The sequence below is a fragment of the Amphiura filiformis genome, chromosome 19, assembly GCF_039555335.1.
Source record: "Amphiura filiformis chromosome 19, Afil_fr2py, whole genome shotgun sequence".
Taxonomy (NCBI): domain Eukaryota; kingdom Metazoa; phylum Echinodermata; class Ophiuroidea; order Amphilepidida; family Amphiuridae; genus Amphiura; species Amphiura filiformis.
In genome coordinates, this window is record NC_092646.1 from 501,141 (window position 1) to 573,229 (window position 72,089).

Here is a 72,089-nt window from a genome sequence, read left to right on the forward strand (position 1 = left end):
TAATTGATATCGATATCAATATTGACGTCACAGATTTGATTTGTCACATGTCACACAAACCTGAATTTGATAGATTGAAGTTCACAATATGCAATTTGATTAGGGGAAATCTATTCCAGAGGGAGTATGTAAATTAAGTAAATTAAGTGGAACAGCCATTTCAGAGGGAGTATGTAAATTAAATGGAACAGCTAGAACAGCCAATGGCCAATGGGTATGTAATTTAACTGGAACAGCCTAACAGCCGTCACAGATTCGATTTGTCACATGATCGTCAAACCTCTGTTAGAAGGTGTCAGTTCTCAGGAACTGACACAAAAATAGACTCACCTGTGCATGTTACTCCATCGCCACTGTACCCGGTGTTACATGAACACGTGTAGGAACCATCGGTATTGGTGCATGTAGCATCTGCATGACAGTTATGGGTACCCGTTGTACATTCATCATCGTCTGTACAAAAATGTGTGAAATTAGATATGGATGAACATGGATATTTAAAATGAAATTGGCGCAAAAGGTATTTGCCTCACGGTCGCCGCTACCTCGGGGGACACTTTAATATGAAATGGATATGGTCGCATGTCATAAGTTGGGTATGCAAAAAGGGTGGAGGGATTACACTTTTCTGAAAATTGCGATACAAATTTGATTGGCTTTCCGTAACCCCATATCCTACAGCTGTGGTTGATACCTCCTTTTAAGCCTAATTTTATACTCTTTCAGTCTACTGAAGCATATAATTATATATTATTCAGTAAAAAGATCACATCAGTTGAAATGAAAAATGCCAGGGGTGGAGGAGCAGGCGGATGTGGAGCAGGCGGATGCGGGAGTGTGCAATAGGGCCTATGTGAACATTCACATGTCAGCATGTCAAAACTACTGGTTACTTTTTCAAATCTAGTGAGGGTATGATGTATTGAAAGCTTTGAATGTTGAATTTGTACACCTAAAACAATTACTAACTATTTAAGGTGGTACTACACCCTGTGATAAATTTTGTGACTAATTTTGCATTTTTCTCAAATAAGTAACTACACACTGGTAACAAAAAAGTTATATGTATATTATAGGGGCACGGAATCAATTACTTCACTGAAATTTCAGTGATTCAAGACAAGGGTTCATTATTATGTTAAGAAATGAGGTACATTCTAGCGGTACCTCTTTTCTTATCATAAATAACGTACCGCTTGTCTTGAGTTACTGACATTCCAGTGGAGTAACTGGATTCCTTACCCCTATAATAACATAAACTTTTGTTACCAGTGTGATATTATTTTTTGAGAAAAATGCAAAAATATTCACAAATTTATCAAGGGGTGTAATACAACCATAAAGGGTTATATGTTCCTTTTTTCATTTTTAATGAAACCCTAGTTGAATTTCAGTATTTTTAGCAATATGCTAATGTACATTTCTCTTCTTGATATTCATTTCCTCAACAATAGAATAACCATCTCGCTAATTACTCGTAAAAAGGTCATTGACCTCCACAATGTAATTAACATACGTACAATTATTTTAAATAGTTCATTTCAAGTATTAATGTATTGAGAACATATCCTCCAAATCTGATGACATTCTTGCATAAAATAAAAATTTTACAGTCATTTTTGTAATTGAGGTCCGATTTGAGAAAAATGCATTTGAAAATTGAGATTTACATAGACGCCTGTGTATTAATTAATTAGTAATTAAGCATTATCTCAAAAATTAAGCATGTGCTAAGGTTAAAAGTGGTGTTAATTGTTAGAGGTTGTCAATATATACAACATATCAAAAAATTCATTGTTTGTCATTTTTGACCATGTAATGGAAATTGTACCCAACTTATGACATGCCACCATATACGTGTAGGGCTGGAACTTTCAGTTAGGGGCATTCGGTGAGAGCAAGATATAAAAAAATATGGGGTCATTGGGTGAGAGCACGATTTTTGGTATTCGATGAGAAAAAATGTACACGATATGTAGTCATCAGGGGGACGTCGGGTGATAATATGCCCTTTTTTAAATGGAGGTCTATGGGTGAGAGCCAAAAGAAGCCTCAAAATTGAATTTCTAGTTCTAAACGGCTTCAAATGGCAAGAAAAATATTGCACTAGTCCAACACTGAAAACCATTGGCATTGCTCTAGTCCGAATCTAAAAAAAAAAAAAACCACTGCGCTAGTCTGGATATGAAAAACACTGCGCTGGTCTGAATATGGGAAATATTTGGACTAGCGCAGTGTTTCCCATATATGGACTATGCAGTGTTTTTCAAATTCGGACTAGTAAGTCCTGTGGTTCTCAGTGTCGGGCTACAACGCTATATGGTTTTCAGTTTTGGACTGGCGCTGTATTTTTCAGATTCGGACTAGCGCAGTGTTTTTCAGATTCCGACTAGAGCAACACGAACGCCACTGATTTGAACTCCTTACTATAGGGCCTGTGGGCTATTTTGTTGACAGGGCCCTTATCCTTAAATCCGCCACTGGGCTGCAATATGCTAAAAAAATAATAATTAACTAGGCGGTTACCCGTAATTGGCGGTTCTCGGCTGTCGCGATTACCTCGCTGATGGTGACTGTACCCACCAAGTTTCATGCCCATAAAACAGTTTGTACTAATTTGACCTCAGATGACCCCTGGATGACCTCGGGTGATCTTGGCCCACTTACCGAAACAAACTTGTTCTGGGCCAGAGCCAAAATTCCCGTTTGTGGCGGGACGGAATTTTGATAGACCTTTTAAATTGTAGCTCTGTGCCTGTTTATTTTATGGATTCTTTATGTTCTTAATATAAACAAGTAAGTTACAGACTACATTCACACACAAGAAAAATAGTCCTAAGAATCAACACGTTGCCACGGTAACACAAATTCATTGATGTGGCGGGACGGAATGATAAACTTCATGTATTTGTGAACACAGTACATTTGTTGAATTTTTATCAAAAGTACTGGGATAAAACATTTGTTTCTAACATTGGTATTAACTTCAACTATCCTTCTTTTAAGAAAGAATGAACAGTTTAACCAACCCAAAGTGTTACAATTAAACATGACAACAAATAAACACAAATCCCGACCGGCACACAACCCAACTTGAAAAAAAAGCAAGGGAATGTGCCGGCATGGGAATCGAACCCACGACCTTCCGATATCTAGACGGACGCCTTATCCATTAGGCTACCAGCTCCCACTGATAAACGGTGGTTAAAGCTGGGTCTAATGTTATAGCAGTCATGGTATACAATACACACACACAAGTATTACGCAAGTACGCATGTGCATGAGATCATTATTGATGCTTAATCGTTTCCCCAGTATAATTATAAGCAAAGTAGGTAATGGGGATACGCATCCTGCACAAGAACAAATAAACACAATGGGGAACGATTGCTCGCTACAAGAGGAAACTGAATATATTTAATAAGAAAGAATGAACAGTTTAACCAACCCAAAGTGTTGCAATTAAACATGACAACAAATAAACACAAATCCCGACCGGCACACAACCCAACTTGAAAAAAAAAGCAAGGGAATGTGCCGGCATGGGAATCGAACCCACGAACTTCCGATATCTAGACGGACGCCTTATCCATTAGGCTACCAGCTCCCACTGATAAACGGTGGTTAAAGCTGGGTCTAATGTTATAGCAGTCATGGTATACAATATACACACACGAGTATTACGCAAGTACGCATGTGCAGGAGATCATTATTGATGCTTAATCGTTTCCCCAGTATAATTATAAGCAAAGTAGGTAATGGGGATACGCATCCTGCACAAGAACAAATAAACACAATGGGGAACGATTGCTCGCTACAAGAGGAAACTGAATATATTTAATAAGAAAGAAAGAACAGTTTAACCAACCCAAAGTGTTGCAATTAAACATGACAACAAATAAACACAAATCCCGACAGGCACACAACCCAACTTGAAAAAAAAGCAAGGGAATGTGCCGGCATGGGAATCGAACCCACGACCTTCCGATATCTAGACGGACGCCTTATCCATTAGGCTACCAGCTCCCACTGATAAACGGTGGTTAAAGCTGGGTCTAATGTTATAGCAGTCATGGTATACAATACACACACACAAGTATTACGCAAGTACGCATGTGCAGGAGATCATTATTGATGCTTTAGTCGTTTCCCCAGTATAATTATAAGCAAAGTAGGTAATGGGGATACGCATCCTGTACAAGAACAAATAAACACAATGGGGAACGATTGCTCGCTACAAGAGGAAACTGAATATATTTAATAAGAAAGAATGAACAGTTTAACCAACCCAAAGTGTTACAATTAAACATGACAACAAATAAACACAAATCCCGACCGGCACACAACCCAACTTGAAAAAAAGCAAGGGAATGTGCCGGCATGGGAATCGAACCCACGACCTTCCGATATCTAGACGGACGCCTTATCCATTAGGCTACCAGCTCCCACTGATAAACGGTGGTTAAAGCTGGGTCTAATGTTATAGCAGTCATGGTATACAATACACACACACACAAGTATTACGCAAGTACGCATGTGCAGGAGATCATTATTGATGCTTAATCGTTTCCCCAGTATAATTATAAGCAAAGTAAGGTCTAATGTTATAGCAGTCATGGTATACAATACACACACACAAGTATTACGCAAGTACGCATGTGCAGGAGATCATTATTGATGCTTTAGTCGTTTCCCCAGTATAATTATAAGTAAAGTAGGTAATGGGGATACGCATCCTGTACAAGAACAAATAAACACAATGGGGAACGATTGGTCGCTACAAGAGGAAACTGAATATATTTAATAAGAAAGAATGAACAGTTTAACCAACCCAAAGTGTTACAATTAAACATGACAACAAATAAACACAAATCCCGACCGGCACACAACCCAACTTGAAAAAAAAGCAAGGGAATGTGCCGGCATGGGAATCGAACCCACGACCTTCCGATATCTAGACGGACGCCTTATCCATTAGGCTACCAGCTCCCACTGATAAACGGTGGTTAAAGCTGGGTCTAATGTTATAGCAGTCATGGTATACAATACACACACACAAGTATTACGCAAGTACGCATGTGCAGGAGATCATTATTGATGCTTAATCGTTTCCCCAGTATAATTATAAGCAAAGTAGGTAATGGGGATACGCATCCTGCACAAGAACAAATAAACACAATGGGGAACGATTGCTCGCTACAAGAGGAAACTGAATATATTTAATAAGAAAGAATGAATAGTTTAACCAACCCAAAGTGTTACAATTAAACATGACAACAAATAAACACAAATCCCGACCGGCACACAACCCAACTTGAAAAAGCAAGGGAATGTGCCGGCATGGGAATCGAACCCACGACCTTCCGATATCTAGACGGACGCCTTATCCATTAGGCTACCAGCTCCCACTGATAAACGGTGGTTAAAGCTGGGTCTAATGTTATAGCAGTCATGGTATACAATACACACACACAAGTATTACGCAAGTACGCATGTGCAGGAGATCATTATTGATGCTTAGTCGTTTCCCCAGTATAATTATAAGCAAAGTAGGTAATGGGGATACGCATCCTGCACAAGAACAAATAAACACAATGGGGAACGATTGCTCGCTACAAGAGGAAACTGAATATATTTAATAAGAAAGAATGAACAGTTTAACCAACCCAAAGTGTTGCAATTAAACATGACAACAAATAAACACAAATCCCGACCGGCACACAACCCAACTTGAAAAAAAAGCAAGGGAATGTGCCGGCATGGGAATCGAACCCACGACCTTCTGATATCTAGACGGACGCCTTATCCATTAGGCTACCAGCTCCCACTGATAAACGGTGGTTAAAGCTGGGTCTAATGTTATAGCAGTCATGGTATACAATACACACACACAAGTATTACGCAAGTACGCATGTGCAGGAGATCATTATTGATGCTTAATCGTTTCCCCAGTATAATTATAAGCAAAGTAAGGTCTAATGTTATAGCAGTCATGGTATACAATACACACACACAAGTATTACGCAAGTACGCATGTGCAGGAGATCATTATTGATGCTTAATCGTTTCCCCAGTATAATTATAAGCAAAGTAGGTAATGGGGATACGCATCCTGCACAAGAACAAATAAACACAATGGGGAACGATTGCTCGCTACAAGAGGAAACTGAATATATTTAATAAGAAAGAATGAACAGTTTAACCAACCCAAAGTGTTACAATTAAACATGACAACAAATAAACACAAATCCCGACCGGCACACAACCCAATTTGAAAAAAAAGCAAGGGAATGTGCCGGCATGGGAATCGAACCCACGACCTTCCGATATCTAGACGGACGCCTTATCAATTAGGCTACCAGCTCCCACTGATAAACGGTGGTTAAAGCTGGGTCTAATGTTATAGCAGTCATGGTATACAATACACACACACAAGTATTACGCAAGTACGTACGCATGTGCAGGAGATCATTATTGATGCTTAATCGTTTCCCCAGTATAATTATAAGCAAAGTAGGTAATGGGGATACGCATCCTGCACAAGAACAAATAAACACAATGGGGAACGATTGCTCGCTACAAGAGGAAACTGAATATATTTAATAAGAAAGAATGAACAGTTTAACCAATCCAAAGTGTTGCAATTAAACATGACAACAAATAAACACAAATCCCGACCGGCACACAACCCAACTTGAAAAAAAAGCAAGGGAATGTGCCGGCATGGGAATCGAACCCACGAACTTCCGATATCTAGACGGACGCCTTATCCATTAGGCTACCAGCTCCCACTGATAAACGGTGGTTAAAGCTGGGTCTAATGTTATAGCAGTCATGGTATACAATATACACACACGAGTATTACGCAAGTACGCATGTGCAGGAGATCATTATTGATGCTTAATCGTTTCCCCAGTATAATTATAAGCAAAGTAGGTAATGGGGATACGCATCCTGCACAAGAACAAATAAACACAATGGGGAACGATTGCTCGCTACAAGAGGAAACTGAATATATTTAATAAGAAAGAAAGAACAGTTTAACCAACCCAAAGTGTTGCAATTAAACATGACAACAAATAAACACAAATCCCGACAGGCACACAACCCAACTTGAAAAAAAAGCAAGGGAATGTGCCGGCATGGGAATCGAACCCACGACCTTCCGATATCTAGACGGACGCCTTATCCATTAGGCTACCAGCTCCCACTGATAAACGGTGGTTAAAGCTGGGTCTAATGTTATAGCAGTCATGGTATACAATACACACACACAAGTATTACGCAAGTACGCATGTGCAGGAGATCATTATTGATGCTTTAGTCGTTTCCCCAGTATAATTATAAGCAAAGTAGGTAATGGGGATACGCATCCTGTACAAGAACAAATAAACACAATGGGGAACGATTGCTCGCTACAAGAGGAAACTGAATATATTTAATAAGAAAGAATGAACAGTTTAACCAACCCAAAGTGTTACAATTAAACATGACAACAAATAAACACAAATCCCGACCGGCACACAACCCAACTTGAAAAAAAAGCAAGGGAATGTGCCGGCATGGGAATCGAACCCACGACCTTCCGATATCTAGACGGACGCCTTATCCATTAGGCTACCAGCTCCCACTGATAAACGGTGGTTAAAGCTGGGTCTAATGTTATAGCAGTCATGGTATACAATACACACACACACAAGTATTACGCAAGTACGCATGTGCAGGAGATCATTATTGATGCTTAATCGTTTCCCCAGTATAATTATAAGCAAAGTAAGGTCTAATGTTATAGCAGTCATGGTATACAATACACACACACAAGTATTACGCAAGTACGCATGTGCAGGAGATCATTATTGATGCTTTAGTCGTTTCCCCAGTATAATTATAAGTAAAGTAGGTAATGGGGATACGCATCCTGTACAAGAACAAATAAACACAATGGGGAACGATTGGTCGCTACAAGAGGAAACTGAATATATTTAATAAGAAAGAATGAACAGTTTAACCAACCCAAAGTGTTACAATTAAACATGACAACAAATAAACACAAATCCCGACCGGCACACAACCCAACTTGAAAAAAAAGCAAGGGAATGTGCCGGCATGGGAATCGAACCCACGACCTTCCGATATCTAGACGGACGCCTTATCCATTAGGCTACCAGCTCCCACTGATAAACGGTGGTTAAAGCTGGGTCTAATGTTATAGCAGTCATGGTATACAATACACACACACAAGTATTACGCAAGTACGCATGTGCAGGAGATCATTATTGATGCTTAATCGTTTCCCCAGTATAATTATAAGCAAAGTAGGTAATGGGGATACGCATCCTGCACAAGAACAAATAAACACAATGGGGAACGATTGCTCGCTACAAGAGGAAACTGAATATATTTAATAAGAAAGAATGAATAGTTTAACCAACCCAAAGTGTTACAATTAAACATGACAACAAATAAACACAAATCCCGACCGGCACACAACCCAACTTGAAAAAAAGCAAGGGAATGTGCCGGCATGGGAATCGAACCCACGACCTTCCGATATCTAGACGGACGCCTTATCCATTAGGCTACCAGCTCCCACTGATAAACGGTGGTTAAAGCTGGGTCTAATGTTATAGCAGTCATGGTATACAATACACACACACAAGTATTACGCAAGTACGCATGTGCAGGAGATCATTATTGATGCTTAGTCGTTTCCCCAGTATAATTATAAGCAAAGTAGGTAATGGGGATACGCATCCTGCACAAGAACAAATAAACACAATGGGGAACGATTGCTCGCTACAAGAGGAAACTGAATATATTTAATAAGAAAGAATGAACAGTTTAACCAACCCAAAGTGTTGCAATTAAACATGACAACAAATAAACACAAATCCCGACCGGCACACAACCCAACTTGAAAAAAAAGCAAGGGAATGTGCCGGCATGGGAATCGAACCCACGACCTTCTGATATCTAGACGGACGCCTTATCCATTAGGCTACCAGCTCCCACTGATAAACGGTGGTTAAAGCTGGGTCTAATGTTATAGCATCATGGTATACAATACACACACACAAGTATTACGCAAGTACGCATGTGCAGGAGATCATTATTGATGCTTAATCGTTTCCCCAGTATAATTATAAGCAAAGTAAGGTCTAATGTTATAGCAGTCATGGTATACAATACACACACACAAGTATTACGCAAGTACGCATGTGCAGGAGATCATTATTGATGCTTAATCGTTTCCCCAGTATAATTATAAGCAAAGTAGGTAATGGGGATACGCATCCTGCACAAGAACAAATAAACACAATGGGGAACGATTGCTCGCTACAAGAGGAAACTGAATATATTTAATAAGAAAGAATGAACAGTTTAACCAACCCAAAGTGTTACAATTAAACATGACAACAAATAAACACAAATCCCGACCGGCACACAACCCAATTTGAAAAAAAAGCAAGGGAATGTGCCGGCATGGGAATCGAACCCACGACCTTCCGATATCTAGACGGACGCCTTATCAATTAGGCTACCAGCTCCCACTGATAAACGGTGGTTAAAGCTGGGTCTAATGTTATAGCAGTCATGGTATACAATACACACACACAAGTATTACGCAAGTACGCATGTGCAGGAGATCATTATTGATGCTTAATCGTTTCCCCAGTATAATTATAAGCAAAGTAGGTAATGGGGATACGCATCCTGCACAAGAACAAATAAACACAATGGGGAACGATTGCTCGCTACAAGAGGAAACTGAATATATTTAATAAGAAAGAATGAACAGTTTAACCAACCCAAAGTGTTGCAATTAAACATGACAACAAATAAACACAAATCCCGACCGGCACACAACCCAACTTGAAAAAAAAGCAAGGGAATGTGCCGGCATGGGAATCGAACCCACGACCTTCCGATATCTAGACGGACGCCTTATCCATTAGGCTACCAGCTCCCACTGATAAACGGTGGTTAAAGCTGGGTCTAATGTTATAGCAGTCATGGTATACAATACACACACACAAGTATTACGCAAGTACGCATGTGCAGGAGATCATTATTGATGCTTTAATCGTTTCCCCAGTATAATTATAAGCAAAGTAGGTAATGGGGATACGCATCCTGCACAAGAACAAATAAACACAATGGGGAACGATTGCTCGCTACAAGAGGAAACTGAATATATTTAATAAGAAAGAATGAACAGTTTAACCAACCCAAAGTGTTACAATTAAACATGACAACAAATAAACACAAATCCCGACCGGCACACAACTCAACTTGAAAAAAAAAAGCAAGGGAATGTGCCGGCATGGGAATCTAACCCACGACCATTTTTATCCTTCTTTTGTTATGGGAGGAATTATAAAATTCACCCCTTCTTTATAGTACGTTCATTAATTTTTAAAAATCATGTCAATGTGGCGGGACGGAATGTGGCGGGACGGAATTTTGTCCACCGTGTCAAAATCAAGAAAAAAAGCAATTGATTCACTTTAAAACTGACAAAATTGTGTTTTCTTTCACTTCCAATGAAAAATTATTGCAAAATATTGACTGAGAAAGAAATTTTTCATAGATTCCTGAACTTAAAAAAATCATCTCAAAATGTGGCGGCGCCGTATTGATGACATCAATAGGAATACAGACTATATTTATAATTGTTTTGAAATTCAGTATATTTTGATGTTTTCCAAAACATGTGCAACATTTGGGAAAAGTTAATATCTGGCATGAAAATCTTTTTTGTGATCCAAATTTCCGCACATTCTATTAATTTCAGCCCGTTTTTTGTCCTTTTTAGCCTCATTTCGTGTTCTTTTTCAGGTCAAACTTTTCAGGCCTTTTCATGGATGATCATTCTCATGCTTGAAATATTTTGTGTGCAATTTGTTTTCGATGTCTTTTAAATTTCTTTAATTTTTCAATCTTTTTAATGTTTATGTATAATTGCTTTGTAATTTTACATGTAATTTGACCACGATATGTGATTTAATAAAAGACTGATAACAACATTTCCAAAAGTAGTTTGATTACCGCATAGGTGACAATAATTATTTAAATTAATTTGAATGGCGATATTTATATATAAAAAAATAGACTCACCTGTGCATGTTACTCCATCTCCGCTGTACCCGGTGTTACATGTACACGTGAAGGAACCATCGGTATTGGTGCAAGTAGCATCAGCGTGACAGTTATGGGTACCCGTATTACATTCATCATCGTCTGTGCAAAAATTTATGAAATTAGATATGGATGAAATTAGATATTTAAAACGATATTTGCGCAAGCAGTATTTGCCTCACGGTCGTCGCTAGCTCGGGGACAGTTCAATATGAAATGGATATAGGTGTAGGGCTGGCACTTTCACAGGAAGGGGCATTCGATGAGAGCCAACTCCGAGGTCATGCATTGAATTGGTTTGAATGAGGAATACTACGGGAACCAGCGCCTTTTGTTAGAAGTCACACATGAGTGAAGTGGATAACCTCTATTGTTGTGAATGAGTCAATGAGCTTCAATGGCACTTAAGATTTTGTTTGCATACACCTACTAACTGGTCATATTAAACCTAATAACATTGAAATTTTTGGTTGGAAAAAAGTTCATCTGGACTTAGTGCAAGTGCAATTTTGATTTTGTGCCATATCGGCCATCGATATTTTTGGCAAATGTTCTCTAAATGCATGATTTCGATGCCTCGGTTTGAAAAATTAATTTATGCCATTGACTATAATACGTTCATGGGAGTAGCATCAGCGTGACAGTTATGGGTACCCGTATTACATTCATCATCGTCTGTGCAAAAATTTATGAAATTAGATATGGATGAAATTAGATATTTAAAACGATATTGGCGCAAGCAGTATTTGCCTCACGGTCGTCGCTAGCTCGGGGGACAGTTCAATATGAAATGGATATAGGTGTAGGGCTGGCACTTTCACAGGAAGGGGCATTCGATGAGAGCCAACTCCGAGGTCATGCATTGAATTGGTTTGAATGAGGAATACTACGGGAACCAGCGCCTTTTGTTAGAAGTCACACATGAGTGAAGTGGATAACCTCTATTGTTGTGAATGAGTCAATGAGCTTCAATGGCACTTAAGATTTTGTTTGCATACACCTACTAATTGGTCATATTAAACCTAATAACATTGAAATTTTTGGTTGGAAAAAAGTTCATCTGGACTTAGTGCAAGTGCAATTTTGATTTTGTGCCATATCGGCCATCTTGGATATTTTTTGGCAAATGTTCTCTAAATGCATGATTTCGATGCCTCGGTTTGAAAAATTAATTGATGCCATTGACTATAATACGTTCATGGGACCTTTGGGCGTCCAACCGATCGATTTTAACGTACCATTGGCCTGGAGAGGAGGCATCTCTGTAGACGATCAATCAATAGAGGCCTTGCATGTGACGTATCATCCCGTAAATATGGCGGACTACTCAAATGCATTCAACAAAAGCATGATTGCAATCTACCATGACAGTTCGTCTCACACACATAACCCTGCACTACGATCAAATAGGTTGATGACAACATTTCATTGAATGGACTGCACTCCGCCATAACTACGGTAAAGGACACCGGTTCAAATCCTTTGTTTGGAGCCAATCGGTAAAATGATGCAGGGCCTCTATATGACCTTCATCAAGTGAGGCTCAGCCAAGCACAAACAATTTCTTGTTTAGCCCAACTAGCATATTATCTTTAAATATTTTTTTACCGTAGGCCTATATCATATTAGGCCTGCTTCAAGTGTAATGTGAGAGTAGGATGATTTGTTTGATATTCTTCTTGATTTGATAAATATTATACCCATTTCTTTTACATCATAGGCCTATTATGATACAGTTACCATTTCCTCATACGCCTTCCAGTTTGCAAAAGGTGTACAGAAAATAATGAAATACCTGTGTGATGGTTGAAGCTAAGGCTCTGATATCAACTACTACGGGGGAAATTAACTGATGGCACGGGAAATCTATCAATCGTGTATTTGTATTTTGTTCTCGTGTATAGGATAATTATTTGAAAAGAATGGAATATCGATATGACACCACAAAATAGACTGACCTGTGCCGTTAATTGGTACAAAACGAATTTGTATTGAAAAGTTAAGCAATCATTGCAGATGATATCGATAGGAATACAACATTTCCAAAGGTAGTTTGATTACCGTATAGGTGACAATAATTATTTAAAGTAATTTGAATGGCGATATGTAAAAAATAGACTCACCTGTGCATGTTATTCCATCTCCACTGTACCCGGTGTTACATGTACACGTGAAGGAACCATCGGTATTGGTGCAAGTAGCATCTGCGTGACAGTTATGGGTACCCGTATTACATTCATCATCGTCTGTGCAAAAATGTATGAAATTAGATATGGATGAAATTAGATATTTAAAACGATATTGGCGCAAGCAGTATTTGCCTCACGGTCGTCGCTACCTCGGGGGACAGTTCAATATGAAATGGATATAGGTGTAGGGCTGGCACTTTCACAGGAAGGGGCATTCGGCGAGAGCCAACTCCGAGGTCATGCATTGAATTGGTTTGAATGAGGAACAATACCAAGGGGGTGACACTAAATTCACGGTTGTTCTATTAGCAACGCAAAACCTATGGAAAATTCCGCTGGTTTACTAGCTAGAAAGTGAGGCCAGTTATCGATCCGTTATGAATAATTCATGTTCGACCCCTTGGATCATGTTAATTAATATTGGCAAATAACAACGTTGTTAGTTTTGCGAACTTTGCCTGTTCAATGAGAGTATAGCGCGCCCCCAATACATCTGGGCGCAAATCACGCGAAAACGATCCAGTTTAATGAAATGGCGGACGGGTATTCCCATCAGGCACCAGTGATATGTTCTTTCAAAGAAAGTCTACTAATTTAATATGAAATGACATTTTGCAATAGCAAAGTCAAAATTAGGACTTGAAGTCAATAATATGAAGGAAATACGTGACAGAGGCAAGGTGTGAAACACAAGTAGTATTTGAAGTTAAAATAACCTTTGATACCCGACCTGACCTTCCATAGCTTTCCATCATGGCGCCTTATTCGTCTTTATGTATTTCTATTATGCTCTCAAGTAAAATAAAATACAATCTGCACTAAGCAGACAGAATGTTACTTGGCTCCCTGCATGAATTATTGATTTTATACGGAGGTAAAGAAATACACAGTTGCCTGCAAGCCGTGTACCATACTCTAAATACTTACGGTAAATCTGAATAATGGTCACGTGTTGAAATATCATGTGTTCGGGAAATCACGTCGCAACATTTTAAGATTTCAGACTTGTTTACTAGTTAAATTGACATTTGTATTATTGATTATTTATCTTTGCTAATTAATATATCTTTTAAATGCTGATAAATCGTGGTTGGCTGCCCATATTATATGTTAAATTCAATGTTTTATGAATATAATTCTACCACGCAGATGGGGTCACACAGCATAATTTCACACTACACGATTTAGCTAGATTTGGAGCTCTGCACTTCAAATTCACGTCAACTTCAAAGTTTATACACTTAATATATTTAATATAATACTTATTTTTGGTTATAACAAACTGGAACACGAAATATACTAGCTTATTACCTATACAGACAAGAGGATTTATACACATTCACTCAGCAATTTGACATGCCTAGCGCATCAAGACATTCTCTGTCTGGATAACATGACTGTCGCCCTCAATACGTCTGGGCGCAAATTTAAATAACAATACGCTATTTACATATGAATGCGGCTTCATGCTAATTTCTAGTGCCGCTTCCAGGCCTATTCCGTGATAATACGGGAACCAGCGCCTTTTGTTAGAAGTCACACATGAGTGAAGTGGATAACCTCTATTGTTGTGAATGAGTCAATGAGCTTCAATGGCACTTAAGATTTTGTTTGCATACACCTACTAATTGGTCATATTAAACCTAATAACATTGAAATTTTTGGTTGGAAAAAAGTTCATCTGGACTTAGTGCAAGTTCAATTTTGATTTTGTGCCATATCGGCCATCTTGGATATTTTTTGGCAAATGTTCTCTAAATGCATGATTTCGATGCCTCGGTTTGAAAAATTAATTGATGCCATTGACTATAATACGTTCATGGGACCTTTGGGCGTCCAACCGATCGATTTGAACGTACCATTGGCCTGGAGAGGAGGCATCTCTGTAGACGATCAATCAATAGAGGCCTTGCATGTGACGTATCATCCCGTAAATATGGCGGACTACTCAAATGCATTCAACAAAAGCATGATTGCAATCTACCATGACAGTTCGTCTCACACACATAACCCTGCACTACAATCAAATAGGTTGATGACAACATTTCATTGAATGGACTGCACTCCGCCATAACTACGGTGAAGGACACCGGTTCAAATCCTTTGTTTGGAGCCAAGCGATAAAATGATGCAGGGCCTCTATATGACCTGATATGACCTTCATCAAGTGAGGCTCAGCCAAGCACAAACAATTTCTTGTTTAGCCCAACTAGCATATTATCTTCAGATATTTTTTACCGTAGGCCTATATCATATTATAATACGTTTACGGGACCTTTGGACATCCAACCGATCGATTTGAACGTACCATTGGCCGGGAGAGGAGGCATCTCTGTAGACGATAAATCAATATGACCTTCATCAAGTGAGGATCAGCCAAGCACGAAAAGTTTCTTGTTTAGCGTAACTAGCATATTATCTTATAAGTATTTTTACCGTAGGCCTATAATCATAATACAGGCCTGCCTCAAGTGTAATGTGCGGGTACGATGATTTCCTTGATATTCTTCTTCATTTGATTAATATTATACCTATTTCTTTTCTTTTAATACCTTTACATCATAGTAGGGATGACCAATGAACCATCAACATGATTAGAACGCTCCCATAGACATGCAGGGAGCTCAACTGTGCACTGCTTGCACAGACATTTCTAAATTGATCTCATTCTTTTATTTTTCAATATTTTTCTGTACAAATTGGGGAAGTGAATACCAATTATATCTTGTAACTATCTTGCAAATTACAGCAACACAACTTATTTCATTTTCCTGTAAGTGCGAGTCAAAATTGTTCCATCGCCACAGTGCATTTAATTGCCAGTGGCTAAGTTCAGCACTGCTCAAGAATGGCACAAAATATTCATGTCAATAATTTCAGGTGAAAAACGTGGCCTACTGAGCTGTAATTTGGCAGAGTTGCCAATAATACCTCTATCATACCCTCTGTAAAAAAGGAAAAAAAAAATGAACAAGTAGATCTCGAGTTACAAATTAAATCACCAGCTTCCCTTTGGAATTTCCATACTCCTTTCGAATCATGCTAAGAAGACACCTTTCTGAACATAAATGTGAAGTTTCGTGCTCATTCGATGTATTTTTCACCTGATTTCAACCCTAAACGTTTTCTTATATTTAGGCCTATACCATCTACAACTTGCTGCTGGCTATACCTTGTTTAGAACTTTCAAAAGAAGTACCTGAATGTGCAACCATAACTGTTTCAAAATAGCCCGCGAAAGTCATGCAGGTGACTCCGAGGTCATGCATTGAATTGGTTTGAATGAAGAATACTACGGGAACCAGCACCTTTTGTTAGAAGTCACACATGAGCATGATGAGTGAAGTAGATAACCTCTATTGTTGTGAATGAGTCAATGACCTTCAATGACACTTAAGATTTTGTTTGCATACACCTACTAATTGGTCATATTAAACCCAATAACATTGACATTTTTGGTTGTGAAAAAAAAAGTTCACCTGGACTTAGTGCAATTTTGATTTTGTGCCATATCGGCCATCTTGGATGATTTTTGGCAAATGTTCTCTAAATGCATGATTTCAATGCCTCGGTTTGAAAAAATAATTTATGCCATTGACTAGTAAAGTGCCATTTCATAAGAAACCCCTTTGATACTTTCACAATATGCTTGTTTCATGTTTGCATATATGTTAAAATAAAGAAATATATAAAGGTAAATATATGCTTATGCCAATTTTGCTCCCAATTGCTATTTTTGGACCATGTCATTTTATTTTGTTCCAATGACCGGTCAGAATGGGAAACTTTGAAAATTCATAATTCGAAAAGTTTTTGACCGATTTTGACCATTTAACCACCAAAATACTTCTGTTGATGAGTTCTATCCAGAAAACAATCTTTTGTAGCAATAGGGGCAACATGAAATTTTGATGGTTATCCCTAATCATAGGCTTAAACTTTTATTTGTGAAAATATAGTCTAAAACAAAATGGGATTTCCCTCCACGTTTACTTTTTCAAAGAAAGTATTCAAGCTGAAAAAATGTCACAGATATTTTTGCTGCCATGTTTAAAGATACGTAATACCTGTGTGATGTTTGATGAAGGCTCTGATATCAACTACGGGGACAATTAACTATAATGGCATGGGAAATATATCAATTGTGTGAAGAATACTTTGTGGAAACAAGTTAAATTTAATGTAGTATAATGATTCTGAATTACAATCGTGGGAGCACGTGTGGCCGAGTGGATAAGGCGCCCGACTCATAATACATAGGTTGTGAGTTCGAGCCCCGCTCGTGCCAACGTGTTGTGTCCTTGGGCAAGGCACTTTATCCTCATTGCCTACTGGGGGATGGGTTGGGTTGGATTGGATGTTTGTATAGTTGTTTGTTTCAATGTTGCAATATTGGCGCTGATTAAGCTGCTGCCTGCAAATTGCATTGTGTCTGTTTAGGTGTGTTTAATGTTCAATTCTAGCAATTTGACCTGCGGGTCACCATTAGAGTTTGAAATAAAAACCTTCCTTTAACCTTCCCTTTACAAAGTATTGGTTAGTGCTTTTGTGATTTTTCCAATTGGCGTTAAACATGTTTAATACATGCATGCATTTGTAATGCTTGTTGGTGAGTAAACAAAATATTCTGTGTGCATGGCCTGAACTAAAGGTCTGTAGTGCAAATCTGTCTATTTATCCAGCGTTTAGAGAATGTGTACTCAACCGTTGCTGTCAAAAGACCTTTGATTCTGGATACTTGTCTGAGTATTTATTGACATTGTACCATATATGCCTACTGCGGATGCGGTGACATAGCATAACTCTCCACTGACGTATATAGAACATCATTAACACACTTTAGTACTTCTCGGACCTAAAGATTATAAGAGATTATACACTTGGATGATGTTGTATTCATACTTGCATCTACCAGCATCTACTGCGACGTCGCCTGGGCTAGCCTTTCGAATATGCTTCTCGTGTGGCATGTGTAAATAAATGATTTAGGTATGAAGCATGCACACAAGGTTAACATCGTCACACGTCTGCACATGTCCGTAGGTGCTACGTCAAGTATAAACTTTCATTTAACATTCTAACCAAGCACATGCACCTCAAATCTAACCTTCTACCTCTCTTCCGGCAAACTTAGTCCAAGGGTCCCTTAAACGTACTATAGTCCTGCTTCAAGTGTAATGTGAGAGTAAGATGATTTGTTTGATATTCTTCTTGATTTGATAAATATTATACCCATTTCTTTTACATCATAGGCCTATTATGATACAGTTACCATTTCCTCATACGCCTTCCAGTTTGCAAAAGGTGTACAGAAAATAATGAAATACCTGTGTGATGGTTGAAGCTAAGGCTCTGATATCAACTACTACGGGGGAAATTAACTGATGGCACGGGAAATCTATCAATCGTGTATTTGTATTTTGTTCTCGTGTATAGGATAATTATTTGAAAAGAATGGAATATCGATATGACACCACAAAATAGACTGACCTGTGCCGTTAATTGGTACAAAACGAATTTGTATTGAAAAGTTAAGCAATCATTGCAGATGATATCGATAGGAATACAACATTTCCAAAAGTAGTTTGATTACCGTATAGGTGACAATAATTATTTGAATTAATTTGAATGACGATATGTTAAAAAATAAACTCACCTATGCATGTTACTCCATCTCCACTGTATCCGGTGTTACATATACACGCGAAGGAACCATCGGTATTGGTGCAAGCAGCATTTGCGTGACAGTTATCGGTACCCGTTGTACATTCATCATCGTCTGTATAAAAATGTGTGAAATTAGATATGGATAAAATTAGATATTTAAAACGATATTGGCGCGAGCAGTATTTGCCTCACGGTCGTCACTACCTCACTACAAATATAGGGCCATTGGGTGAGAGCACAATTTTTGCACTCTTATCGCCGATATTAAGAAAACGCTGTTTAGGAGAAAATTGTTTAACATTTTTGCCCTGATTACGAATTTGTGCTTTAAACAGCATATATTACACGTATTTTCTTAGGTCTAATCAGGGGATATTGATATTGTTTAAACATTTGCGAAAGAAATGAATACCCAATTTCTTGGCCCAATATAATCCATTAAATAAGTAAACAATATATAGCTGAATAAAAATAAATATATGGGTGTTGTGAAGGCTACCTATGTCATTCTGATGCCAGTGTTCACCGATGTCATTGTGTAAGCTTAACTGATGTGAGCCTACATATAAACTATCGCAAGGCTGCAGAATTTTGCACCGTATGTTACTAGCTTACTAGCTTACTTACTAGCTTACTAACGAGCCTTTTGGTCTGAAATGGACAAATCTCGAAATTCCACGAAGGTATGACCCTGGTGTGGTGTCATATGAAAGAGGAAGAAGTAAAGAATATAATAAAAAAAATTCCCCACCCGGGGATGCCACTCATCATAAGACCCGGGTCAATATTCATATGGGTCTTACTTATGGAACTTTCTTCGAAGTATTTAAAGTGCATTTCATACTGGTCTATCTTGGGGGCTATCTCGGTTCGTGAACGGTGACGTTACTTTAGATGAATCACATACTGGTCTCGAGTTAGACCAGTATGATACGATATCGGGGAATTAACTATTACACATACAGAGCTACAACTTTAGTGTAGTTTTAAGCAATAGTCCATACGTTACGTAAACATGATTCCACGAAAATAAATCTGTTAAGTGATACTTTAATTTAAAACCACTTTTATGAGAATCCATATTCTAATTAAATTATAGAAGGGTCCAACTTTACGAAAATTTTCAATTGCGATTTTCTAGAAATGCGTGTTTTTTCGAGATAGATCAGTATGTGAAATACGTATTTTTGTAAAAATCATAAATAGTTCAAATTTAATATTATAACTAGTTATTTAGGAAAAATTGAGGTCTGTAATTTGCTTAAAAAGTACTATTTACCAATTTTCTCAGAAAAGTCAAAAGTTCAAGATAGACCAGTATGTGATGCAACGGATTGATTGATTGATTGATTGATTGATTAATTATTTAATTGATTGATCATTATGACGAATATGTTTCTACAACTCACCTCAAGCGTAAACAAATGAAGTGACAGAAGGGAAAGACAGCTGCCTTGGATTTGTATCGGGGTTTTCAACCAGGACAAAGTTCTGAACGAAGGACTCACCTATTTGGCATCTGTCTCCTTGATACCCAGTCCCGGTGCAGTTGCATTGGTAATAGTCTATTTCATCAATGCACATTCCTTCGTTGTAACATGGGTTGCTAGCGCATTCATCAACTGCATCTGAAAAAGAAATATAAAACAATGTCGAAAACAAAATAATTGTGACATAAGCTCAGTCAGTGCAAATTATCAAAATTAACTTTTTCAACTCACCAGCACTATGTTACGAGTCGTACTTGACTCAAGGCCAAAATCACCTTTTACCCGAACTCACACGAATGCACAGCACGAATACACTGTTTGATTAAGCTAACAAAATCTAAGTCTTTAATTGAAAGTTAAATATGATTGGTACATAACAACAATTGCATATGCAATAAAATCACACAATCACAGTTTTATTCTATCAGTACTTAACCAGCGGTCTTCTTGTTGGTGATCCTTGCAGTGTTGTGGACGACTGATGAATATATCCTCATTCACTTGTCCTGCGAAAATCAGCGAAGTCCATTGTACACTTGCGTTTATAAATATCCTTGCGTATGAAATCCTCACACGAAAATGATTCTGCTTTCTCCGATCACTTATCTTCTTGCGCTGCTTTCTCCAAAAATATATCTCCTTACGCTGCTTTCTCCAAATATATGGTCCAATCCAACGAAAAGTGTACACGGCATGTTCAGGGCCATAACTTAAAAGTATTAATCAATTGGCATTCGTTTTTGTATTGTGTTTATTCGCCTTGATCATACGCTTCGCGCCATATATAATAAGAACCCCTTCTGTGAAAAACTTAGACACAGAGACCCCAAAACATGCTATTTTTACCCATTTTTTCAAAATATTTCTTAAAGTATTTTAAAAATAATCTAAATCAGTTATGAAAAGAAGTCATTGGATTGAATCTAAATTGATTTCCTGAAAGGTGTGTATTCAAAGATTGCCTGTTCAATTTTTCACATATTTGTACATAATTATGAATTTTTGTGATAATATTTTGAGTGGTATTTTTTACATTACCTACGAATACAATTTTTCATAGCACTAGATATATCTTTAAAAATGGAAATCACTAATAAATGCGCAATTGATACAAGCTTTGATATGTCCAATACTGAAATGCATTGCATTCGGACATCTTTATTATTGTGTTTAGCTGCCAGAAATTCTAAATGGCACAAAGGTAGGTTTGGTAAAAAATATGCATTACCTCCGAATACATGTTAAAAGCTGTGCCATTTCCACAAAGTGAGAGAATAGTAAACAATAGTTAAGAAATAGGTGCAGGGTAATACACTTTTTATTTCTACCAAGTTTCAATAACCTGCGTTTAAATATTTCTGAGATGTCAACAATAAAAGCAAGTATTCGTAGGTAAATTTCGGTAACCGAATGTTACCTACGAATACACTTTGACATCATGACAGTATTGTGAAACACCGCCATTCATGCCAATGCCCATATTGGTACATAACGAAGGCCTGTATGTTTGCTATCAAATCATATGTCAATGAAAGTTGCGAATTCACATACGTGCCCACCATGCAAAACTGAATACGGCTTAATTAGTGAAAAATATGTACTGAAATAGACGACGGTCTGCTCATTTGAAAGAAAAATCAGATTCAAAGAAGATTAGAAGGGATAAATACTTGGATTTGTCAACTGTCATGTGTGCTTCATTTTAAATTTTACCGACCTTCTGGTTTCTTAGTAATTTGTGTCCAAATTGATTTATTCGAAGGTAACTTTTGACGTTTTCGCTAAGGTTACCTACGAATACCATGGAAAAAACGACTGTTCTCATTGTCTCATGATCTAGACAACACATTGATGGACCCTGGTATAAAGCTAATTGTAGTTGCCCTCAAACGAAAGGCCACAAGACGTAACTGACTCCAAGATGGACTTCACAAGTCTGCAATAACGGTTTTAAGCGATTTGTGTGCAATTAAGCAAATTAAAGTCACTTTAGTGCCTTTGTTTCTTACTTCAATCCTCTTTCAACCGTTGTGAACCGACATTATTAATACATGATAGGGTCTAAAGTATCAATAAACGCACATAAAGAAAATAATACATTCAAAGTGCTTTATAAAATGAAGTTTTGATTGCGATATCCACCAAAAGTCTAATTCTTACCTACAAATACTGAAATGTTACTTACGAATACAGCATAATACATGACATATGTAATGAAGTGTCCCTACCAATGGAAATTAATTGTCAAAAACTTTAAGCGGTACCCCAGGACACTATTATTACCCATATACGGATTCATTCAACAATTATTTATTATGTAAAATTGCTGATTAACTACTTGTATATCAAAATGAAGTGGTCAAAATCTTGCTAAAAGCATCAAAAATTTGTGATCTAAGGTAATAGCATTTATTCATTTGGACGTACCATCTGAAAGGGATCTAAAAACTACCATTTTATTAATTCATTACCATAATAGCAAAATTTAAACCTATAAACTCAATATAGATATTGTTAAATCGCTCATGTTACCTACGAATACCCGCGTTTCTTCACCTTTTCATTGTATAAAGCGTTAGGTGTATGCGTATAATTCCTAATATTCTTGAAAATATATATCATACTCGTTCTTATACAATGTGTAAATTGATTCATACTCATTTGATAAATAAAATACAGAAACTGACCTAAACTTCATTTCAAAAATAAACTAGCATAAATTGACTAAGATCATATTGATCGCGTTATAAAAATAAAAACAAATATTTTCTGGTTGAGTTAGCATTTTCCTGACACCCTGTGGTCTACATTACACGAAAAAAGCGTTAATGGGAATATTCCATTGGTTTTAGGTTGATTAGTATTGCGATAGTGAAAGCATCCTAGTGGTATTCGTAGGTAACATTGGGTTTTGATATCACATTTACTATCACACGTCCTGGATTTATTTTTCAAGATTAGTAATGGCACTTTTGGTTCCTATAAGGCCAATATGTCATCAATCAATGGGCAAAAGGAAAAATTGTGGAGACATTTTTATTTCGGACTTTAATTTTTGGCCCGTGGACACTTTTGGTTGGATTCGACCATATATCTCTTTGCGCTGCTTTCTCCAAAAATGGTGTGTCTATCATCAATCACTCTTTCTCCAGGGAACAGGCTTCTTTAACACAGCTCCGCTGTATTTGACAGATGTGTGGTTTTTATAAACCCAGCAATTCGACAGAAGAACTTTTAATCCTTTGATGAGGAAGAGCACATTCGTGTACTCATAAATCTCCTTCGTTGCTGTATTAAAATAGCTCAATTATAGGGCTATGTAAACTGGTTAAAATGTACTTCTTTTTTGAAGCACGAAAGACCATCACACACATGTGGAGTTTTACAATCTCCCATGACATTCTGTAATCAGCAAACTCAAGCTCTCGCATTTTTATACTCCCAATCTATTAATAGACCATTTTGTCACATTTACTTCCCGGGGGGGAATTTCCAAAATGATCCCCATTTTACAATCCAAGGGATTTTCCCAAGATTAATTATACACATTAACATTTCTCATTACATCACTTCCTGGGTTTTTTTCCTATGAACTGGGAATTTCCAAGTTCCAAACATAGATCTGACTTTGTTTACAATATTTTTTTTTGGGGGGGGGGGAATCCCAAAATGACTTTCCACACCAACTCTTGCAAGTACAACGGGGTTTCCCATCTCATGAAATACTTTCAGCTTGTAAACAAAGTTAAATAATTAAATTACTCAGGGCACATCACAACTAATATTTGATGTTCATCAATTTCGCTGAAAACTCATACTTAACGAAGCTCAATGCCGTCAAATTTGATCACATAAAAGGAGAATTTTGTATTTATTAAACAGTATTTCGTTGTCCTGATTGTAATTAATTATTATACATGTAATGAAGCCACCTCTTGACATTATTTCATGTGCGTTACCTTCATGGCTTCATGATCAAGAGATCCAAATCTGTACGGGTGATTGAGTTCGGTTCTCAATCATCTATTTAAGGATCTATATTATATACATCCTTAGGCCCGGCCTTAGGCACAACATCTAATGGTAAAGGTCGCTCTTTCTATCATACCCTGAACATTTGCATAGTACGTTCGTGTTTTTTTTTATTTAAATGAAAAACGATAATACTATACAAATGTTAATTATTATGCTTGGTACAATTTATTACATTAACAGAGTGATAACAAAAAGAGTCATCGGTACCTAATAAGACGTGGTGCCAATAGGTATCCTCCCTCTTTTATCTTGTTTATATCCACAAGCTTAGAGCAAAATGTGTGGTGGCTATTAGCAAGAACTATAAATATAATGACACATTCTTTCGTGCCATGTTGACCACATAAATGTAACCAATTATGTACCTTTGAATATGTGTAAGGCCGTTGCTCTGTCAAACACTGACGATCCTACCCCTCTTGCAATTTGTTCACCATATATGCTCAGTCTTACTACCTCTCGAATAGACCAATCCGCCCAATACAGGTATTCGCCATATATACCAATATCGAAAGGGTGAATGTTCTGTCCCGGCGCTGCGAAGAGCGTTATCCTATTTGCCCCATCCAAGTCTACTCTTTCAATGGTATCAAGACCAGCATCACACCAATACATTATGTTCCCTGAAATGCAATTTGAATGAAACCAGGGCAGAGATCTCAATTTGATTTAAAGACATAAAAGTGTCGTTATTACCATGATGGTAGATCATGACTAGTGACGACATTGTTTGAATACGGGATCGTCTCAAGTACCCTGTTGCATACTATTTATAGGCTCGATCATCCACGTTCAAGTTGAGTATAATATATTCTTTATTATTTTTGAAATCTGCTTTCCCGCTCACCAACTTTAATCCGCGCCTATCACCATTGCACGGAACAATTGGGTAATAATTGCAATACAGACATCTAAATCTTCAACCGGTATCTGCAACCATTCTCTAATTAAACCTAATTAAACATCTTTTATAAAATGTATAATCTTCAATACAAAAGGTCAACATTTTCTAATGATCGTTGGCTGTTCCTCCCAGCTACATACACTTTAAGTACATATCAAACGATTTGTAAACTTTAATTCAAGGACTGTTAAATGTAAAAAAAAAACCAATTTTTAATAATTTGCCATCAAATTTGTACTATATTGCGAATTTCTAAAAATTATAGTTATTTGATATCAGAAGAACATTCCTCGTATTCGAAATGCAATTTGATGTGTCTGATCCCTTAAAAGTCGATCTTAGCTATGAGCTGAATTAGGGACAGTCAGCTTATTGGTCCGCCAATGCATAAGTATTTATTAATAAGCGGTAGACCTAACTGTAAGCTGTTATGAAATGCACAATAAAACAAAAACTTTGTATTCTAGGTCGGTAAACGATGTAGAATTTGATATATATTAGAACTATATTGACGTAAAAGTCATCATCAAAAATGTGATAATACACAATGTATTGCTAATATGCAAATATAATGCTATAGTAACTGATATCTTCATTACCTTTTCTCCCGTTTTTGTTTTGTTTTTTGTTTTTTTTTAATTGAAGGACACCCTTCATTGTTCTCGTTTATAGCACAATCATACAGTCCTTAGGCTGCGATCACATAGAAGTATACGGTATACGGTATACGATATTCACTATACGCTATTCGGTATACGCTATAGGGCACGGCGGGTCACATAGAGTAGCACGCGTGCCCTACTTGGTCTTTTGGAGCCGATCAAAATGGACCGAGGCTGAGTACGCACATAGACAGAACAAAAAGAAAGAATGGAACGGGTACGACAGCACTTTATAGTGCGACCACTGTTGGTCTTTGGGTAGCCGCAACTAAAAAAAAAAGGGGGCCTATTGACAGGCACATACCGTCACGTCCAAAGTTGAGCCACCCTTCCCCGGGTTTTTTATTGGTACAAAATGGTACATTCCAACGGTATACGCTGCACGAAAATCGAACACGTACGATTCCCACTATACTATATACTATACGCTGGTATGACGGCCTTTTCGTTGATTGATAGCCCGGGTTGATAGTATAACAGGTAGGCCTACATATGAAGGCATATGATGAAATTGCAATAAAATCAGGGGCTTCGGAAGATGTTAAATATTGGGGGGGCAATGGTACTTGGCTCAAATTATTGGAGCTTATTGGGGGCCCAATTTCCATAGCCACCAAAATTATTGGGGGCGGGCATGGCCGGATTTACCATAGGGTCAGATGGGCCCAGGGCCCCCAAATTTTTGGAGCCCCCAAAATTGCCCTGTGCATTGTGCATCTTCCATTTAAGCCGAAAACACCAGTTTTGGGCCAAAATATTATACAAGAAGTGCAAAATTTGGCGCGCACTGGCCTATTGAATAGCAAAATTCAACTTCAATTTGGGCTAAAACAGTCTAAAATTGAAATTTTGTGCGTTTGGGGGGCCTCCAAATTTTCCGGAGCCACTGAAAATGAATAGGCGTGCAAAGGAGCTATTACCATTTTCTGCGTCAAATTGTTTATGTACACCCCCCCCCACACCCACAAATTGCAGGTGCCACATCCGAACAAGACGGTATACACTGCACGAAAATCGAACACGTACGATTCCCATATATTACTATACTATACGCTGGTATACGGCCTTTTCGAATAGTGCCCTCTGATGTGACCCGGTAGTATGAAATTACGTTGTTCGATTTCTGCTATACGCATGCACCTGCAAAACGTGCACCGTATAGCCGAATAGTATACTTCTATGTGATCGCAGCTTTATGCAATGCCATATCAAAAGTATAGATCAAATCGAATGTATTAGTATAGGCATGTATATAAAACAACATTTATTTTCATTTTAGACTTTCTTATAGTCTATGTTTTCTTTCAGCTTAATTTAGCAGTTGTCATGGTTGTGTGTAAATTCCTATTACTATTAGATACGTTGTAATAAAACACGATTTTAAATATTTGTATATTAATTTTCTCTGAGGGTTTGCAGCAAAATTGATATTTTATTTTCCTTGGTATGGGTTTCAGTTGTGGCTAGTAGTCAGGTAATGATGATGGTGATGATGATGATGATATGATGATGATGATGACGACGACGAAGATGATGATGATAATGATGACGATGATGATGATGATGATGATGATGATGATGATGATGATGATGATGATGATGATGATGATGATGATGATGATGATGATAATTAATACACAAACGACAAAGAGGAACAAACATGCCTAGCATGTAATTCTATTTTTAACATGGAAACGTTTGACCTCTTATCTTCTCGCAAACTAAGATTATGCAATCTTTTCTCTTCAATAAACATTGTAAAAGTCGATTTGGCCTTGACACGTGGGGCTTGCCGAAAATGTGAGCATGTCTACTATTTCCATGCTGTGAGTGATACCATAGAAACGTGCTCTTTGTTTAAACATTACAAGTAACATGAGTGGCAAACATTAATGTTTCATATTGTTGCAATCCCCCCCCAAAGCAATGTTGGAGCCAATACTAGACCAATTGTCCGTTCCTGTCTCAGTATCAAAACTACATTGACTGGTGGGTGCGGGAGGGGGGTTAAGAATTTCATACTAAATTAAATCCCTCATCACTGCCATCATCGTCACCATCACGACTCTAATAATCATCTGACATCAGTTGTATTATCATCATCATCATCATCATCATCATCATCATCATCATCATCATCATCATCATCATCATCATCATCATCATCATCAACAACAACAACAACAACAACAACAAAAACAACATCATCATCATCATCATCATCATCTAAACCATCATCATTATCACCATCATCATCACCATCATCATCATCGTCGTCGTCGTCGTCATCATCATTTACACTTAGCCACACAAATAGAAATCTTACATTAACTGCAAGTCATCAGAAAAACAAAATATTTTAAACAAATTATTGTTTTATTACACAGTTTGCAACAATAACATCAACTGCTAGATTATGCTCAAATGAAAAATAAAATAGACTTTCAAAAATCTATAATGAAAAAATATTTTGTTATAACTTTAACATTAGGTGGAGAGTGTCTTAAAAATCGAAGTAGGCCTGTGAATAAATCGAAAGGCTTGTGAAAAATAAAAATTACAGGTATACTTGTCATCCTAATCTTTCACCTATATATAACCAGCACCAAGCCATACTGAAAATTTATTATACCAATCCATACTGTGCTGACTAGTTAAAACAGGTGAAAGATTACGAATATAAGGACTCGTGATTTTAATTTTGTTTTTCACAAGTGTTTCTGCTTCAATTTTTTAAGGCACTGTCTACGTAATAATAATCTCTATCAAATCCTACTAATAAATCTAAAGCCAATACCTTCAAGGTCCAGCGCCAATCCATTTGGATGGACAAGACTAGAATTGACCAGAATCGTCCTCTCGCTTCCATCAAGTTTCGATCTCTCTATCTTTGGATTGGCTCCCCAGTCGGTCCAGAACAATCGGCTTATTTTAGGAAACAAAATATTAAATGTGGTGATTATTTCCCGGATTCTTTCTTACTGTATTGTTCAATTAACTGAATTAACAAGGTTTGAATACCTTTTATTGGAATTTTTATTGTTCTTTACTAAATTATTAAAATGTCATGAGAGGACCAAACGTTTTCTATTTCTGGACCATCCTATATATCCTAACTAAGATTCTAAACCTATCTATCTAACTATCCTAACTAACTTAGAGTGGATGTATCACAAAAACCTGACCTACGCACCCTCTTACCGTGATTAGTGGCGTACCCAGGATTTTTCCTGGGAAAGGCCTACAAATCTATTTTTAAAAAAAGGAAGAAAAACGGCGACTCGCCAATGATCCCCGGCCCCTCAGGCAGGGGCGTAGCCAGCTTTCTTGGTCAGGGGGGGGCAAAATAAAATTTTGGGGCACAGACGAAAAAAATTGCAGTTGCATCATACAATACATAGAGACTGTATGTCTTCGAGCTTCCCGAAAAAGGCCTTATTGGGATGATGTGCGCGCGCAGCGCGAAAAAAAATGGTATTTACAATCGCAAATTTCCAATTTGCGAGTGTTCTGTTTTTGGTCAGTTCTTCTTCTTTCTTTCTTCTGTCAAACTTTTAACGCGCCATCGTAGCCATATGCTTTAAGCCAATGTGACCATATTTGGTCACAAGGACCATTGGGTGGGGGCACAAATGTTACATAACCAACTCGGGGTCAAAGGTCATCCAAAGGTCATTATGGCCAAAATGTGATTTTCACTAAAAATGCTACTTCTTCCACAAATTACATAATTACACAATGTCGTCACTTGCATACCTGCATCGCCTTTAGCCAGTGTCTACAAGTTGTACAAAGAATTGGGGTCAAAGGTCATTAAGGGGGTAACATCTTACAATTTCATTATCTCAACATCTGTAAGGGGTATGGGGCTCAAACTCAGTGACAACAAATCTCATGACCAAGGGAACATTTTACAGGGGTCAGGTCAAAGGTAATGCAGAGGTCAAATTTAAGAAATGCATTTTCTGTACATCTGTAATGGGTACGGGACTCAAACTCGGTGACAACAAATCTCATGACCAGGGGAACATTTTGCAGGGGTCAGGTCAAAGGTCAAATTTTAAAAATGCATTTTTTGGACATCTGTAAGGGGTACGAGGCTCAAACTCGGTGACAACAAACAGGGGGAATATGTTGGAACACTTTGCAGGGGTCACGTTAAAGTTTATCTGTGGTCAAATCTTATACCGTAATTTCATTGTCTGTAAGGGGTATGGGAGCTTAATTTCGGTGACAACAAACCTTGTGACCCGGGAAACATTAAGGTCAAAGGTCAGGTCAAATGCCATCAAAGGGTTACATGCCTTGCGATTGTCTGCGCTCTGTGAGCGCAATTTATCTCTAGTTTACATTATTTTCGCCCATTAACCGGCTAAAAAGGGCTATATCGTTACAATGTGCGCGCGTAGCGCGGAAAATTTTTGTATTTTACACTATTTTGGCCCTGAATTTTGCTAGAAAAGGGGCTCCTTGCCCTTTTTCTTTTCCTTTGCCCTTTGATTTTCTCTTTCATTTTTTGTCAAAGGGGCACTTTTTTCTTTCATTTTTTGTCAGGGGGGGCACTCTGCCCCCCCTGCCCCCCGCTGGCTACGCTACTGCCCTCAGGGGAGCCCTGACCGTGAACCTGAGCATCAGACCCGGTGCCCCAATCAATGTCGGTGCCCCTCCCCAAAGTTAAAAATCATGCAACACCACTGGTACATGGGGATCTTTGCCCAAAACCTTGGCTTCCCCTTGGTAAGTCCCTGTCCCTATACAAGATAGATTAACTGCTACTACTTACTCCCCAGCAGAATCCACCACAATTGCTCTCGGTTGATCATGACCATCCTGCACAATGATTTGTTTTTCTCCAGTCCTATTCAAATTGGCCCTATATATTGTGTCGTCCCCGGAATCTGTCCAATATACGTGTCTGTTTGCCACATCGATGGATAGACGCTCAGGATCTGTATAGGCAAGATACAAATTGTGTAATTTGCCTCGAAGTGTACCAGTCAAATACCATTAGGCTGCGATCACATAGAAGTATACGGTATACGGTATTCACTATACGAAATACGCTCATTCGATCAGGCTGAGTTCATATAGGAGTATACTATGTGAACTCAGCCTGATCGAATGAGCGTATTTCGTATAGCGATTAGCGAGTTTAGGCATGATAGGTCAGTTTACCAATGTTCTTCGTCTAATCAAATGCTTTTAACTTTACTTCTTGAGGTCACATTGCATTCAACGAGGTGTCATAATGTGCAGAATTAGTTAGAGCATCTATTTAAAAAAAATGAATTTACCCACATATGGTTTTGTTTTAAAATTAGGACTGTATACGCTGCACTAAAATCGAACACGCACGATTCCCACTTATTCCCACTATACTACTATACGCAGGTATACGGTCTTTTCGAATAGTGCCCTCTTATGTGACCCGGTACTATGAAATTTCGATTTAAGCTATACGCGTACACCTGCAAAACTTGCACCGTATACCCGAATAGTATACTTCTATGTGATCGTAGCCTTACGTGACCCGGTACTATGAAATTACCTTGCTCGATTTAAGCTATACGCGTGCACCTGCAAAACGTGCACCGTATACCCGAATAGTATACTTCTATGTGAACGCAGCCTTACGCATTCTTCTCCCGAGCATTTCACTATATTTTACTGTACCCTTCATAAATATATCATCTGAATTTGGCACGATAAACAATATACTTTTGATATTGCTCTGGAACTTCGGAGGGGATGGGGGTGAGCAGAAGGTTTGCGCTCAAAAATACTAGAATTATAGTAGAGGCAGAATATGGGATCCCGTGGGACTAACGAGGCGGAGAAGCTTTGAAGATGTCTTTTTGTACTTTCGAGGGTGCTGAATAAGAATTTTTGGGTCCAACCTCTGGGAAAGGTGGGAAACTCCCGTTGGAGGGGGGTTTCAAAATGGCCGCCAAAATACCATCAATTGGCATTCTAGAGACCTGGAATACTGATGGGATATATCGACTGAACTGAATAATAATATTTGGGTCCAACCTCGGGGACATGTGGGGAACTCTCGCTAGAGGGCGTTTATCAAAATTTTGCTTAATTGTAATGATTTCTTCCCAACAAAAAGGATCATAATAATAGTTAGACTTTCCTCTGTATGTTCATTATCCTTTCGAATGTGCAAAATCTTCAAAACTGGCTAAATACGCGACATCGATTCGGCACAGGAGAGTGGTTTTGAATAGATCGACGGGCGTACGATACATTTGGAAATCGCAATCTCTCTAAGAACTTATGATTGACTTTAATCTACCGATCCTGATGAATTTGTTTAATCATTTTTTCTAATGTGTTTCAATTGTGCCATAATATGTTTGATAATTGACAGGTGATAGCAGCCTTGTCTTGCCTTTAAACCAGGTGGGCTGACAGTGTTTTTATTTTAAGATATTTTTCCTAAATATTTAATCTAAAATAATCAATGCAGTAATAGCTGATTCACTCAAAAGTATAATTATGATGGATAATGGACTTTGTGCAAAATGTATTCGTCAAGATAATTGCACTTGCCATGTTATTGTATTTGGATTTTGAGCCCTGAATAAATGTAATAACTACACGGCGCTTGTGATTATCTTGATTCAAGCATTGCACTCCGTTCATTTTCTTTATCATAATAACCTAGAACGTCCTAAGCGTATTGGCAATTTTTGACCTTTCTTTTTGGAGTGTATGTATATCCTCATTCGTTCCGTATAATCGGTCTTTTATATGGAAAGGTTTCTATACAAAAACGATTCTCTTATAAACCATCATGCGCACAGTTTCCACCTCGATACACCTGAGCACACATTTTCGTCCAAGAGCTCTAAAGCAAGCAGTGAATTGTCTCCGCACATTCTTTGATTACACTACATGGTTGAGTGCATAGCAATGTAAGAGCTGTGGAGCTTCTAGCTGAAAATGGGCCTCTTTGATTGGTTTTTGTCGAAACCTCAAGTGTTCCCTTCATCCAATCAGAATATTTTTATATCAAACGAATGCTGTAAAACACTTCCCCCAAAGTTTTCGTCACTAGGTCAACAGATAACGCAATTCAATGTTATAGCAAGGCGAATGTGGAAAATCTGTTGAAAACTACCTGTCCAAGCACATTTTTTGACTCAAAACCTCAAGTGTTCCTTACAATATTTTTCAAATTTTATGTCATTAAATGAAAAAGCACACTTATATTGTACATATACTAGCGTCACTAGAATGAGCAATGGCCAATTCTCTTTAAATTGCAAATCTTGTGTAAAAGTTACTATATATTTTCGCCTGTTTTGCCATACGGTTGTAAATTCAATGAACTATGACTTTGCTAAAGAGGGCTGGCAAATTGATATGATTTACTGCCTTATGTTTATAAAGTATACTTACGTCTTGAAATACCAACAACTTCTTCTTCAGTGCCATCGAGTTTGGCCCTTCTAATGGTACCACTGGTTTCAAAACCTGTAAGATCTGCCCAATACAATTTATATTCGACAGGATCAAAATCGACACCTACTGGTGTATTAATAGTTTGAAGCGGGAGTGCTTCAAACTCGAGCGTGTCGAGAGGCGCTGCCCATATTTGATCATTTTCGCTGTCGGCCACAAAAATTGTATCTCCTGAAAAAAAAAGCCAAATATAGGAAAGCTCATATCTCTGGTTATAGGCATCTTATGTCTACAACAATGAAGCTCGGATAACAGTATAATATAATAAACATAAGTTTTCACCAGGTTCGCCGTCGCAAATATTAGAGGAAAATTCCAAACCTATTAGCTAGGGCCTAAATGCGAGAGATAAATTGCCATCCTTCCTTTTATTTTATTTATTATATTTGGCAAAAAGCACAGGCAATACCCCATAGTGCTCAAAGAGCACTAAATTAAAGGGAAGCCCTACATACAAAGCGAACAAAAATAAACTGTAAAGCAAAAACAAGATTAACTAGTGGCAAATGGTGGTCATAGACCACAAACCTAGCTGGGGCGTGTTGGTGTTGTGGAGGTATCTGACACCTGCAAAATGTCCCAAAAATGTTCCCCTGGTCATGAGGTTTGTTGTCACCGAGTTTGAGCCCCGTACTCCTTACAGATGTCCAGAAAATGCAATTCTAAGATTTTACCCCAGATGACCTTTGACCTGACCCCTGCAAAATGTTCCGAAAATGTTCCCCTGGTCATCAAGTTTGTTGTCACCAAGTTTGAGCCCCGTACCCTTTACAGATGTCCAGAAAATACATTTCTAAGATTTGACCTCTGCATGACCTTTGACCTGACCCCTGCAAAATGTTCCCCTGGTCATGAGATTTGTTGTCACTGAGTGTGAGTCCCATACCCCTTACAGATATCCAGAAAATAAAATTATAAGATTTGACCCCAAATAACCTTTGACCTGATCATTCTAAAGTTTTCCAACATATTCCCCTGATCATTAAGTTTATTGTCACCATGTTTGAGATCTGTACCCCTTACAGATGTCCAGGAAATGCATTTCTAAAATTTGACCTTTGCATGACCTTTGACCTGACCCCTGCCAATTCTTCCCTTGGTCATGAGATTTGTTGTCACCGAGTTTGAGCCCCATACCCCATACAGATGTCCAGATAATGCCATTGTAAGATTTTACCCCTTTAATAACCTTTGACCCCAATTTTGTATGCACGTTATAGGCGTGTGGTATAGCCGATGCATATATGCAAATGACATCATTGTACTATATAATGTGTGACAGAAGAAGCATTTTGAAGGTATTTGGTTAAATACTGGAAATTCCCCCTTAATGACCTTTGATCCCAATTCTGTTTAGACAATATGGGCACTGGATACAGCCGATACATATGTGCAAGTTACGTAATTGTAGGGTGTATCGTGTAGGAGGAGTAGCATTTTAAAGTTTGTTGCCAGAAGAAGAAAGAAAGAAGAATCGGATAGAAAAACAGTACCTAGCTTGGGGGGTTGAAAACCCCCCAGCTAGGTAAAAAAAGACAACTATTGGAGGGCTTTAACTGCAGCCTTAAAAGCGGACAAGGTGGGACAACAGACAACATTTTCAAGTAGCTCATTCCATGACATAGGACCAAGGTGAAAGAAACTTCTTTGACAAAGTGTGAGGCGGCTGAAAGGTGGGTAGAGAGCATGGGAGTGGTTACATCTTGAGTTGGAACGTGAATGAGGTGTGAATACATTAGGAGCAGATGAAAGGCCGGCAAGTATTTTGAACACATGGCGCGGCGTAAAGGAGTCGCGACGGGTCTCAAGAGAGGGGAGGTTAGTTCGGGAAAGGAGGCTGTCATGATCCAGGTCCCAAGATTGTAATATGGTCCGGCAGCAAACATCTGCCCAGATTCCAGGCGGTTGCATGGTTTGGGTTTTGGTGAATGGGTGCCAGGTTGAGCTGCTGTACTCAAGAGCTGGACGGACCAGAGAATAATCATGGCTTTGGTTTTCTTAGCATTGGCTTGAAGAAGATTGCAAGAAAACCAAACGGAGATTTGGTGATGTCCTCTTGAAAATCGGCTAAGTCCTGATGGCTGTTGATTGGCTTGTACAAAGTCGTGTCATCCGCATTATAGAACTAATTTGCTACCTGCAGAAAATGGGATGAGAGATATGTTGTTGATAAAAAGCAAGAAAACAAGGGGCCCCAGGACAGACCCCTAGGGAACCCCGGAAACAACGGGAACAAGACGAGAGGAACACCCATGAACGGCAACATACTGGTACCTGTCTGTAAGGTAAGAATTAACCCATGACAGCAGTTGACCAGATATGCCAAAAGTTTTTGAAGCAAAAGTCTGTGTGGCACTTTATCGAAGGCTTTCGCCAGATCGAAAAGGGCAACCACAACATCTTTGCGGGCTTCAATGGCATTGTGCCAGTCTAAGATGGCTGTAAGAAGGGCATCTGTGGTAGATGAATTTGGAAGGAATCCAAATTGTCTCTCAGTGAGCAGATTGAATTCTTGAAGGTGGGAGAGAATATGTTTATGTATAACTTTCTCTAAAATCTTGGAAATGATGGGCTGGAGAGAGATGGGACGGTAGTTTGGAATGGACTCTTTGTCCCCAGATTTGAAAATAGGAATGACGCGGCATAGTTTCCAAGCAGAGGGGACCCTGCCAGAAGGAAGGATTGAAAATATAGGTAAGAATTGGAGAGACGGTGATGGCGGTACATTTAAGCATGGCACCCGAGATACCATCAATACCAGCAGCAGAGGAAGATTTCCGGAGAAGGACGAGATCAAATACATCCTCAACAGTACAAGCTGTAGAGGAAATATTATAAGATGGAGAAACAGTGGCATGATCGATGGAAATTAAATATAATAGAGAGATTGCGATTTCCAAACGTACGCATCAAACGTACGTGGAATCTATTCAAAACCACTCTCCTGTGACGAGATTTTAAATAGATTCCACGTACGTTCGATGCTACGTTTGGAAATCGCAATCTCTCCAATAAACACACTGGGAACGCTTCTGACCAACCTCTATTGTTATCCATGGTCGTGCTGGAAGTCGATCGATACATATTGAAGTCAACACAATTCTGAGATACACCTTTTTTTTTTGAATTAGCTTTCTCGGTCAAATGAAATACAATAATGCTTGATTACACCTTTAAACATGTTAAAAAAGAACCTGGTGTTAAAATTTTTAATTTTACAGACCTGCACTCTTCTCGTTTCAAACTAATATAGTTCGTTAACCATGGGTTTTTTCCCAACTGTATAAGACACATCGTACGGGTCTATAATTTATAGTTTCGTAAGAAATATCCAACTCAGTACTTTATTTTGTATACAACCAGCAAAAAATAATCGATATTTCTATATGCGCCTTTTAAATAAAACGCTCTAAAAAGGCTTTGAAATATGCAAACTTTCCTGCTCGCTGCGCTCGCAACATGTATCTAGACCTTTTAAGGTCTGGAGGGGGGAGGGCAAAGATTTTTTGGCAGGCCGAGAGGGGGACAAGCGATTTTGGCGGGCCGAGAGTGGGGGGGGGGGCAAGCGATCTTTGGAGTCATATAGTTATAATTATTGCACAACATTGGTAAACACACTACCAAACAAGCCCCCATTTGTATACGCAGAATTCAGATTATGTGCGTAAGCGACTATACGTTAGTATATGTTAACCATCAGACGTAGACAGAAACCAACAGGTGTTCAAACTGAGCCTAATTTTCACTAGGAATGACAATTCTTTCAAAAGCGATGAGAATTGAGCATTTTCTTATTTATATGAAACTTGTAACCCTGTGGGCATGCTTTCTAATCCAAATGAATGAGAAATACTAATTAACGTGTAAACAACCTGTCACATTTTTTAAAACAAGACCAATTTAACACGATAATTAGTATAGCATACCCAGATCAGTTCCACAGGATTTAACGAGACAATTTCAATTCTCATAGTTTTGTCAACTTATCATCGCTTTTGAAAGAATTATCATTTTAAATTTACACAGGAGCAACAATAAGTAAATGTACATACTTGCAATCACAAGAATAGCAGCAACATTGACAGCAAATAGGAAGAAGTAGGAATGCAATCCAGCCATAATGGTGAGGCATCAGGGAATGTTCAGTAGTTGATTTCTATGATACACCCAGAGAGTTGATATTCTTGAGAGGGCACTCTATTCACGTGGTTTCTTTTCCAACGCTAAAAGATCACGAATTTTGGTGGTTTGCAAATGAAAAGTGTCCGCACTATCGATTGATTACGTAACTGTTATGAATAATGTATTAGGTTTTCAATGCAATCGCCTCGACCCATCAATACATATTATCTGTATTTATCAAAGTACTTGGAATAGCAATCTGGTGAGTTCACTGAACTACGCCCTAATACTGATGGAGTTTTAATGGCGTTTAATGGCGCTAATCCTCTCCATACACAGATGAACAAATACAATAGGAGAAGGTCAACACATAATGACCTCCTATATGACATGTTATATGAGATGTACAACAACCTGAATATCATAAAGATCAGTGTTCGTTTGTGCATATGAACTGCATATTTACAATACTAAATATTAGTCGTTATATATTATGCCAAATATTGGTATTATGACAACACGGTATATGCATTGTATATAAAACAACTAATAGATCCTGCTATCATGGCGTCAGGTCATTGGTTCATCATATCCCGTATGTTTCTTAAAATTCATTCATATTTGAGACAAATTTCTGTGCCCATTTTATAGGCGTACAGGTGGATCCGGTTTTTTGGTCATTTCCATTTCTTTTTGATGAAAGAATTAAGGTTTTCCACTGCACGGAGGCCACTATGTGATACTAATTTAATGCTATATTTATAAATTGAATACGTGTTCCCGATTGGCTCTATAGCGATTTCACAGAAAAGGTATTTCTAGTACAATGCAGCGTCGGACTCTAGCTGAGAGCGTAGTAGCCTAAGTCATGGACTCCAAGAAAGGCTCTCCATACACAAATGAACAAACACAAAGGAAGGTAGTCTCCTCCGTGACCAGCTTGATTTCGATGGAGCGAAAACAAATTGGCTGCAGAGGAGACGGGTAATTTTGCCATGCAAATGAGGTGAGTGTCATCCCCCTGGATACACCTGTAAATACATATAAATGCAAAAAGACGGCTGAGAATGATAACCTTGAATGCGAGCCTTGTAATAGGGATGACCAATGAACCATCAACTTGATTAGAACGCTCCAATAGACATGCAAGGAGCTCAACTGTGCACTGCTTGCACAGACATTTCTAAATTGATCTCATTCTTTTATTTATCAATATTTTTCTGTAAAAATTGGGAAAGTGAATGCCAATTATATTTTGTAACTATCTTGCAAATTACAGCAACACAACTTATTTCATTTTCCTATAAGTGCGAGTCAAAATTGGTCCATCGCCACAGTGCGTTTAATTGCCAGTGGCTGAGTTCAGCACTGCTCAAGAATGGCACAAAATATTCAGATTAATAATATCAGGTGAAAAATGTGGCCTACTGAGCTGTAATTTGGCAGAGTTGACAGTAATACCTCTATCATACCCTCTGTAAAAAAAAAAAAAATATGAACAAGTAGATCTCGAGTTACAAATTAAATCACCAGCTTCCCTTTGGAATTTCCATACTCCTTTCGAATCATGCTAAGAAGACCACTTTCTGAACATAAATGTGAAGTTTCGTGCTCATTCGATGTATTTTTCACCTGATTTCAACCCTAAACGTTTTCTTATATTTAGGCCTATACCATCTACAACTTGCTGCTGGCTATACCTTGTTTAGAACTTTCAAAAGAAATACCTGAATGTGCAACCATAACTGTTTCAAAATAGCCCGCGATAGTCATGCAGGTGACTCTGAGGTCATGCATTGAATTGGTTTGAATGAAGAATACTACGGGAACCAGCACCTTTTGTTAGAGGTCACACATGAGCATGATGAGTGAAGTGCATACCTATATTGTTGTGAGCGAGTCAATGACCTTCAATGACACTTTAAGATTTTGTTTGCATACACCTACTAATTGGTCATATTAAACCCAATAACATTGAAATTTTTGGTTGTGAACAAAAAGTTCACCTAGACTAAGTGCAATTTTGATTTTGTGCCATATCAGCCATCTTGGATGATTTTTGGCAAATATTCTCTAAATGCATGATTTCAATGCCTCGGTTTGAAAAAATACTTTATGCCATTGACTAGTAAAGTGCCATTTCATAAGCAACCCCTTTGACACTTTCACAATATGCTTGTTTCATGTTTGCATATATGTTAAAATAAAGAAATATATTAAGGTAAATATATGTTTATGCCAATTTTGCTCCCAATTGCTATTTTTGGACCATGTCATTTTATTTCGTTCCAATGTCACCGGTCAGAATGGGAAACTTTAAAAATTCATAATTCGAAAAGTTTTTGACCGATTTTGACCATTTAACCACCAAAATACTTCTGTTGATGAGTTCTATCCAGAAAACAATCTTTTGTAGCAATTGGGACAACATGAAATTTTGATGGTTATCCCTACTTGTAATCATGCACATCGATATTAAATAAAATGCGGTATGTATTGACTTTATTTTAGTTGGAAAAAGGGGCTATGGTGCACCCTCGGAAATCAACTTTTAATCCACGTCTGTAGATCAGAAAAATGCGTAGAAAACGATAAGCTATGTTAAAAAGTGTCCGTTTTTTAAACAAAACAGTATATCAGACTGCAGGTTTTAAACTAGAATTAAAAGAACCAGCGTAGGCCCTCTGAAAATTCTGTTTCGCAATATATCGCGTTGTGATAAAAAGTTGGAATTTTGGACATCCTTTTCGCCGTTTTTATAACAAGGAAATGCTCTACCTACTTGAAACTGCTCACGTAGTCTTGACTCAATGTCCGTTACTGGTTGCTATTATTCACATAAACGATTTTCATTATTTATTTTCCCACGCAATGTTTGAATATATTCCAAAAATGGCGATGCTTGCAGTATCACATTAACGACAACATTATGCTCAGATGTTTTATAGTTTCTGACGCTATATTCACGGTTTTCTACTAGCAATACAAACCTATGACAAATCTGGCTGGTTTGCGATATGCTATACCATTTTCCACCCTGATGTGGCAGTGACGTCAATACAGCGCGCATTTCATTGAGCGCAGCCTCAAATCGCTAGCGTTCAGTCAAAGCGCTGATGTACACATGCAAGTCCCAGCCGATTTGTGCTCCTTCGTCACTAAACAAACCGTCTGGCGACAACCTCATAGTACGTCTTTTCTGATTGGCTGAACACCAACTCCCTAAATACTGGCGTTACATTTTGCTGTCAATCAACGCCGGGCTTCAGCGCATGCAGCGGTTGATTGACAGCTATTCGATTACATAAATCCACACAATGTACGTGAGCACGCGCTGCAAGTCGCGTACATGAAAGGCGATATCAGACGTTCGGCGCCTCAGTGGTTGCTAAAGCTATTTCGTTTGCGGTATCTACAAATAGTGGAGGGTCTATGATGTTTAGTGTCACGTCCTATAGCCAATTGAAAAAAATTCATTAACCAATCAGCGATTGTCATTTCGGGGTTGTCGCCAGACGGTTTGTTTAGTGACGCAGGAATACAAACCGGCTGGGACCGAGACAATACACACGCGCGCGCTTACAGACGTCATAAATGCGAGAGCGAAACAGCTGCTTCAACGCGTTGACGCCACTGCCACATCAGGATGAAAAAGGTTAGGCCTATCATTATGAAACCTCAAACTCGTCCCTCGATAGAGGTTGGCAAATGAAGCAGGCGTCAGTTAGCGAGTTGCATTCGCCGCCCGAACCGTGGAAGGTTTCCACATACCGAATATGGGTTTATATCATGGCCTCTAGGCCCTATGGTTTATTTTTCGAAAAGAAAACCTAATCAATTGAGAAGGGAATGGATATTGTCATAATGATATCAAAGTTAATACTTGTCGTCCATAACAAGAAGGAATGCATTACTATTGTATGATATTCAGCTTTAGTATTTTATTTGATTACACTGAACATGAATCTATTATCTCTACTAGCTTCATGCACTAAATATTTGCACACCCGGCCTTCTACATCTAGTGAGCACCACATTAGATTATGTTTACAAGAAATATTTATAAAATAAATAAATAAAATTAAATACATGTTAGATTTATATAGCGCACCAGAGGATTCATAGCGCTGTAATTTCGCTGTCACTGGTAAATTATCAGAATCAGATATCGTCAACTAGGCCGGTTGCAGCCGAACCAGGCACAAACATATCCCCACTAAGAATGTAACATCCACTAACTATCTCATCAGTTCCCCAAATTCCATTGGGTGAATAAAGTTTTTGATAGCTTATCGCCGATTTTGAATGCAGGAGGAAAGGGTCGCCAATCATAATATAAACAAGTTCATCAGTCATAAGGGTCAATAGTCATAAAAGAAAAAAAGGACCGTTATTCATAAGAAAAAAGGACCGCTAGTCATAAGAAGAAAATATAGCGTCTCCATTCTGAGACTAGCGAACCTTTTATTCTATTCATAACTAGCGGTCCTTTATTTGATTATGACTAGCAAACCAACTTTTCCATTATGACTATCGGTCCTTATTAAATTATGACTAGCGCGTTTTTATATTATGACTCACGGTCCTGTTTTAAAGTTATGACCAGCGAATCTCTTTTCGTCTCCTTTAAGCGTAATTCCGCATAAAGGAGACATACTGTAGAAGACAATTGAAGATAATAGAGTTAATTAGTTCAAAATAATTAGCTTTGAATCATCGATCGGCAAAGTAGTTGAGTTGGAAACGGGGGCTAGGGTGCACCCTCGGAAATCAACTAAACTGAAATATCTAAATGTCTTATGCTAAGTTCTTACTGCAACGTTAAAAGTGGAATTTGAAGTCAAAATGGCATTTGCGACTATAAATTAACCACAACCCGAAAGTACAGTGACAGGCAAAATCTGCTATTGACTTATTAAAGATTTTTTTGTAGATCAGATCTGACCTGATGTATCATGTATGTGTGGCCAGCATGAAAAAATACGAGGCTTCACCGTGTACATGTACACTGTAAATCAACAAAAAAACATTAAACCAGCATCAATTAAGCAGAAAAAAACCGGTTGTGTTGCCTTTACCCGATTTTTGCAAAATCATGGATCTGATTATTATTACTTCAATAAATGAAATATGATATCTGTACTTTAATTAGCATTTTTGTTTTTGATAATGAGGTTTATGCACATGATTTAAGTATATTGACACTAAGCTAAAATCAAGAAACAAATGTTTTTTGTTTTGTTTTGTTTTGTTTTTTGCTACACATACTTTAATGTAATGTAAAATATTTGTGACCTGTTTCCATATAAAATGACACTTAATATCATGGACGAAAACAGACCAAAGATCTTATACAATGAGATGAGACACTTCGTACAATTAACGCGCAAACGGCCTATACCGATGTGAAGACAGTGCAAGAGTCAAATTTGCCTAGTCTCGGGTCAGACTGTATGAACGATAGTTAGGTGAAAAATTTCAATTTGGTGACCACTCTCTGGCTAGTAAGGTTTGACGATTGATTCGACTTCTATGGACCATTTAGAAAAAAATAGCCACCATGTCCCTCGCGAAAATCCCGGCATTTTTCGCTAGAGGCCAAAATCCAAAATGGCCACCGCCATCATTTTGAAAATTTAAGTTTTGAACCAGAGCACCTATAATCATGCACAAAGACACTTTTTCGGATATGTCGAGTACAAGGATTCCAATTCTGACATTAGTTTGACATTACGGCATCATTTATAACATTATGCTAGAATATTTGCAGTAGGTGAAGTAGACTGGGAAAGTATTCATATTAGTTATTATAAATAAATGTACTATTCAAACTCAGCTTAGGTCATTTTATTTTAAATTATTTCATAAAGCGATTGCTTTGAATAGTTTTCTCCATAAAATTGGTAGAAAAGATTCCCCTCTATGCTTTTTCTGTAAGAAATATCCTGACACAGTGGTTCATGTATTTTGTGAATGTGATATGGTTAAACCAATTTGGATTGAATTGTGTAGTATGCTAAGGGGGTATAATACACTGATTCATCAGTACACTCTTTTTTGTGTGCATATAAGTATATAAATATGATCATCACCTCATGTCCTAACTTATAAAATATCTCTACATACAAAGTGCTTTTAAACCATTTTAGAAAATCATTTTGGCCCTATATATTTTTTGTTTACTGTATCCTAGTACCTCAGATGTGTGTTTCATAACAAACCATAATTTATTCTATTCAACATGTTCAAGTAGAGTACATGAATAGAATACATTAAATCCTTTGTTATACTATCTATAGAATTGTGCTCACTGGGGCACGCAAAATAACACTGAATAAATTAAATAAGCTCTTCCACATGTGGATGCATATAGACAATCTAATACTACACCATGTATGTATCTTCTATAATGTGTTGTTAGGAAAAGGCTATAAGGTTATCAAAGGTCAGGTTATAGGTCACTTGGTTCAGGTCAAATTCAGGCATCCATTTTGAATACATGTGATAGTCTGTGATATCATACATGTCATAATGAGGCATCAATTTTGATATTTTGTCTGTTACTGGATATATAATGGAAATGTGTGAGGTTAATATACTAAAATACCTTGGGATGTAAATGGTGAGTACAATTTAGATTGCCTAGTTGAGATGGATTGGGCAAATAAATATAAAATAATTACCAAAATCACAAAAAATGAAGCTTACGGAAAACTACCTAATATGGTGGTATAGGTGACAAGAAATACAATCTTTTTCAACATTGCTGTAGTGTGGTTGTGGTAACCTGTTACCTATGGCTTAATTAAATCTCAGTGAAAATTTTTATTTTATCCAAACGTAAAGTTGAATATTCCATTGCTTCTAAAAGGAGTAAATTGAGCAGTCATTTAAAAAAATGGTCTTTTGATTTTTTAAGTATGTAGATTTTTTGTACCTCCTATATGTGACCGTACAGCACGAATGAGCCGTAAATGTCCTCAATTGTATTCTGAGTTACAGTGTAAAATGGGCATGAAGGTCATATTCATAGGTATTTCAATTTGGTGCTACGTGTATCTCATTAAATGAGGTACACGTAGCACCAAATTGAGGTACCTATGAATACGACCTTCATGCCCATTTTACACTGTAACTCAGAATACAATTGAGGACATTTACAACTCATTCGTGCTGTACGGTCACATATTATCTTTATTTTGCTTTGTGTATTGACTATATACTGTTTCAAATGTACTTTATATTATGCATACATATTCTTTTTAGTGTAACATGTTCACATACTTTGATGTCGTTTTTAACATTGCTGCATTTAATGATTCTACAGCCTGTCTCAAAAAAATTGTGCAAGTGAAAAGCACCCTCTTTGGCAATTAGAAAATACTGCTGTGACATGATGCTTACATCAACGTCACGGGCGCAGTCTTAGCTCTCAAATGCCGTTTGTTCTGTTTAATTTGCTTGTTCCAATTTCAAGATATGTTTATTTAACAACGAAAGGGTAAAATCACAATTGTGCCACTTTTACTATAGGGAAGAGAGATGGGAGAGAGATGTACATGTAAATCAATGATAGTTGATGTTGATGCGTCTAATGCACTCCCCCTTTCGGGGCGCATGCATTAGACGCATCAACATCAGCGCGCGTGCATTATTTTGTCTAATATATATCTCTCCCAACAAGTAATACGCGTTCATTAATCTATAACATGTATAAGTGCACAGTATTTGTTTGTCTTTTAACAAGTGACTAAGAGAACAGTATTTGCCATGATAAAATCATTGACATGCACATATATTTAATTTTTACAGCAGAATGTGAAATTTATCTTTTAATCTCTTTTCAGTGGAAAAAGAGACTCATCATTCCTGCATCATGATAAAACAGTAAAAACAGTCAGAAATTTTTTGAATTGTGTAATTGATGCATTATTTTGATTTCACGAAGGAACTCTTGATAAACTTGATGCTATGACTGTTACATGTAAAGCCCTCTTCCCTAGTAAAAGTGGCACAATTATTGTGATTTTACCGTTTCGTCTTTAACTAAACATATCTCGAGATTAAAACAAGCAAATTGAACAGAACAAACGGCATTTGAGAGCTACGACTACACCCTTGACGTTAATGTAAGCATCATGTCACAATGGTATTTTCTAATTGCCAGAGAGGGCGCTTTTCACTTGCACAATTTTTTTGAGACAGGCTGTATGTAGTTCTTTGTGATTTGTGTCTCTTAATGAAAAAAAAACACAATGAAAACAAAAAGACAAAAGACAAAAAAAAGACATGTCTTTGAATGTTATGAATACGTTTTCTACTATACCCTTTGTATAACCCGACATTTAAACGTTTTCTGACAACCTTTTGCAAATGATGTCGAAAACGTTGTGTGTTTACTGGTATACTGACAGTATATCAATTAGCTACATGTATATGAATGGGCTTTAACTTCGTTTTATTGCAAATGTTTAAAAAATACCAAATATAATAACAATGTATCCTTCACTTTTAGCAACATAACATTTTTTTTTACACTTTAGTAGCTGGGATCAATGAATGGGACTTTATAACCATAATGCACAATATTCTTCAAATATCAATTCCGTTATTCTTTACTCATTAATGCTGAAATGATATTAGTAATCACTGCCGGAAAGGGTTTCTGTCCACTTTAAGCTGAAATAACAATGTAAGGGGAGAGATACCCCATTGGTTATTTTGGCCGTTTATAAAGCAGTTCTATGGGGATTTAAAGTCATAATATGACTTCATGTCAAACTTTGCCCTGTTGTCCTACAAATACAGCAAATTTGGCTGATTTCATTTAGGTACAAGTTGGGACATGTGTAAACATTACAAATATGCAAAAAATCGGGTTAAAGACACATTAACCAAATTCATATTATAAGATCGTACATTGTGCCTTAAAATGAGTCTTGGTAGCATGCCATATTTTAGAAAAAGTTCCATTAATGCTTGTTCCTGGCACACATAGAAATATTTCTAAAACGTAACAAACGTTTTATAAACGCGTTTTGGTTTTATTTAAAATGTTTTAATAACATTAAAATGTCGGGTTATATAAAGGTTATTATAAAAAAACCGTTTAAATGTAAAACGCAGTATAAAACAAAAACGCCTTTCTATCAAGTAACTCTTTATTATATACCTTACCATTAGCTGAATCAGGAACGATATTTTGTCAGCGACGATCAACAACTGGCAAAACAGAAGGCAAAGGAGAAGGGAACTATTCCAAGCGCCAAGCCCTACGGTCTTGCAGACTTGATACTTCTGATAGGTGTGCTGCTTACAACTTTGATATTAAGCAAGCTTTCAGTTCCGCAGCGATCTCGATCAAGGGAGAGATCACTAACTTGTTGTCATCTAAACAATATTCAACGAGGTTTTTGATTCACAGTATCCATACAAATTGAGGCAAATAATGTTGTTTCAACTCAATACTTAATATGCTAGCCACATCTAACTTGTGACTGTCTGTCGCGTGACTAAGCTTGGAATGAATTATGTCGTATAGGATCAAAATAAATACAAAATAATACAAAAATATTTATCAATTGTGAATTGTTAAAGCCGAATGACAAGTTAACTTCAGTAAAATCATTGTTATGTGCCTAGGTTTAGTCTGTCACAGATCAATAAGATTTAATTTAACGGTAATGCATCAGCAGTTTTAGGCTATTGTCAGATTATCCCATTAGCGGGCTTTTTAACTTTAACCGACATAAAGCTGACATAGAAATCTTTCCATTTATCACTCACTGCATGTGCCAAAAAGTTCATATATCGAACACTACGCCAGGTACCCATGTTTCAGTAGATCATAACAATGGCGGCAGAAGCATTAAAATCTAAGAGGAACGAGCATGTTTTATGCCGGTTTTAGTGGAATATTTGCACGCGAAGCGAGCTAAAATATTTTAATATCAGACTATTTTAGCCCTCAATGAAGGTGAATTTTGGCCAGCGCGCAAAGTTGAGCAACTTTTGAATACTGCGATTTTCTCACTTTAATGTTCCGGTATTTTCGTAATAGTCATCAGTTGCCGGATTACAAATGTAAGGAGCAGGCCCGGGGCGCAGGTGAAAGAAACCACGCAACATGTGAATCTGATTGGACTCAGAAGCATTTCATCTTGCCCTCCTCACACTCGGAAGAAAGGGGAGTCCTTCTCTTGAATCTTTGCCCGGGGGACCCTCACACTTTGGAGGTGACGCGTACATGTAGGGCTGTTAGGACCCCCCCATTTTTTTCAGCGTCGCTCTAACCCAAAGACCCCAAGTTACGAACACATGCTCTGTCACCCGAAGATTGATCATTTGATCTGTCTCCCAAAGACCCTTTTTTTCAATTTGAACAGCAACATTCATTTATCACTGATTTTGTTACTTATTTTGAAAAAACAAAGACATTTGAAAAACTAGAAATTCAATGTTCGAGGTTTCTGTGGCGCTGTTTCGGCTCTCACCCAAAGGTTCCATTTAACAAAGGTCATGTTCTCACCCAATGACCCCATATTTTTTTACATTTTGCTCTCACCGAATGCCCCTCAGCCCTACACCTATATACCCATTTCATATTGGAGTGCCCCCCGGAATCTTTGGCTCTTGAAATAGAATCAGGACATCCCGTAGTTTTTATTGAGTATGTTGAAGCAAAGATACTAAAAGGGGTGCACATGAGGAATCTGTTGAAAAGACAAACAATGACTAACACTACTATAGACGAATCCAACGAGCCAAGTCATGGTCAGGATTTGGTCGGACATCTTTGGGAAGCCGCTAGCACCAACCTGGTGTTTTGAGCGTCCAATTGTGCAAATAAAAGCCGCCTAACACCGAGAAGATGCAAGGACGAGGAGGGTTAATAGAATAATATATATATAAATAGAGATAATTCCGCAGGTAATCCCATCGCATCTATTCATACATAGTCCTTTTGTTCGCAAGTACATTAATGCATAGATACCGCGTGTAGTTAATCCGATTAAGGTGTAAAACGGGTGATGGAATGCAGTTTAAAATTTCCGCCAAGGCCGAATCATTTCACATTTTGAGTGCATTGCAGCCGACGGCTACCCAACTAAAGGCTGCTAGTCAGGTGTAGGAATGCGTGAAATTAGATTCGTCTATATAGGTTGGCGTTTTCTCATGTGTGTGTGTGGGGGGGGGGGGCGTGTCGCTGGTGTAACAAGGGAGCAGCAATTTGGCCTCAGCAATGTCGTTGCTGTTATATTGAAGTATAGTTACTATAGCTAGATATAACTTAACACAATTTCCGACTGAACATAATATTGTGCAAACGTACCTGTTATTGGCCCGGGTTGTTGGTGGCATCGGCTGAGGAAAAGATTTCTGCTTACGCTGAATCCCGGGTCTAAAACTCTGAAATAAACCACCAAATGACTAGGCTATTGTGGGACCATCTTTTGTGCCAAATGTTAGCCACAAAACTCTAGAATAATAGGGAAGGGCTAAGCCAATTATTTTTAATTTTAGTACGATATTTAAACTTTATTTCATATGAAGCAACAAAATACTTGAAGTGTACGAATGTTTAGGCAAAGATCAATTTTGACCTTTGTGATCTGCTAGGATTTCCCAATATTGTGAAGGCGAAGAATGTGTAGTCTGTGGAGTGTCCGGAAGCTTAGGGAACGCAACTGGGACGCAAGCCAAAGGGTGGAGCTATGTATTTATTTATTCTAGTATTTTATTTGATTTGATTTGATTTGATTTGATTTGATTTGATTTGATTTGATTTGATTTGATTTGATTTTGTTTTGGACATTTTTGACATTTTCTCAAATAATGTTCAAGCTATAATACATGTGACATAATGCCCAGTAAACATGCCACCGTTGGGTGTTGTTTTTGCAACAAGCGCTTGTCGCTGTGTTTGTATCTGGCAATGAAACTGGATAAACCCTGGAAAGCCGCGCTTATTTCCATTGGAGTGCATGACAATAATTATCTCAACTTCCCTCAATATGCGAAATAGAGTTTGCATAAAAATATTGTGAATTGTTGTTGTTTATTGACACGACAAGATTGATTTGGAATAATAATTATTTTCCCAGATCTATAGAATGTCATATGTCACTATGTCTGTTCGTATTTATTTGATTTGCTTTTGTATCAAATGACTCCAGACTGTCAATGCTACAAGTAAAATTTAAAAAAACTGTATATGAAGAGTTTATTTCCAAAAGGCATTAAGTCCAATAGCTGCCTTGTGTCACATTTTTCTGGTATATTTTTACATTTTTAAAGTTTAAATGACATTTAACGATTGGAATGGATATATTTGTAACTCTAGCTTATTCTCTAACTATTTTCAATATCATTTGTCCCCTAAAATTCTCCAATGCCAGGTTTAAAAAATGGCTGCCATTGGACTCTATGCTTTTTGGTACAAAAAAACTATATTTATTGTTTTCTTCTTCGCACTTGAGAGATTTCTTTTAAAGATAACCATTGTTATAACTATTCTACTGCTCTAATGTTATTGCATTGGTAAGGTTACTGCTACTTTTAGGAATATCTTCAAATGAAAAATTCCACAAAGCAGGCTTTGGACTTAATGCCTTTTGGAACCAAACACTTCATATACTCATAATATATTCGATTAAAACAGTAAAAAGCTGCCTCTTGCAATAGAATACAAAAAGGCTGCCTCTTGCAATTGAATACTGTAAACCATTATGACTATATGGTCGAATCCAACGAAAAGTGTACACGGCATGTTCAGGGCCATAACTTAAAAGTATTAATCAATTGGCATTCGTTTTTGTATTGTGTTTATTCGCCTTGATCATACGCTTCGCGCCATATATAATAAGACCCCTTCTGTGAAAAACTTAGACACAGAGACCCCAAAACATGCTATTTTTACCCATTTTTTCAAAATATTTCTTAAGGTATTTTAAAACATCTAAATCAGTTATGAAAAGAAGTCATTGGATTGAATCTAAATTGATTTTCTGAAAGGTGTGTATTCAAAGATTGCCTGTTCAATTTTTCACATATTTGTACATAATTATGAATTTTTTGTGATAATTTTTTGAGTGGTATTTTTTACATTACCTACGAATACAATTTTTCATAGCACTAGATATATCTTTAAAAATGGAAATCACTAATAAATGCGCAATCGATACAAGCTTTGATATGTCCAATACTGAAATGCATTGCATTCGGACATCTTTATTATTGTGTTTAGCTGCCAGAAATTCTAAATGGCACAAAGGTAGGTTTGGTAAAAATATGCATTACCTCCGAATACATGTTAAAAGCTGTGTCATTTCCACAAAGTGAGAGAATAGTAAACAATAGTTAAGCAATAGGTGCAGGGTAATACACTCTTTATTTCTACCAAGTTTCAATAGCCTGCGTTTAAATATTTCTGAGATGTCAACAATAAAAGCAAGTATTCGTAGGTAAATTTCGGTAACCGAATGTTACCTACGAATACAATTTTTATCATGACAGTATTGTGAAACACCGCCATTCATGCCAATGTCCATATTGGTACATAACGAAGGCCTGTGTGTTTGCTATCAAATCATATGTCAATGAAAGTTGCGAATTCACATACATGCCCACCACGCAAAAGTGAATACGGCTTAATTGTTGAAAAATATGTACTGAAATAGACGACGGTCTGCTCATTTGAAAGAAAAATCAGATTCAAAGAAGATTAGAAGGGATAAATACTTGGATTTGTCAACTGTCATGTGTGCTTCATTTTAAATGTTTACCGACCTTCTGTTTCTGAGTAATTTGTGTCCAAATTGATTTATTCGAAGGTAACTTTTGACGTTTTCGCTAAGGTTACCTACGAATACCATGGAAAAAACGACTGTTCTCATTGTTTCATGATCTAGACAACACAGTGATGGACCCTGGTATAAAGCTAATTGTAGTTGCCCTCAAACGAAAGGCCACAAGACGTAACTGACTCCAAGATGGACTTCACAAGTCTGCAATAACGGTTTTAAGCGATTTGTGTGCAATTAAGCAAATTAAAGTCACTTTAGTGCCTTTGTTTCTTACTTCAATCCTCTTTCAACCGCTGTGATCCGAAATTTTTAATACATGATAGGGTCTAAAGTATTAATAAACGCACATAAAGAAAATAATACATTCAAAGTACTTTATAAAATGAAGTTTTGATTGCGATATCCACCAAAAGTCTAATTCTTACCTACAAATACTGAAATATTACTTACGAATACAGCATAATACATGACATGTGTAATGAAGTGTCCCTACCAATGGAAATTAATTGTCAAAAACTTTAAGCGGTACCCCAGGACACTATTATTACCCATATACTGATTCATTCAACAATTATTTATTATGTATTATTGCTGCTTAACTACTTGTATATCAAAATGAAGTGGTCAAAATCTTGCTAAAAGCATCAAAATTTTTTTGATCTAAGGTAATAGCATTTATTCATTTGGACGTACCATCTGAAAGAGATCTAAAAACTACCATTTTATTAGTGCATTACCATAATAGCAAAATTTAAACCTCTAAACTCAATATAGATATTGTTAAATCGCTCATGTTACCTACGAATACCCGGGTTTCTTCACCTTTTCATTGTATAAAGCGTTAGGTGTATGCGTATAATTCCTCATATTCTTGAAAACATATATCCTACTCGTTCTTATACAATGTGTAAATTGATTCATACTCATTTGATAAATAAAATACAGAAACTGACCTAAACTTCGTTTTCAAAAATAAACTAGCATAAATTGACTAAGATCATATTGATCGCATTATAAAAATAAAAACAAATATTTTCTGGCTGAGCTAGCATTTTCCTGACACCCTGTGGTCTACATTACACGAAAACAGCGTTAATGGGAATATTCCATTTGTTTTAGGTTGATTAGTATTGCGATAGTGAAAACATCCTAGTGGTATTCGTAGGTAACATTGGGTTTTGATATCACATTTACTATCACACGTCCTGGATTTATTTTTCAAGATTAGTAATGGCACTTTTGGTTCCTATAAGGCCAATATGTCATCAATCAATGGGCAAAAGGAAAAAATTGTGGAGACATTTTTATTTCGGACTTTTATTTTTGGCCCGTGGACACTTTTGGTTGGATTCGACCATATGTATGGCACTCGATGTCATTGATAACTCGGGTATTAAAGGGTGCATGGTTGCTTGCTGAGAATCATAAACAACTTTTGAAGGGGCAGAACCAAAAAGAAGAAAAAAAAACACCAATCAAACATCCACTACCATTTGAGAGCTACGACTACACCCTTGACGTTAATGTAAGCATCATGTCACAATGGTATTTTCTAATTGCCAGAGAGGGCGCTTTTCACTTGCACAATTTTTTTGAGACAGGCTGTATGTAGTTCTTTGTGATTTGTGTCTCTTAATGAATAAAAACACAATGAAAACAAAAAGACAAAAGACAAAAAAAGACATGTCTTTGAATGTTATGAATACGTTTTCTACTATACCCTTTGTATAACCCGACATTTAAACGTTTTCTGACAACCTTTTGCAAATGATGTCGAAAACGTTGTGTGTTTACTGGTATACTGACAGTATATCAATTAGCTACATGTATATGAATGGGCTTTAACTTCGTTTTATTGCAAATGTTTAAAAATACCAAATATAATAACAATGTATCCTTCACTTTTAGCAACATAACATTTTTTTTTACACTTTAGTAGCTGGGATCAATGAATGGGACTTTATAACCATAATGCACAATATTCTTCAAATATCAATTCCGTTATTCTTTACTCATTAATGCTGAAATGATATTAGTAATCACTGCCGGAAAGGGTTTCTGTCCACTTTAAGCTGAAATAACAATGTAAGGGGAGAGATACCCCATTGGTTATTTTGGCCGTTTATAAAGCAGTTCTATGGGGGATTTAAAGTCATAATATGACTTCATGTCAAACTTTGCCCTGTTGTCCTACAAATACAGCAAATTTGGCTGATTTCATTTAGGTACAAGTTGGGACATGTGTAAACATTACAAATATGCAAAAAAATCGGGTTAAAGACATTAACCAAATTCATATTATAAGATCGTACATTGTGCCTTAAAATGAGTCTTGGTAGCATGCCATATTTTAGAAAAAGTTCCATTAATGCTTGTTCCTGGCACACATAGAAATATTTCTAAAACGTAACAAACGTTTTATAAACGCGTTTTGGTTTTATTTAAAATGTTTTAATAACATTAAAATGTCGGGTTATATAAAGGTTATTATAAAAAAACCGTTTAAATGTAAAACGCAGTATAAAACAAAAATGCCTTTCTATCAAGTAACTCTTTATTATATACCTTACCATTAGCTGAATCAGGAACGATATTTTGTCAGCGACGATCAACAACTGGCAAAACAGAAGGCAAAGGAGAAGGGAACTATTCCAAGCGCCAAGCCCTACGGTCTTGCAGACTTGATACTTCTGATAGGTGTGCTGCTTACAACTTTGATATTAAGCAAGCTTTCAGTTCCGCAGCGATCTCGATCAAGGGAGAGATCACTAACTTGTTGTCATCTAAACAATATTCAACGAGGTTTTGATTCACAGTATCCATACAAATTGAGGCAAATAATGTTGTTTCAACTCAATACTTAATATGCTAGCCACATCTAACTTGTGACTGTCTGTCGCGTGACTAAGCTTGGAATGAATTATGTCGTATAGGATCAAAATAAATACAAAATAATACAAAAATATTTATCAATTGTGAATTGTTAAAGCCGAATGACAAGTTAACTTCAGTAAAATCATTGTTATGTGCCTAGGTTTAGTCTGTCACAGATCAATAAGATTTAATTTAACGGTAATGCATCAGCAGTTTTAGGCTATTGTCAGATTATCCCATTAGCGGGCTTTTAACTTTAACCGACATAAAGCTGACATAGAAATCTTTCCATTTATCACTCACTGCATGTGCCAAAAGTTCATATATCGAACACTACGCCAGGTACCCATGTTTCAGTAGATCATAACAATGGCGGCAGAAGCATTAAAATCTAAGAGGAACGAGCATGTTTTATGCCGGTTTTAGTGGAATATTTGCACGCGAAGCGAGCTAAAATATTTTAATATCAGACTATTTTAGCCCTCAATGAAGGTGAATTTTGGCCAGCGCGCAAAGTTGAGCAACTTTTGAATACTGCGATTTTCTCACTTTAATGTTCCGGTATTTTCGTAATAGTCATCAGTTGCCGGATTACAAATGTAAGGAGTAGGCCCGGGGAGTAGGTGAAAGAAACCACGCAACATGTGAATCTGATTGGACTCAGAAGCATTTCATCTTGCCCTCCTCACACTCAGGAAGAAAGGGGAGTCCTTCTCTTGAATCTTTGCCCGGGGGACACTCACACTTTGGAGGTGACGCGTACATGTAGGGCTGTTAGGACCCCCCCATTTTTTTCAGCGTCGCTCTAACCCAAAGACCCCAAGTTACGAACACATGCTCTGTCACCCGAAGATTGATCATTTGATCTGTCTCCCAAAGACCCTTTTTTTCAATTTGAACAGCAACATTCATTTATCACTGATTTTGTTACTTATTTTGAAAAAACAAAGACATTTGAAAAACTAGAAATTCAATGTTCGAGGTTTCTGTGGCGCTGTTTCGGCTCTCACCCAAAGGTTCCATTTAACAAAGGTCATGTTCTCACCCAATGACCCCATATTTTTTACATTTTGCTCTCACCGAATGCCCCTCAGCCCTACACCTATATACCCATTTCATATTGGAGTGCCCCCCGGAATCTTTGGCTCTTGAAATAGAATCAGGACATCCCGTAGTTTTTATTGAGTATGTTGAAGCAAAGATACTAAAAGGGGTGCACATGAGGAATCTGTTGAAAAGACAAACAATGACTAACACTACTATAGACGAATCCAACGAGCCAAGTCATGGTCAGGATTTGGTCGGACATCTTTGGGAAGCCGCTAGCACCAACCTGGTGTTTTGAGCGTCCAATTGTGCAAATAAAAGCCGCCTAACACCGAGAAGATGCAAGGACGAGGAGGGTTAATAGAATAATATATATATAAATAGAGATAATTCCGCAGGTAATCCCATCGCATCTATTCATACATAGTCCTTTTGTTCGCAAGTACATTAATGCATAGATACCGCGTGTAGTTAATCCGATTAAGGTGTAAAACGGGTGATGGAATGCAGTTTAAAATTTCCGCCAAGGCCGAATCATTTCACATTTTGAGTGCATTGCAGCCGACGGCTACCCAACTAAAGGCTGCTAGTCAGGTGTAGGAATGCGTGAAATTAGATTCGTCTATATAGGTTGGCGTTTTCTCTGTGTGTGTGTGTGGGGGGGGCGTGTCGCTGGTGTAACAAGGGAGCAGCAATTGGCCTCAGCAATGTCGTTGCTGTTATATTGAAATATAGTTACTATAGCTAGATATAACTTAACACAATTTCCGACTGAACATAATATTGTGCAAACGTACCTGTTATTGGCCCGGGTTGTTGGTGGCATCGGCTGAGGAAAAGATTTCTGCTTACGCTGAATCCCGGGTCTAAAACTCTGAAATAAACCACCAAATGACTAGGCTATTGTGGGACCATCTTTTGTGCCAAATGTTAGCCACAAAACTCTAGAATAATAGGGAAGGGCTAAGCCAATTATTTTTAATTTTAGTACGATATTTAAACTTTATTTTTATCATTAAAAAGTAACTTTATTTCATATGAAGCAACAAAATACTTGAAGTGTACGAATGTTTAGGCAAAGATCAATTTTGACCTTTGTGATCTGCTAGGATTTCCCAATATTGTGAAGGCGAAGAATGTGTAGTCTGTGGAGTTGTCCTGGAGTAGAGGGGACGCAACTGGGACGCAAGCCAAAGGGTGGAGCTATGTATTTATTTATTCTAGTATTTTATTTTATTTTATTTTATTTGATTTTATTTGATTTGATTTGATTTGATTTGATTTGATTTGATTTGATTTGATTTGATTTGATTTGATTTGATTTTATTTTATTTTATTTTATTTTGTTTTGGACATTTTTGACATTTTCTCAAATAATGTTCAAGCTATAATACATGTGACATAATGCCCAGTAAACATGCCACCGTTGGGTGTTGTTTTTGCAACAAACGCTTGTCGCTGTGTTTGTATCTGGCAATGAAACTGGATAAACCCTGGAAAGCCGCGCTTATTTCCATTGGAGTGCATGACAATAATTATCTCAACTTCCCTCAATATGCGAAATAGAGTTTGCATAAAAAATATTGTGAATTGTTGTTGTTTATTGACACGACAAGATTGATTTGGAATAATAATTATTTTCCCAGATCTATAGAATGTCATATGTCACTATGTCTGTTCGTATTTTTTGATTTGCTTTGTGTCAAATGACTCCAGACTGTCAATGCTACAAGTAAAATTTAAAAAAACTGTAATGTGAAGAGTTTGTTTCCAAAAGGCATTAAGTCCAATAGCTGCCTTGTGTCACATTTTTCTGGTATATTTTTACATTTTTAAAGTTTAAATGACATTTAACGATTGGAATGGATATATTTGTAACTCTAGCTTATTCTCTAACTATTTTCAATATCATTTTGTCCCCTAAAATTCTCCAATGCCAGGTTTAAAAAATGGCTGCCATTGGACTTTATGCTTTTTGGTACAAAAAAACTATATTTATTGTTTTCTTCTTCGCACTTGGGAGATTTCTTTTAAAGATAACCATTGTTATAACTATTCTACTGCTCTAATGTTATTGCATTGGTAAGGTTACTGCTACTTTTAGGAATATCTTCAAATGAAAAATTCCACAAAGCAGGCTTTGGACTTAATGCCTTTTGGAACCAAACACTTCATATACTCATAATATATTCGATTAAAACAGTAAAAAGCTGCCTCTTGCAATAGAATACAAAAAGGCTGCCTCTTGCAATTGAATACTGTAAACCATTATGACTATATGTATGGCACTCGATGTCATTGATAACTCGGGTATTAAAGGGTGCATGGTTGCTTGCTGAGAATCATAAACAACTAAGGGGCAGAACCAAAAAGAAGAAAAACTTATAGTACTTATAGTATAAGGGAAGTTGATTAAATCCACATTTTGAGGCATGTGTAAAATGGTACCCCCAAATTAATTTCAATGGGAACTCAAGTAGAATAATAAACCCTTTAACAGTATACCAAAACACAGTCCTTGAGACATTTGTTTCTTACTATGTACAAGGTTCAGTTTAGTCTCTTCTTATTATTAGACTTATTACTTATCGCCAGGTCAGTCTCTTCTTATTATTAGACTTATTACTTATCGCCAGGTCATGTCTTTATTATTATGTACTCAACTATATATTTTGGGAATCCCCGACAGAGACCCTTCGCGTTTGTCTGGAGTGACAAGTGCGTGGGATTTGAGTACAATACTGCAAAATATTTCTATTGAGTCAGAATCACGCCGGGTTATTATTACACTCTGTCAGTGGTATATAGTGAGCATAACAAATAATAAAACAAATACAATCATAAGGTCTATGAAATTTTTAAAAACGTAATAGCCATTCAACAACTACTTTTGTTGGACTAATTCCTCAGTAATCATGGTAATTATTGTAAAGTTACCTATAATTTTCCTATTAAAGACAACAAGTGAAGAAGTTATATCTTAATTCTTAATTCACCTCGCAAAAGTCGGAATCATTTTTACAATGTTTCATTTTTTCTAGTACTGACCATGGAGGTATATAAATAAATGGAGAATGATCGCCAGAATTCTAATCTCCTAAGTGGAGATTATCGCGTTACCTCTATTCAATGAGTCACCAAACTTGAATTGACCAGCCACTTCAGCCAAGCTATTGATATCCACGATGGTTATGAGCCTCTACCATGGTTCATTGATTATCACTCCCAAAATTTCCTCATAGGAATTGACCCTACAATGACCCGTACCGGAAGCCTTGTAAAAGAGACTGTATAATGACGTCAGCTAGTCAATTAGCTAGTTCAAAGTCACCAGTTTTGATAGCTTATAGTTTCAATGTATGATCGTGCGAAAACCCGAAGAAATTCGGATGTTCTGTTCTCAAGTTATGAAACTGTTTTCTACACTAGTTGTGCCGTAACTTGACAAATATACTTTGTTTTCATGTTCATATATCAAGATTTTAAGGGGGTCTGAGGGAGTTCAAATATAGTGCAAATGAAAGCAAAACGTTTTTACCTTCCGATTGTGAAACAATTATGTTGGGCCAATTTGGGCCATTTGAGTTACGAGCGAGAAAAATTTACCGGAAGTACTTCGGAATTCAAGCAAAAGTGATGATCAGACAATCTTTTCTAGAGAGAAATTGATATATGGAATGTATAGGCCCTATATACTTTGTTTAAACAGTTTCTCATAGTTTAGTGTATGATAATCGTGATTTTGGTTGAAGCTTCGGGTCAAATTGATTGAGTGCCATGACGGATATGTCATGTTATTGTTTTTAAACTTTTAATTCTGTATTGTCATGAAATCGTATAGGGCGCCTAAATCATCATCATTAAACTTCTCATTGTATAATAAATAATTAGCAGTATTTAGGCCTAAATGATTATTAATATTATTAGGAGGCTATCATTTTCTTTGGAGGAGGGGTTCCAAATATACGGGGGGGTCATAACTTTTGGAAAAAAAAAGTCATAGGCCTAATTCAATTTTTCATGACCAAAATGTAGGGAGTCACAAGATGACAACAGATAAGGTGTTTCTTTTTTCAAAAGACTGATTTCTTGATGCAATTTAAGCACTCAATTTTGGCGAAAATGAGATTTTGATATCAAACTTTTATGAAACATGAGCACTTAATTTCCAATAAGTATAAACTTCATTTTACCCCATTGAAATCAATGGCCAGTGAAACAGACTTCACAATGTAATCAGCTTAGCATAATCAATATAAACCTGAAATTGCCTATTCAACAATAATTGGTCATAACCAACGTAGTACAAAAGAGGCTTGGCTGGATCATCCTCCATTTATTTATATACCTCCATGTACTGACTGACTTGCTAATACTTGCATTGCTAACTTTATAGAGACAGTCACGTATTATGATATGTATATCTCAGTTTAAATTGTCTGAATTAGACATTATTATAGTCTTCAGAAACAAACACTAAATCTGAAACGTAATGACTAATTTAAACAGGAATATAATAGACACTTATGCCTTGTTTCTAAGCTGCAATAGCTGTTTCGTATTTCTCTCAACCTTGTTGTCCTGATCATGAAAATAAAAGAAACGCTAAAATTTAATTGAACATGTTGAACCTGTCTTTTGTTGTGGAACATGGCATTTTGCATGTATTCATCTTGGTGCTAACCTCTGCAGACCATCCAGGGTTTATATATTCAGTTCGCAGACTGCACGTTTTGCGCACTCGCTCGTAAACTTGAAGTGACAATCAATGATTTTTTGTTCCAAGCTTAATGATAATTATCTCATGTCTATTGCAGGATTGCATATAACTCGATCTGTATTTATAAATATTGCTAGTGCAAACGATTGCTAGTTAATGCTCTGCGTACTAGCCATGGGCTTCAACATAAAAAGTCTCTATTAAGAGCTATCCCAAGAACCACTGAATCAATAATAGGCTCATTTGTATTCAGTTTAATGCATTTCTCATGCTGATGCCAAATATGGTAATGCAAATGTACAATTCTGAAATTTTGAAATTTTAAACAAAAATTTGAAAAGTCGACAGCCTCATGGAGAGGGTTAAGCATATTTTCTTGCAGACTCACTTGCGCACTTACTTATTTTTTATATCCCCTTTTCAAAAGTAAAATTTTTACTTTATATAATCAGATTGATTTCTCTTTTCCAATTAGTTTAGCACATCTATGGCTGTTTCTGGAATCTTTGGGAAGTTCTGGTTTGGCAAATTAATGAGGAGCTTTAACATGTTTAATTAGACGTCTATTGTTCGAATCGGGTAAATAGATAGGTCAGTTGTCTTACACAGATCGAAAAGGACTTTGTGGTTTGGCCACTACACAGATCGAAAAAGGACTTTTGTGCCTTTTGTCAATAGCAGTTCAAAGGATTAATCCCGGGGGATTAATATTGAAGGAACTATAGCCAAAAAATATGTTCAGCAATTCGTATAGTAATACGTGCGTACATGCTATATAGCGTTGCAGGAAGTATCATAGAAGTTGAACAATGTAAGCATGATAAGGGACGGTGCAATACTTTAATATGTGTCTTGGGAAATGGGAGAAAATTAGTATTGGGGGAGGTGCGGACTACATTGGGTCAAGCGATAATCATCACAACATTGGGTCAAGCGATACTGATTACTAGATCCATTTGTATATTACGAAATAAAATACAAGAAATGAAAATGTTAAAATTATATGCACTTTTTCATTTTTCATTGCGATTTGAAATACCAGGTCATCCAATTTTGGCATTGTCCAAGTGGGTAAGGGGGACAAGATTTTATTTTTGCTTTAAGTGGCACAAATAAGGTAGGAACAATAATTTGTTTGCACACCAAGAATAAGGGCAAGCAAATTTAGCATTGTCACTCGAAAAGTTTGTGCTCCCTGGGGCACATATTTATTGTACAGCCCCTAACAACAAACAAATATTTCTACCAGGCAAATATATACTTGCGTTTGTATTGTTGCGATACTACAGGCTGGTGAAAATAGTCTGTATAGCTAATACAACACGACACGCAACCATCAATTTTACAGGACAGGTGCTCAAGTAACAAAAGGAAAAGAAATTCAGAGATTTTCGTTTTGTTTTTTTTGCATAGAAAGGCGAAAGAAGCAGATAGGCCTACATGTATTGCAGGTAAGTAGTTCACAAAAATATTTTTGAATTGATTTCGTTCGTTGATCTGCGAATGGTGTCGGTGAATAATTGTTACTTAAAGGCCCATTCAGTGATTTGCTCATCCGGACGATCTTAAAAATCATCCAAATTCAGATTTTGGTACCTTTGTTATTGTTATAGATGTGCTAATATAGCCTCCCTGTTGTCCAGCCGAAAACCGTGTATTTTAGACAAAATAAGGCATTTACATATGAATCTGTAATTTATATACTGACAGTATATAAATTAGCTACATGTATTTGAATGGGGCTTCAACTTCGTCGATACTGCTGTTTTCTTTGTTTTTTGCCAAATATTTCATTTCAAAAATACCAAATGACAATTTGAATGACTTATCCTCTTTTAGCAATTTGTAAACAATTTACGCTTGGGATCACTGAATGGGTCTTTAATGTATTCTATTTGATGTGAATGTGTTCAACAACAACCGATCGGGAAACAAGGACAGGTCCACATTCTAAAAATCTTTCTCAATTATGTGTATTGGCATGCAGGTATATCATCATAGAACTACCAATCATTTTCCTGATGCCTCACCATTATGGGTAGATTGAATACCTACATCTTTCTAATTGCTGTTACTGTTGCCGGTCATGTGATTGCAAGTATGTATATACATAATTATTGTCACTCGTGCGGTTGACCTCTGAATTCAAAACAATCTATTGAAAATTTAGACCCAGTTTCATCCTATACACAAATTGGATTTAGTATTAACACTGCCTGGAACTAAAATTCTGAATATATAGTTTAGGCATTACGATGTGATAATGGTGTGATGTGATGTGTTGTTTTTGCTTCAGCTTTTGCTTTTACTTCTATAAAATCTATGCACCAAGGAAATGTGAATTCAGTGTGAACATGATGGCAATAGGGTGCTTTGTTGTTGCACGCTAATTTGCACATTATGAGGTTCTAAAAGAACAATTTTTACATAGGATATTATGATTTCAAACGTCAAAATGCATATAGTTGGTTTTGTCTGCCCAACGACGATATGCACATTATACCTTTACTTATTTGTTTATTAAGTACATATTATACAAAAATTGGGCCATTCCATTTAAAATGAATTTCAAATGGAATGAGCACATTAAGCAGCTCCATTTGAATTTCATACACCATCTGAGAATCTGTATCTTCCACTGAGAGAGGGTGAGTTTTAAACGGAGCTGCTAGTTTGTTCATTCCATTTGAAATTCATACTCCCTCTGTGAAATATATTTCCAAAATCTTCCACACGGGTAGTGTGGGTTTTAAATGGAATTGTTCATTGCCATTAATTCGGTATGTCAGGATTAAACTGCTCTTTGCATAACGTTACATGTGCCTTAAACAAATTTTCATTTCCACATCACAACTTGAGTTTCCCTAATTGCTTTCTATCTGTCACTAAGTGACTGACAACATAAGCAGGTTTTCCGTGCGCTTTTCCATGCGGGGAACTTCTCACCACCCACTAAAATCCTACTAGAAGAATACTTGAAGCTGTACATCTTCCCTTTGAGTCCAAAAAGCACCGTGTTTAGGGCCAAATAAGATACAATTTATGTTACAAGTTCTGTTTGGCTATTGTTTGCAGGAGATACAATTTTCGTAGCCGATCTCTATAATTCTAGAATATGGGCAGCACCTCTTGACACACTCGAGTTTGAGGCACTTCCGCTTCAAAATATTGTTCAACCTGTCGCTGTAGATTTTGATCCCGTCGAGCACAAAGTGTATTGGTCTGATGTTGGACGTCGCATCATTAGTAGAGCGAAACTAGATGGTACCGAACAACAAGTTGTGGTGGGGTTTTTAACAGGTAAGAACAATTTCCATAATTATACAAGGTAGACACGAGGGAGAAACACATACTGATAAATAGTCAAACACTATATGCGTTGCTGACAATATCCTTTGCACGGTCTGGGATATTGGTTGGGAAGAAGAGGATACAGCAAACAACAACTTGCTTCATCTGTACACGTCGATTGCAGATCAAGCCAGGAAGCATCCACTCCACGGCTATGGAATTTCACTCTTTTTGCAATTCATTATTATATTAATTATTAAAGCAATAATATTTAATTTGCTCACAAGGAAGCACTAAATATTTCTAATGTCTACTTTTTGCACGATTTTAATACTCAATAGTGTACTTTAAACTACCCTATAGTCCGTATACCTTCCTCCAGCTAGTACAGTAACATTTTGAGATTTTCTAAAACATTGTTATGCTAGTTGGATTTATTGCATCATTTCCTTTCTGAAAATGTATACTTATTATATACTGTATAATTATTATATTTAGAGATACAATAAAAAACAATATCTAAATTACTGACTTGAGGAAGGTATACAGACTATAAGCCTGAAGTGCTTTAATTATAGTCAAATTTAAGAGTTCTTGATTAAAACCGAGGATTCCTGTTGGTTTTATTCGCCAATTATCCGGCACTAGGAGACATTTTTCTATGAAAAATATGTGACTGGTTGAAAAATCTGTGTTGGATCACAGAATTTTCAAGGATTTTTCAACCGATCACAGATTTGTGTCTCATGGAGCTCCACAGTGAAGCGGCTAAGTGGATTTCTTTCATTTTACCTCATTATTTCGGCTAACATGATCAGAAAACTTTCCTTGGCAATAATATTATGTAATAATGTTTGCCAATGAATAACAAAATTAACAATTGACCAAATCATACATTATGACTTTAAATTAATCTTAATTTCAGTTCCTGATGGTCTAACTATTGATGTGGTAAATAGACACATATACTGGACAGATACAGGGACCAATACAACAGGGAGAGCCAATTTAGATGGCAGTGGACAACAAATTATTCTACAGGATGGTCATGATAAACCCAGGGCAATTGTGGTGGATTCTGCTGGGGGTAAGTAGCAGTCGTTAGAAGGGATACCGGGCAGAAGCCAAGTTGTCAAAGATACCCCACGTGTCCCTAGTGCTCACACTGATCATGACTTGATTAATAGTAACAACTTTGATACACCCCTTTCTACTGGCATATTTTTGATTACACGGAAGCCACCTGTACTGTTCTAGATATAATTGGTAACAATTGGATAAAAGAACAATACAGTTTCAATAAGAACAATATTAGATTAAAAACCTTGTAAGCATGGTAAGTAATAGAAATATAATTGAGAATCACGACATTTAAAGAATGTTTAATTTTGTTTCTTAAAATAAGCCGATTATTCTGGACCGATTGGGGAACCAATCCGAAGATAGAGAGATCTAATCTTGATGGAAGCGAGAGGACGATTATTGTAAACACTGGTCTTGAGCTACCAAATGGATTAGCCCTGGATCTTGAAGGTTCGCTGATCATTTAATACTAAATGCGCAATGCATGTTGGGGGTTTTCCGTGTTCATTGATATATATGGTCAAAATTTCCAATTGATCGTCCAGCTTTTCATCCCAGCTACATACACTTTAAGTACATATCATTAGATTTATATAGTTCACTTCGAGGACTGTTAAATATCAAAAATATCAATTTTAATCATTTACCATAATATGTATATTATATCGCGAATTTAAAAAAAATCAAAATTATTTGGTATCAGAAGGACATTCTTCGTGGAAAAACAGTGGCACGACTCGACGGGAATGATATAGACAAACTAATTTTTTCACCAGGTTAGCCGTCGTATTCAGAATGCAATTCACTATGTCTGATGTGCTCTTATGTCCCACAAAAAATACTGTCCAAACGTTCATACCGCCACCATTTTAATTACATACAGGAAACAGAATGTATTGGTGTGACGCTGGCGTTAACACCATTGAAACAACAGACATGGATGGTGGAGACAGAAGAAAACTGTTTGAATTCACGCCGACTTCAGAAATTCCGGACCTTCACTTTTTCGATAGTGGTTTATATGACGAATACATTTATTGGTCGGATTGGGCGTTAATTAAGATCGTAAGATATAACAAATATGGTGGACAACAGGCAATAGCGGTAGGATCATCTGTGTTTGAGCGAGCAGGAGGTTTACACGTATTCACAGGTACACTACGGGTATAATTGGTTATCTTATCCATTTGGTCATGGAAGAACGGTCATCAGGGCTTAGATGTTGATTATTCTTGTAAATAATGTTTAGGCAACACACTTCTCTCTTAGGGATAATTTCTCCAAAGTTATATAGATTGAAATAGGGATGATAACCGGTGATGATAACTGCATCTTTGAATAGAAGCCGCATGTTCAACCACTCGTGTATACTCGGATCCCTCGATAGGAGTAATGTATGCAACCATACAGAGAGGTGGCAAGCGGGTGGACAGGGTGCACGAAGTCCAGTGGTCCCAAGTATTCAGGGGGCCCGCACAAATGCGGAAATGAAATAAGTGGTGATTAAGAAGAATATAAATGAGTCCCGCACTGCTCCTTGTCCATGGGCCTCCTGCAACCATAGACCCTATTAAAAAACGACTGGTAATGTAGATTACATAGCATTAAAAATCAACCCAATACATGGACCCTCCCAGTCTGTAAGCAATTTGCCTTCCAGCACCCAGCATTTTGTGGGAATTCACTTACCCATCCTGGGTCAGGCGCACTGCTTCCCTAGCTAAATAATGTGCAAACATTTGCAAACCGCACGCGATAATATACGCAATATGGACAATATGCCTAAGTCCGAGTCGAGTGGTTGCCTTTTATTATTTCGCGTACCATGGGTCTATCAGACGCGTGCCAGTTGAGCTCAATACCTCTCAGTTGTTGACAAGTGTCCCATCCGATCTTGCGTCACATCCCGCGGCATAGCTTTTTGCTACCATATTTGAATTCAAACTGGGGCGGGCGTTCGTAATTGACATCGGAATCACCGTTGAACGATTATTTGGAAGGGAGATCTCCAACAGATTGGATCAGTCGAGGAATCAGCGCTCAATGGACTTTCGCGTTCACTTATCATGCTTATAATACGAGTAAATTTCTATACTGCTGCATGGTTGACTGAGTGTGTAATCAGTGGCGTCGATTTGTGGATGAAAAGGAATGGACTTTTGGCATTGAGGAAAATAAGGGGGGGGGGGTTACAGGACTTTGGCATTTTTTTCATAGGGCATATTATGTAATTATTTTTGTTACATGTACATTATCCAGAGATGGAACCGAACCGAGACTGGGGGCCAGTCTACGAGACTGTTTGATTTGTTACAAATATTCCATTCAAATAATTTTGAAACTATGTACGGTGACTTTTGTTTCAATTATAGCCCCGCCCGTTGTCAATTCAAATTTGGACACGGTCATTCCTATTCCGCGCGACTTGCAAGTTATCTCTATGTTATCAAGAAAAGCCTCTTCTAATATCGCCACGCTTGGAATTTTAAACTGCATTGATTGGTCGGGGCAATCTGGCTAACATGATGCTATGTCATGTCTACAGTAGAATTCACCGCGACCTTTGCAGGACTTAAACCCCATTAAAAGCTATTAAACCAAGATAACACTAACTGAAAACAGATAAATCAGATCTTCTCTGGTTGTGCACACGTGTCTGTTTTATATGTGCGGTATCGCAATGAGCTGGTATTTATAGCTTCAGTTGGGTAACCGATTATAAAGGAAACGCAAGGAAACAATGGTATCTGGACCTTTGTTCACGAAATGAGACAATGGCTTGCTTTTTGTTAACCAGCATTCTTGAAAATGAGCAACATAACGATTGTTGACTTAATACGGTTTGGAAATAATTTCTTCATATTTTTTGGTGTTATCTGTCGTTTACATAACCTTCCGAAAACACCAAAGTACGAATATTTCCAAACATCTAAATTAGCTAAAAATTTAGGACATGTTACCAAACTATATTTTCTAGAATTTTTGAAGAGTACTTTTAATATTGGCCGGTTATTTTTTCACACAGCAACGTTAACTAGGCAATGTACTATTACCTATAACATACACTAAAACACCAAAGTACGCATATTTCCAAACATCTAAATAAGCTAAAAATTTCGGACATGTTACAAAACTATATTTTCTAGAATTTTAGAAGAGGACTTTTAATATCGGCCGGTTATTTTTCACACAGCGACGTTAACTAGGCAAATCCCCATACTTTTAACGTACGCTATTTGTAGAGGTCACGCGTCAATGGTAAGATCACTGTGTATTGTGTATAGGAACAGTAACTGCAGTATGAGTGGTCGCTTACGCACACGGCAAGGCAGTGAGAGCACGGACGTGATTTATAAAAAAAAACTCGCCTGACCAAGGATCGGTAAAAGAGAATTTCCATTAATTTATGGCAAATGGAAAGGAAACTCTCCACATACTCGGAGAGTCCGTGTTTTGAGTTGATTACCAGTCGATTTTTTTTAATGTAAATTTAGATACTTTGCGCGGATTACGTTCACACACATATATTTACACTTTTTCCAACATTTAATGGCACAATACTTAACCTAATGTAATATTTAATGTAACTCTGTTTTTTATTTCAATTCCAGATACAATAGATGAATGCGTCAGCAACCCATGTAACAACAAAGGAATGTGTATTGATGAAATAGACTATTATCAATGCAACTGCACCGGGACTGGGTATCAAGGAGACATATGCCAAATAGGTGAGTCGAGTGTGTAATCAGCCAGGCCTTGCAAATAAGGCAAAGGCCAGATGGTTTTATTTTGTCCCGATATGAAGAAAACCAGGATCCTAAGAGAGATTTTTTATCGAGAAATAAAGATTTTTATGATGGGCAGTCTGCCTAACTGCCTTTCTACCACGACTAAGTATACAGTCAGCATTTTCTTTTGGAAAAATTATTCCATTAATCCATCCATCGATCATCCGCTTACCAATCAATCAGCATATCAATCAATTAATCAATCAATCAATCAAATAATAATTTCTTTTTTCAGATGTCAATGAATGTCTTCAAACACCATCTGTTTGTGATTCAGCTGCAGACTGCACGAACACATTTGGTAGTTACATGTGTCAATGCAGGTCCGGCTATCAAGGAGACGGTATAACGTGCACAGGTAAAACTCAATAGAAAACTTTTGAGAATGCTCTCAAAACAACTTTATTAAATGCCGACCAGTTAAATAATATACAGTGGCGGCGCTAGGATTTTTTTCGGAGGGGAGGCAAAGTTAAATAAAATGCGGGGGGCAAAAATCGGGAAGTGTTCCTAAAATTGGGTGACTTTAGCCCAAACTAGTGGATTTTCAGTGATTATTGGTTCTGATAGGAGAACAAAGAAAGATGTTGGGGGATCCCCCTGGTGCCACCACTGGCTATTCACATCAATCTCTTCCACAGATGTCAACGAGTGTCAACAGACCCCATATGTGTGTAACGAAAATGCGGATTGTACCAACAGATTAGGTACCTATGAGTGCAAATGCAAACCTGGTTTTGATGGAGATGGCATCAGCACATGCATAGGTATGCTATATTATATATTTCTAAGTCTTGTGCAATTGGCATAAACTCTCTATTCCGAACATTCTGGCATAGTTGTACAAATATGAAAGGTAAATGGTCATCGTACAGGATTATTCCTTTGAAATATTCTGTATAATACAATCACAAATTCTAAAAACTCTATATCTTGTAATCTATACTCTTCATACATTAAACATAATACTCAAAGAAATAAAGGAGCAGATGGTTTGTTAGCATTTTTTCAAATATAAAGCATTTACCCTCAGTGTAAATCAATTGCGTTTCATTTCATACAGTAAGGCAATAGAACAATGTATCAAAACACTGAAAAACACTTACAGCACCATGAGAATATAACAGAAAGAATGTAAAATTAAATTTATTGTAAGTAGTGTACATACAAACACACTTCGCATTCATGCTCAGCATTGCGCCAAGTGCGCTTTCTCTAGTACCGAAATTTATTGTGTATTCATTTACATTAATTCCAGACTTGGACGAGTGTTCGTCTTTCCCGTGTCAAAATGGAGGACAATGTGTCGACCAGGTCAACGCATTTATCTGTACTTGTCCGAATGGATACATTGGTAACATCTGCCAGTTCTGTAAGTACATAATATAGAATAAATAATATAGAATTGGAAAATCAGAAAACATTACTAATAAGATATCAAATGGTATCTTTCTATCTCTGTAGTCTAAATAACGTTTCTACATTCGTACTACTGAACAAGGAAATTATAGTTTTATACAAATCTGAACAAAATGGTATTCTCACTTTGTATTTAATTTTTGGGAGTTGATAGAAAGGGCTTATTGTTTTTATATTTGATATAGCATTTAAGGACGGTGATAATACTGTTTGACCGAGTGTTCTTCATTCCCTTGATGGGCACGGTATTGAACACGTGGAACTAGTAGTATTGTCCTATTTTGGATGAATGACGACTTCTGTGACACATATATTGTCCTTTTCAGAAGTTTACTATAAATGCAGCTGAAACAAGCATATGTCTTTCACAACTGTTGGCAAACTTTACATTTTCGTGACAAATTATTTGAAATGCCGCTAAAACTAAATTGGATCATTTGAGGTTTTGACCACCGCGTAGTTCCCTATTGGTCCATTTTGGAGGTTATTTTAGGGTCATTGTGATATAATACATACAGCTTGGGAACTGGCAACTTCAAATTGATAAAACACAAATTGTGTAAAGAAGAGTAGTCACAGCTTCAGCTCAAAATAATGCACGAACCTTTTTCTTCCTATCAATTCAGATGAACCAGATAAATTCTGGGTGCCACACACTGTTCTTTTTTGTTTGTTTGTTCATTTGTGTGTTTAAGTTTGTTGTGACGTCTTCTATTTTGTTTATGGTGGATTTTGCCTCTTAAAAGGGCATTTCGTGATCCACAGCCTCATCCCCACTTTTCAGCAAAAAAGTTGAGATTTTTATATCACTGGAAACCTCTGGCTACACATAATGTTTATGTGCAAAGAAAAGAATTTCTTGCAGATCTTGGAATCAAGTGAAATTTTGGGAATAAGTTTTTTTTTCATAAAAAGAGGATGCTACGATCACGAAATACACCTTTAAGACAACCAATATGAAAAATTAATCAACTGATCTACTTCACTTGGGCAATTTGAGATGTTGACAGTCAAAGTTTATACCAGTTTTGAAGATCTCACCAAATTGTTGATTGGAGTATTAAGAAAACGTATGATTTTGCCTATATGTGACGTACCGTGGGCTAACACTTGAAACCACTATGGTATTTAACATATCAGCCTGAAATTGCTCATCGTGGAAAAACAATTCAGAAAAGAATAGTTTGCACTATGTAGCCTTTTCTCTCAAAATAATGTATGCTTACGGGTAGACTAGGTATTGTTGGTAAAAAGCAGCCAAAAAAATCTTTATCTAAATCGATATATTATTATAAAATAACACTTTGATGTTGTGCAAAACCTCATTCTACAAATCATATACTTTGAAAACTTTATTTATTTTTGTGAATGAGTTATGTACGTTTTACAAAAGTGTTGTTGTTTCAGCCTTCTCTACAACATAACTCAAGAACCACAGGATCTACACAAGTATATCTGTGAGATTTGAATTCTTCTCGCTTAATGCAATTTTTACCAAATCTCGCTACCATTCGCAAGATACTGCGAACTATCAAATCGCTACAGTTTAGAATAGTTATTAACCTTAATAACGATATCTAATACATGGCTTTGTTGCAGTGTCAAGTGGCTGCAAGTACCCAGGTGACATACAAAATGGTCATGTGATTTCTGCTCATGGTCACACCGGTGATATCTATGAACCAGGGGAGAAGGTGGAATTTGCTTGTGCGAATGGATACATGCTTGAAGGCGGGGTGCAGCAGGCATTCTGTCAAATCGATGGCACTTGGTCGGATGAGAATCCTGTTTGTAAATCAGAAGATGGTGAGTACTCATGTTTTAAAAAAATATCAAGATTTTGAAAAGTCTACCAATGGTCTTTGCATTTTGAAATCCAAACTGGCGGTGTTTTACTCCCATGTGTCGATAAATTGAAGACGAAATTGGGGTAAAGTCACATTGAGTGCATTACGAGATAAATAAATGATAAAAGACGGTTGTTAAGTCCATGTAGTTTCAACGCAAGGAGGTGCATTTGTCCATGTAGATACAATGCTCCACAACATTAACTTCACTATGAAAATATTTTGCACAGAGGGCGTAGCAGAAACGGACACTAACTTTTCATGATTTTGGGACTTAACCCCGTTTTAGCTTTGAGGTCTTCAATTGATATTTTTGCTCTGTTTCAACTTTAATTAGGCGGTGTTGTGAGCTATACAGCAGCTATAGGAGGAGGTGCTGGAGGAGGCATCGTCATTTTGATTCTCATCATTGTCTTATTTGTGGTCTGCTGTAAAAAGAGGTACGTATTGACTTTTGTTGTTCTCTAATCATATTTTAGATATTTGAATCCAATGAAAACTATTAAACGAGCTAAAAAGACGATGCATAGG

The 72,089-nt window shown here is 37.1% G+C and overlaps 2 protein-coding genes across 2 annotated transcripts in view; one reads left to right on the top strand and one right to left on the bottom strand.

Annotated features, from left to right (window-relative positions):
* Positions 1–18,102: 18,102 nt before the first annotated feature.
* Positions 18,103–37,678, bottom strand: LOC140141661 (uncharacterized). The gene is made up of 10 exons (XM_072163573.1): positions 37,612–37,678; positions 36,309–36,377; positions 35,828–36,070; positions 33,497–33,730; positions 30,870–31,035; positions 28,884–29,011; positions 24,886–25,143; positions 20,504–20,623; positions 18,998–19,107; positions 18,103–18,183 (listed from the first exon to the last, which is right to left on the bottom strand). Exons 1-10 carry the CDS (start codon positions 37,676–37,678, stop codon positions 18,103–18,105), a joined length of 1,476 nt encoding a protein of 491 aa, XP_072019674.1.
* A 23,703-nt stretch (positions 37,679–61,381) lies between these two features.
* Positions 61,382–72,089, top strand: part of LOC140140770 (uncharacterized) — a 12,031-nt gene continuing 1,323 nt past the window's right edge. The window contains exons 1-12 of the mRNA XM_072162509.1: positions 61,382–61,578; positions 62,115–62,225; positions 63,203–63,427; positions 64,344–64,509; positions 64,824–64,951; positions 65,385–65,654; positions 68,113–68,232; positions 68,528–68,650; positions 68,934–69,059; positions 69,551–69,664; positions 71,311–71,517; positions 71,896–71,998. Coding sequence (XP_072018610.1) covers positions 62,162–62,225; positions 63,203–63,427; positions 64,344–64,509; positions 64,824–64,951; positions 65,385–65,654; positions 68,113–68,232; positions 68,528–68,650; positions 68,934–69,059; positions 69,551–69,664; positions 71,311–71,517; positions 71,896–71,998 — 1,646 coding nt within the window. The 5' untranslated portion in view covers positions 61,382–61,578; positions 62,115–62,161. The remainder of the gene's footprint in view (positions 61,579–62,114; positions 62,226–63,202; positions 63,428–64,343; positions 64,510–64,823; positions 64,952–65,384; positions 65,655–68,112; positions 68,233–68,527; positions 68,651–68,933; positions 69,060–69,550; positions 69,665–71,310; positions 71,518–71,895; positions 71,999–72,089) is intronic.

Excerpts from the sequence above, each read along its gene's own strand:
- LOC140141661 (XM_072163573.1), bottom strand. The coding sequence starts at position 37,678 with ATGGCTGGATTGCATTCCTACTTCTTCCTATTTGCTGTCAATGTTGCT. Across the intron at positions 36,378-37,611 it reads TGCTATTCTTGTGATTGCAA|CTTGTACTGTTGAGGATGTA; the intron begins GTATGTACATTT and ends TTTCCTCTACAG. Across the intron at positions 20,624-24,885 it reads GGCCTTACACATATTCAAAG|ATGCAGTTGATGAATGCGCT; the intron begins GTACATAATTGG and ends TTTCTTTTTCAG.